The sequence below is a fragment of the Melospiza georgiana genome, chromosome 3 (genome assembly GCF_028018845.1).
Source record: "Melospiza georgiana isolate bMelGeo1 chromosome 3, bMelGeo1.pri, whole genome shotgun sequence".
Classification (NCBI taxonomy): domain Eukaryota; kingdom Metazoa; phylum Chordata; class Aves; order Passeriformes; family Passerellidae; genus Melospiza; species Melospiza georgiana.
Genome location: NC_080432.1, coordinates 10,884,256 through 10,956,344, shown reverse-complemented (window position 1 = coordinate 10,956,344; position 72,089 = coordinate 10,884,256). Strand labels below are relative to the sequence as shown.

The 72,089-nt window shown below is 39.4% G+C and overlaps 1 protein-coding gene across 1 annotated transcript; it reads right to left on the bottom strand.

Annotated features, from left to right (window-relative positions):
• Positions 1-32,877: 32,877 nt before the first annotated feature.
• GPR63 (G protein-coupled receptor 63) lies at positions 32,878-61,069 on the bottom strand. The gene is made up of 4 exons (XM_058020927.1): positions 60,785-61,069; positions 45,508-45,593; positions 40,920-40,997; positions 32,878-37,888 (listed from the first exon to the last, which is right to left on the bottom strand). The coding sequence occupies exon 4, from the start codon at positions 37,744-37,746 to the stop codon at positions 36,487-36,489; it is 1,260 nt and encodes a 419-aa protein (XP_057876910.1). The 5' UTR covers positions 37,747-37,888; positions 40,920-40,997; positions 45,508-45,593; positions 60,785-61,069; the 3' UTR covers positions 32,878-36,486.
• Positions 61,070-72,089: the final 11,020 nt, after the last annotated feature.

Sequence of the window (72,089 nt, the reverse complement as noted above, 5' to 3'; positions counted from 1 at the left end):
GTTCACACCAAAATTAATGAAAACCATTTTAAAGCCACTTAATCAAAGAATTTTACCTTTTAACCCACAATGACATTTCTCCTAATTTAATAAAGGAGTTCTATTATAAAGTTCCTAATAAAAGATGCAACAAAATGCCATCATAAAATGATATTTGAAATACATCTGAAATAAAATGAAAAATAATTCTTCATGTTCTTCTCCATATGAGAACATTTGTTCCTATGAAGAAGTATTTCCAAGTCTCTTAACTGGATTCTAATTCTGGACTGGGGACAATATCATTACAACCCTGTCCCAAATACTATTAATTTTGGACAAAAAAAAATGAGGCTTTTGCTGTCACCACTTTTCTAGGGGGACATCCAAATAGAACATAAAACCTCATTTCAGTCAAACAAGATATTCTGAACCTTATTCAGCTCTACTAAACAAATACACACCCCTCCAGAATGTATGGGCTTCCTAAAACATTCAGAAAATTGAAGAGCAATGCAGCTGAATTATACCAAATGCAGCAGACTACACTGGATATTTTCATACTAAAGCCTTGACAGCTCTGATTATCCACCAAAGTTCTCTGTCTCTACTCCTACATCTTTTTCCAGCCTCAAGTGATTGCTCCCAGGTGTTCTTAAGCTTCCTTATCTTTCCATGTCTAACCATCCCTCGGTTCTCCTGCATCTTCTTGCAATGCTCTCCAAGCCACGTAGAACCCAACTTCCAATTGGGTGTTAGGAATCTTCAGAGTTAGCTGAATCCAACTCATGTGAAGCATTCAGTTGCCAAATGATTTTCTCTGTTAAACTGTGCAACAAGAAATCCCATTTTGGAAGCTGGTGTGTAAAGGTGCATTGATTTTCAAGTTCAGTGTTGTGAGTGACTGAGGGCTTAACAACTGTGTCTGATTATGGAGTTCTACTTCCCCACTTCAGCTTTTCTCAAGAAATTTACCAGGACTCCAGGCAGGTTTGTGTACATACAATTTTAAAAGCAGTTTTTGGGGAAAGGAGTAAACTGCAGCCAGTTCTGACAGCAGAACTTTCAAAATGCCTTTTCCCTCACTGATCTTTCTGTTAATTTGCCAAGGAACTTTAAAAAAATATAAATTTATGAAGTATGTTCAATGCCAGAGTCCAAAATTTTAAGACCTCAGTCATGAGATTAAAAATAGTTAAAAGCAACAGGACGAACTAATAGATCTTTTTGTTACTACTGTAGCTTTTGTTAGTATTCAGCTTTCAAGGTCTCCAGTAGTTTGATTCCAGCTGGGAGGACATTTGTCTATAGCACAGAGAAGCTGAAATGTGTCGCATCTTTTTTAAAATATCTGATATTCTCACTGAATCAACAAAAATCGGTTAATAAGGAAAATTGGTTAATAAGGAAAAAATCAACAAAAATTGGTTAAGAAGGAAAAAAATATACACCACAAACCAGGTCGGAAAATGGGAATTGTGGCAGTACTAATGCCATTTCTCCCATCCTTCCCAGAAAGACACAGAAACACTGACAGTGAAAAGACAAAAGGAAAGAACCAAAAGCTGCAAAGAGTTGCTCGTTTTTAATTCCTCTGCAAGTTACACCTGCCAGAGCAAAAATGTCCCAAAGACTTGATTTGGTACCAAAGTGCAAGCTTTTGGCACTTATGTTTTTTTTATGGCACTCCTCTGAGTAGCAAGGCAACCTCCCTTGAGATGTAGGAGGCTTTGAGCTGGTTTTTCTGGGCTTACAGAGGAACAGCCATTGTCAGGGTGTCAGCCTGAGCAGAGTCACCCAGCAGCCTCACAACCACCTGCCCTTGGAATGCTGAGAGCAATCCAATATCCCAGCCATGCGACCTCATTAAAAGCATCCAGGGATTCCTCTCCATGTTTGTGTGCTGACTACCTGTGCCAGCAGCAGGTATTGTGTCTAATCCTCAGAACTAATGAGGTCTGTCTCCAGATCCAAGGCAGGCTCATCATTCTCAGTCTTCCCGAGCTGACAAATCTCCCAGGGACGGAGCATGCTGGAATAACTAACTGAGGTGCTAAACATTACTATAGCAACTGGGGAAAAACAGAGGCTCAGAATATAACTCAGCTACATTTTCTTCTTCTTTTATCATTCATACTCAATCTTTAGACAACTGTAGCACGGTCCTTTGGCATTATAAACCTTCCTATTTATTACAAATAAAGTAAAACCAGTGTTACTCAACATGATTACATTTCCTTCCCTGGAGATTCCCCTTGCACATTCATTGACAGGCTAGCTCCCTTTCTGTGTCAAAAGAGAAAATTAAACCTTTCTGGCCTAAAGTGAACTGAAGAAGAGTAGGAAGCAGCATGACAGAGTTTATGATGAAAACATTATTTCAGTGTAAATCATATAGCTTCTTTTTTAAAATGAAGTGTTACACAGTTTTTACTGTAACTCTCATCTCATTGTAAGAGCCATGAGGGAGATCTGAATGCCGATTTTTTCTGGTTTCCAGCTTTAGTATTTCCCTGGTAGGTGTTTGAAAGAGCACAGGATATGGAGTTTCACTTGACAGCATGACAATTTTTGCATGTTAAAGCCCCAATAATTTTTTCTTCTTTCATTCTTTTATCCATTTAAATGTACAATGTTCAATGAAGATAATTTAGTCTTTTAAACAGTGTGTAAAGGGTACTCCAATACCTGGATTCCAAAACTGCCTGGGACTAGGGACTAGACTCTAAATTTCCCCTTTATGTGACAAAGATTATGCCAAAAACATAGCACTATCTGTCTGAAGAAAAACATCTCCCTTTTCTCCATTATTACTGTGTGGGTTTCAGGTCTGCCTTCCACTCACTGCTCTGGCAATTCCCTCTAGCTTCATAACACTCTGCTGAACTTTGCCATAAAAAAGCCAGAAAGAAAATTCATTTGCTTTCCAAAAATATGAGTTACATCCTTTATTTTTTCTGTTGGCCTTCAGATCTCAGTAGAAGACGGTGATGTAAATTCCACATGTGTGCCCTGCAATGACTTCTTATGTTAAAAAAAACCTTTTAAGGTTGTTATTATTAACTCCATATATAGAGAATGTTTCATGGAGGTGAGTGTATTTATCTCAGATGGCCTTTGATGAAATAATTCCCTTTTTATCATGCATTTTATCTGAGATTTGGGAGGGTTCTAATAATCTTCAGACACCTCAGATTAAATGCATATTCTAAAGAGATTTTGAAACTTTATATTTAAAATTAATAATCTTGTACTCTCATATTTGGAGTAATCAGAATTTGCTTCACTGCACAGATTTTTCTTTTCACTTTTGTTTAAGGTAGTCCTTTTAATATTAATCCTAAAAATGTCCTACATCACGTAAGAGTTCTCATAACTGAATAATCGATTTGTTAAACTGAGCCAAACACAATGAAGGCTTTGATGTGCATAAATTTTTATTATTTTTAATAAATAACTGGCAAGATATGACTAATTTATTTAATAAAAACAATGCTATAATTCATATTCATTGGCTACAATATAAATCTGGGGAAAACAATATAATGGGTTCAGGAAAATTTTGAAAAAATCTTCGCAACTGGAAATGGATCATAAAAACTAATATACCTTGACTATTTGTAAAAAACTTCTGAATTTTTCTGTTTTAAAAGCATGTGTGTGGTATGTGTCAGGTAAAACTAATTCATATAGCAATAAGGATAACTGAGGTATTACTTGGAAGAACTCTGAGCCTGCCTTCATAATCTAGTTGCTTCATCATCTGCATTTTTGAGAGTAAATTTACATTTCAAATCACTGAAAACATTCACTGTTTATAAGTAAATACAGTATAATCAGCGAGAGAGAAAAATTTATGAGGATAACTGCAGAAGCAATAACAAAAGAAAATGCCACATGAAGAGAGAGACAGAGAGGCCTGGAAATATCAATCTACACTGTTTCTCTTCCCCGTGCCCTGCTGCTCACCTCAGCTCATCCACATGCTCTGGGAAACAGAGAGAGTTAACATGACTCGCCTGGAGCAGGGTCCATGTGGACAGGCCAGCCTGCTACGTGCATGCCTGATTACCCAGGAGGTTGTTATGAAAGAGGAATACAATGACTGAGCTCTGCCTTCCTTGGAGGAGTCATAAATTTCTCCTTTATCCTGATATTTGTTTCCATTAGACTAGTAGGAAAGCATCTTTGAGTACTCCACAATTTTTCAAAGCCAGTTAAAACTATCCAACATCAAAAATAATGGGGAGAAGGGACTTGGCAAAGGGATCAATACGAAAGTTATAGAAAAGCCTTTTTTAAATTTATTTTTTTAATAGAAATTCAGGTCTATAAGGATTAAAAGTTGAAGCATTCATGCTCTGTTTCATTATTAGTAGTTATTTACCCATCCCAAATGCAGAAAAATGAGATGTTGATTAATTTCTAAAGTAAACAAGTTTTTAACAGCTCATACATTGAGCCCTGACTTGCAGTGAGCTCTGAGTCTGTTGCCAGCCCCACGGGACTCAGTGGGGTTGAAAAGTCTTGGATAGAAATGTGGAGCTGCCTTCCTAGGTTGTTTTAATGACAATATTTACTCAGCCAATATTTCTTTGGTAGCTCAGCACCTCATAAACTGCAAGTTCTGTATTTTTATCTCTGTGAAGCACAGAGGCTCCTAGTTTACACATAAGATACTTGTTAAAGTTACCTCCACCAAGGGAGATGGCTGAACAATCTTTCAGCATTTTGCAGTAAATTTTCAGATGTCAGGTGCCTAAAGAGACACGATTCTTCAGCAGGTCCTTGATTTCTTTGTTCTGCAAAGCTGAGCAATTTAAGTGCCCACACTGGGTAGGTACCCCACCTTGTCTCCATGTGCCACTCCAGGAAGAAACACACCTCCAAACCCACTGTGCTGTATCTGTCTGCTCCACATTGACACCTTGGTAACCAAGGCCATCTCCACTGGCACTTGGCACCTATGTTTATGTGTCCATGTCCCACCATAGGTGGGGGAATTCACAAGAACCGGTAATTTCTGCATAGGTGAGATTAAAACATATTTTTAAAAAATGAAATCCCAAATAGGGAGTAGTACTGAGGGACTCAAAATTTATAAAATTTTATAGGGTTTGGGCATGAAGTGGGCATGTTTCACCCAGTGTTCACCAGGAAGATACTGCCCACACTGAGAGCTGTAGACATGGTGAATTTTTAAGACTTTGCTGTATCACTGACAAACTAAGAAAGATCTGTAACTTGAGACAAAATTACTTGATTTGTCATAAAGAACATCAGGAGGAAAGGAAGAAATTGGACCTCTCTCTTCAGTCACCTAAAGCCCTGGCCCATCCAACCTTACAGCACACTAGCCTGGAAAACAGTATCCTAGCAATACCAACCCAATCCCTACTTGCTTGACTCTTTATTTTGATTTTATATTTCTTGTATTGGAAATGATTCTCAGAGAAGTCTAACTATATTAAAGAGGTTTAAAGAGAACAAAAGGGATACAGATTTTTCTGGGAAGTGAAAGACAAAGCTTGAAAAGAAGATTGGAGGAGGTTAAATGGGAGTCATTTTTTGCAATTGGGAAGTACTGCTCAAGAAAGGTCTTGCTTCCTTCAGTCATTGTACCAGAGCTGATGAGTGCTAAATGCACTGGCACTGCAGAATGATTGGTAAAAGAATTGAAAAGCAAAATAAATGGCAGCCCTTACTTTCCCTAATTAAAACAGTTTAGTTACAGCAATTTACTGCCACGATTAATGCAGCAGCAGCCAGGCAGATGTGATCTATTAATTAGTTCTGCTTTTGCCAAAAGGAATTAATTCAGGACAACAACTGGATTTTATAAAATCTTCTTTGCATCTAAACATCTACATCTAAATCCTCACAACTTTATGACATTTTTTGCATTCTTTTTCTGTATGTTTTATTACCAGAGCATATTCTGTGCTTCAAGGTATTTATAAATATGCATTCCTTTTTCTGTGTCCTCTATTGAGAGCACAGTTCCACTGTAAGGCTTTGTCTAGATCACAGTGGCAATTATTTCAATCTCAGCAAGAGCAGGAAAAATCAAGAATGTTAAGGTTTAAATGGCACTGGACCTCCATCTAGTGAGAAGAAGAATAGTGCATGTTTTTATGTTAAAAGATTTTCATGAGGGGAATTCTGCTTAGCTGCCAGAAGAGGTGTAGATACATTTGCATAAAATACAAAGGAAAATGTTATATATTATGCAAAAACCTTTACATAATCCATAATTTCAGTTTAAGTGTCAGTGATTGCTCACAGATCTTAGTAATGGAAGAAGACATTGATAAAAACCTGCTCACACATGTGAGAGCTGATCTTGCATTGCAATGCCATGCTCCACTGTCTATCCAGTTTAAAGACTGAAAAGGCCTCTCAAGCCCCTATTCTGAGGTGGGGAGGTGTTACCACCCCATTGCATGGATGAAACACAGCAAACAAGGGCTAGATTTTACAGGTTTGAAGATAAGCACCTGCTGATCTCTCCAGATATGCCTAAGTCAGAATTGGGCCTGACAATTCAGGTGTCAAGTGCCCGACTCCTCCTAAGCATCATGGCAGATGTCTGTCTGCACCTTTTGCCACATAAATGCCTGTAAAACTTGTCCTGAGGTGCCAGACTGATGCTCTGCTCTTCTTCCCATCTGGAGGGGGGCAGAACTGCAGAGTTAGTATTTGCTCACTGATACACCTCCAGTAATGACAGTTCCACAGGGGGTTGCACCAAGGAAACCTTCCCAGCATGACTCATGACATCACTGTAAAAATTCAATCATTTGATTTCATAGCCTGGAACTCACTTCACTTTAAAAAATTTCGATGTCATCATAAAATCTAAGGCAAGACACAAGCCAGTGTTCAAAGCAATGCTCAGTTCTAGTTTTAAAGGTGGTACTACTACACAAATAGGAGCTCTGCATAAAGCTAAAGTAAACCCCAGGTAAGGTCTATAAAGAGAAAAACAACTAATTCCTCAAAAAACCCACCCAAAACAAACCAAAAAACCCCATCAAACAAGCCAACCAACCAAGCAACCAATCAAACAAACAAAATAATAAAAAACCAACAAAAAAGACAGCACATATCATTGGAGAGTGTTCATGACTTGCAAATTATAGAACACTGAGATATGCTTATCCAGACTGAAACTCTCTAAATATAAAGAGACATTCAATGAATTACATCTAGACATCTAGACAGTTACCAAGGCAGCTTAAAATACCTTTTAATGTGTTGAGCTGTTAAATTGCAGGATCTGTATTTGGCACACAAATCTAAGTCTCCAGCTTAGCTCACATGGACGTCTATTGCAAAATCCTGTCTAATAACTGTGTCCCTTTTTTTTCTGCATTAGCAAATGGGAGTCTGAGAAATTAGACATTGGTTCTGTTTATTAAGATGCTCTAGACTGTTTTTAAGAGGACTGGGAAATTCGTTTTCCTTTTTCTGTGGAATTACCTCAGGGTACCAAGAGAGTATTGACTTTCTATTAATCCTGTCTTATAACCTTACAACAGAATAAATGTATCTATTCAAAGAAAATGTACATCAGCTATTTAAATCCATGTCTTAAACCATATAAAGAAGGTTAGTTTAAACAGCAAAGAAGACCATGTCTGGGAGGGATGACCAAGAATATTAGAGGAGTTTATAAAAATTCAGACAGACTGGAATGGTTTCTCTGCAGCTGTAATTATAAACATACCTTAAAGAACTCTAATAAATTGCTATTGGTAATCAGGGAAATCTATAAATCATTTGAAATATGTTCCTCAAACAATGTATCATTCGGGAAATAGAAGATGAGGAATTATTGTAGAAATGAGAAGTAAAGGAGGAAAATCTGCTAAATTTCTCTTGAACATCGTATATAGTTTTTGTCACTTCATCTTGAAGATAACAGGCAAGGGTAGATGAAAGGATGACTGAAACGATGGAAGATAGGAAATAGTTTCCTAAGAGCTTTGGAATAGATTCCTGACAAGGAAATACTGACAAAATTAGGAAAGTTTTATTGAAAGGACACAACTGATATAGGATACAAACAGATCTACCCAACACAGTGCCAATAGAAAAGGGAAACATTATTCAGGATCATGGAAGCTTGGCCCCACCTTTGCTCCCTCCTTCTCTTGTGCCAGTTTTGCATTGGAGGAAAACCTTCCTGTGTCCTTGGGGGTCACAGGTGCCTGGGCAAGGAATCCACTCAGTGGGTTCTTCTTATGAGGGCCTTACAGCAGGATGAACCTTTAACAGGAGGGACATTGAACAAAGCCAAGGTTCCAGGCTGTGTACCAAAGGGCAAGGCTTTACTGGGGCTTGGCCAGACTCAGCACATCCCCCAGACTATAGCTGGATTTCCTCCTCTGTGCTCTCACTATACTGCCACCTGGCTTTAGACTGTGCTCATTTTATAAGCCCTGAAAGTGCTTTTCCAGGGCAATGGTTTGTTCTGCCTCACCCTTGTCTTCCCAAAAAGAAATACAGTCCAGGTGCAATTCATTACTTCCTAGTTAGTATAATTTTCCATTTTGAAGACAATTATTACAAGAAAAAGATGTAAAATCTTAGTTTTGGAAGAAAACAAGGTGGCACTTTTCTTTATAACTCCCTAAAGTTTCTTTGCTTATCTCGGGACCTCAAGAGATTTTGCAACCCTGCTGAATTTCAAGTGCAAAACCCAACCACACAGGATAAATAATACAGATTCAGCCAACTTTATTCAATTTCTTCAGGTGTTAAAATGTCAAGAATTTATAAAACATGCCAGAGAATTTTATATAATTTCCTTATGTACAATAAAAAGAAATATGTGTGTCTGTGTCATTAAAATTGCCTCTGATGAAATAGTGACAGTAGGATGAAAAGCTATTTAATGAATATTGAGCTTTGCTGCATGCAAACTGGACATAGGAATGCATAAACAAATGTCAGATGCATCATTAATGGCATGGCATTTTTTCTTCCTCATTCCTAACTCCCTGAATATTGTGAAGCCCACATAATCCTTAAGAAACTTCCTGTATGGCTGTCAGCCACAGACTTGACACCTCACTCAGAATAAAAATATCAAGGCAGTGTGCTTCTTTTAGTTGAAAAGAGTCTCTTTATTAGCAGGAGATTTGCACTACCAGATGCCATTTATATCTTCCCTTCTTCCCTATCATAATTTAAAACATTACTTTTCAAGTCTGCACAGAGGTAATGGATAGAGAACAGCTTATTAACTGGCATAACACAAAAGAAATCCAGGACTAGAAATGAAACAGAATGGTTGCAAGAACACAAAAACTGTGTTCATGAAACCACTGATTTCCTGAGGCTCATTGCACCTTGCTGTCATTCGCTTTCAAATGCCTTAGCTTGTCTGCAAACATCACTACTTGCACATAGTACACTTACTAGAAGAAAAATGTGCTAAATTCTGAGGGCTTTGTGTCAAAAAATCCATCCAAACTTCCTATTGAAACTCGAAAGACTATAATAACTTCATTTGGATAAGGTATCTGAAATATGGCCATAAGATTACAAGGTTCTGCAGCCACATGTACAGGTGCCTTCCTCTAGGTACATTTGGTATTCTTAGTTATCTCATTGCTTTGTTATCTTGTGAGAAAGTAAGGAAGGATTGTGCAATCATACTCACACAAAAAAACCTCACACAGTACACATTGGTGTGTATATATCCTAGTTATTCTCTGGTTTTTGCCCATATTTCGTACAGCTGTCATAATTCATTACTTAAATTCAAAATGAAGTAAATTATTATTCCTTTGTTCTGGTCTGCATATTTATTTGTTTGAATTTATTTTATGTAAATGTATTATAACACTCTGCAGTTATAATTTAATTTTAAATTTAAATTCCCCAAATATTATGCATGTGTGGTTTTACTTAAGAGATAAAAAGGGGAGGGGATGTTCTGAATATACTATTACTTTGTTCCCAGCACATGCAGTAACTTTTTGTCATTTTAATTTCTTATGTTTTTAAATTCCTCACTACATTTCTTTTTGTCCAGTTCAGAAAAGCCACTCAGATACAGCAGGCTCAGGTGTGATTCTTCACAACTATTTTTAGGATGCCCTTGCACTAAGATTTATACCATTCTCTGGAGGCGTCTGTCTCTCTACACTGATTAAATTGGCAGGCTGTGTGATTAAGCTTCTAATTCAGGCTTCTCGATGCTGGGTTTAGGCACAGAATGTTCTCAAGGGTCCTGGCCACATCACCTGCATATCTGGCATCATTAGGAAAAGCACTTCCCTTCTTACAAAAAATCTTCACTGCACAGACAGTGACAATTTATTAAGTCCTTGGCCACGGGAACAGCAAAATTCAACAGGGCCTGCCTTCATGAGAAGACTTTGGCCAATTCACATGGATATCTCAAGCCAGCTGCCTATGATTTTCTAAGTCCCAGATCAGCATTTCAACTCACGACTTGAGCTCAGCTGATGAAGACTGCATATGTGAAGAGTGAACATGTGCAAAGCCCACCATGCAATGTGGAGCTCCCGTTCAGGCATTATGAGTCAAGAGGACGCCACTGTCAGTGCTGCCAGGAGCTGGTTTCTGGTCCTGTTCCCTCTTTTTATCCCAGATCTAGCCATAAGACTCATCCATCATTTTTCTCAGTTTTATTCTTCATAACTGAGATATGTCATGTATTTTCATCCTGAATTTCTTAGATGATTGTCAAAAATCACAGAACTTTATAATTTAGATAGGGATGGAGAATTTTAAATATTTCTCTATTTCAAACATGAAAACAAAAACATTTCTGGCCCCTTGATTCTTAACCATCCATTGATAGTATCACCTAATGTTTTAGGTTTGAAAAAACTTCTTAGATTATTGAATCTAACATTAACCCAGCACTCCCATATTCACCAATAAACAATGTCCCTAAGTCAATGTCTTTTTAATATCTCCAGGGGTGGTGACTCAACCATTTCTCTGAGCAGCCTGTTCCAAGTGCTTGACAACCCCTTTTATGAAGAAATTTTACCTGATATCCAGTCTACACCTCCCCAGGAGCAACTTGAGATGGTTTCCTCATGTCCTATTGCTTGTTACCTGAACAATAAGGTCTCTCCTGAGCCTTTTTCCCCTTGGCTACTCCTCAAAAGATTTCTGCTCCAGACCCTTCACCAGCTCTGTTGCCTTTCTCCCAGCTCAGAGGGGCTGGATACCCAAAGAACAAGTGGTCTTGCTGTTAAAGACTGAGGCAAAGAAAACATTAAGTATCTCAACATTTTCATCATCCTTTGACACTACATTTCCCCCCACACCCAAAAAAGGGTGGAGGGTCTCCTTAAGCCGCAATGTGTTGCTGATTTATTTATAGAAACCCTTCTTATTGTGTTGTACAGCAGTGGCCAGATTAAATTCTAGTTTGGCTTTTCTCCCTGCATAACCTCACCTCATGCTTGTAGTCCTCCTGAGTTCCTGCCCCATCTTTAAGAGGCCATAAACTCTTGGTTTTTCCCCCTAAGCTTCAGATGAAGCTCTGTTCAGCCAGGCTGGTCACCCCTGCTGGCTCATCTTTCAGCACATGTGAAGGGCTGCTCCTGTGCTTTTAAGATATCCTTCCTGAAGAACATCCAGTCTTCCTGAACTCCTTTGCCTTTCAGGACTATCTTCTGACCCTGTCAGCCAGGTTCGTGAGGACATGCCTGCCCCACAGTTCAGATGGCACCCTGAACTGAACCAGTTCAGTTCCTTATTTCTCTGAGGGTTGAAAATGACCATTTTGTGACCTCTGTGCCCAGCATCACCCACCAGTCCTTCTCTGATCATGAACACCAGGTCCAGCAAGGAGCCTTCCCTTCCCCACAAGAAAAAGGCTAGTGATTGTGAGACTTCTTCCAGCTGCATACAGAATAGTTCTTCTACATTTACATCCTGTTTGTGTGGACCCTAATAGACTCCCACCATGATATCTGCCCTGCTGGCCGTCTCCCTGATTCTTACCCTTAAGAACACAACCCTATCGTCACCATCATGGTGGACTCCCATGAAATCCTTTCTTGGTGGAAGAAACCCTGCTGCCCTGGGCAGGGATACCTTCCACTGGACCAGCTTGCCCAGAGCTCCATACAATCTGGCCTTGAACACTTCCAGGTATGAGGTATCCACAGCTTCCCTGAGCAACCTGTTCCAGTGCCTCACCACTCTCACAGTAAGGAATTTATTCATATTTCTAATCTAAACTCACCCTCCTTCGTTTTAAAGCTGTTATGCCTTGTCCTATCACTACATGCCCTTGTAAAAGTCTCTCTCCAGCCTTTCTGTAAGCCCCCTTAGGTACCGGAATATGCTATAAGATCTCCCCAGAGCCTGCTCTTCTCCAGGCTGAACAATCCCAACTCTCTGAGCCTGTCCTCATAGGAGAGATGCTGCAGACCTCTGATCACCTTTGGGGCCCTCCTCTAGACTTGCTCCAGCATTTTCATATCCTTCTTAATGGTTAATTTTTGTCATCTGCTACTTCCCCCAAGACCTGATGGGTGCATCTCGTAAGTCCCATGGGCTTTTGCACCTCCAGGTTCCTTAGATGATCTCAAATCTGACTTTCCCCTAAATCAGGCAGTTCTTCATTCTCCCAGTCCCTGACTTTGCCTTCTGTGACTCAGGTGGTGTGGCTGAAGCACTTGTTGGTGAAGACTGAGGCAAAAACATTGCTGAGTACCTCAGCCTTCTCTGCATCCCAGGTAACCAGTTCTCCTCTTTCCTTACAGAGAGGGCTCAAATTTTCCCTGGTCTTCTTTTTATCATTGACATACCTATAGAAGCTTTTTCTTGTTGCCTTTGATGGCCCTGGCCAGGATTACTTCTATTACAGTTTTAGCTTTCCTGACCTGATCCTTGTCTGCTCAGAGAGTTTCTCTATATTCCTCCCAAGCTGCCTTTCCTTGCTTCCATCCTCTGTGGGCTTCCTTTTAGTGTTTGAGTTTGTCCAGAAGCATCTTGTTCTTCTCTTTGGGAGGCATCTTCAGGATGTATCAATCCTGAGCTTGGAGGAGGTGACCCTTATTTATCAGATTTCTTGGACTCTTCTTCTTCCAGGGTTTCTCTATCAAGCACATCCCTGAAGAGGCCAAAGTCTACACATATTAGAAGTGAAAATGAGGCCACTGTATGCTTATCCTCTTTATTTTTAAAAGTATGAATCTGGGAAATAAGATGCTTTTTAGAGAGAAAGGCAACATTTTTCTTCCAAGTGGTTCTCTTTAAATGTGTCTTTGTTTGGTGTGTGGGATGGGGTTGTGTTGTAACCATTACACAGTAAGAAATGAGAAGAGAAAGTTCATTAAATGAGCAGAGAAAATAAACATCAGTCAGACCAGCTTGATCTATTTCAATTTAGTATTAGAGGTCCACAGAAACGAGTGCCTCAGGAAAGTAAATATGTGGATTTCTCTGGCAGAAAGAACAGTTGCAAACTGTAACAAATGTAATGAGAAAAATGAGAAAAAAAAATTAGTCACATGGTGAGTTTGAATGAATCACACACAACTGTACACAGTGTGTTCATAGCCAGGAAAGGCATTTTTCTTAATATAGCCCCTTGCTGACTCCTTTAAACGCTGTTATTATTTCTGCAACTCAAAGGTAAAAAAATCTAGCACAAATTGAAAATGCCTATATCATTCTCCTCCTCCATCCGAGTTTAAAGTTATCTAAATTTTGATAATTTTTAGATTTACATTATGTTCGATTACAGCATGTTTTGGAAACTAAAGCCTTAGGATAAAACAAATGACTGTGATGGTTAAAAAAGCCTTAAAATAATAAACGCAGCTCATGCTGGAACACAGATTCAGCCCTGCAACAGTGAGAAAGCAAATCAAATAATCACTTTGGATTCCCAGAAGATCAGGACTCCCCAGCAGCTGCATTTTTGGTTTCTTAATGGACACCAACAGATAGAAAAAAGCTGAAGAGAGCAGGCTTGCTTTCTCTGCACACTGAATTATTTCCTTCTTATGCCTTTTTGTCTATCTATAGCTTACAGCTCTATTTATTCAAAATGATTAGGGCTTTCTGTGAAACAGAAACTTGGAGGAACACAGAAGGCCATGCACATTCTTGCTGATAGAGTCACCTGTTGTCTTGCCACATTCTCCATTTATTTACTACTGACATGTCACATGGCACCTAGATTTCTTCTTTTCACTTTTGATGTAGCAAGGTAACAAAATGACAAAAGCTGTCTGCCCAATTTTGTGACCTTTCTCTAGTGACATTTGTCCTGCCTTTACCAAAAATCATCACGATTTTACTCCCTGACACTCGCTCAGCCATTCAAGGGAGGTGATGGTGCCATGGGCTTCCAGACATGGAAGATGGTTTTGGGTCAAGTGCACACTCAGAAAGGCATGAGAGGGGAGCAAGGCAGAATATTCATATTGAAGTTACTTCACAGTGGCAAATCAACTGAGCCCCTGGCTTATCTCCCGAAGCAACTTGGCTCTGCAAGAGATTAATTTTCTCTGCAGGACTTTTGGCAATGTTGCTATAGCCTGCTGAGACACTCTGGACTGCCAAAATCCACCCTAGTAAGGGTCTCCAATATGCTGGCATTTCTAGGTCAAGTCGGTTCTGAGATAAGATTTTTATAGAATATACCATAAGGCAATTCAAAAAATGAAGCACCCTCATTTTTATAGGGCCTTCTCTGCAACATAGGCATTGTCTAATTATGTTGAAACTTTCCCAGAAAAAAATGTACCTCTGGCCACAGCTTCACTCTACCTGGCAATTTTAGACAGAAAATACTTTAAAAAAAGAACAAGAAAAGTGGTAATCATTTGTTGATTGGATGAAGATAAAGCAGCCAGAATTAGACTTAGAACAGAAGGCAATTCCCATTTTATCTTTGGATTTACTTTTCAGCATTTGTAATTTCACCTGTTCTCATTTTGCGGGAATACAAGAGGAAAAAAAGACAGGGCTGGAGATAAGCTGAAGGAGGCCATGGGCACATGTCTCTGACTTTCAGGAGCACCCAGGGGAAATTCATATAACTACTTCAGTGGCCTTTTGCCACAATCACTGTCTTCTGCTTCTCTGAGAAGTTGGATGAACCAAGGCACATATTTAAGAGATTTTCCCAATTGCTTTCAAACTTTGACTAACCCTTTAGACAGGTCATCTATCTATCAGACTTCTTCCATGAAGAAGCAATGTTAGTTTTTCTTTTCAATCACAAAGGTCTTAATTCAGTGTTTCTAAATGGTTTTGGGAAGATATGTGATCCTTTGGTTTCTAATGAAACCAGTTAACTGTGTGGACTGAAAGAGCAAGTACCCTTTTTTGGGGGTAAACCTTGTTAATAATACTTGCAGTGGGAAGTATTAGGCTGCCTTAGTCAGCATCAACATTTTATTTCAGAAATTCTGTTACATGATCTGTCAGATTATATTCACTGTTTGAGATTTTTTTAGGAAGAAACACTCAAATTAGATTTGGAAATATTGCAAAGCAATGAGATGTGCTAGAGAAAGACCCAGCAAGCCTCCTTTTAGGATCTAAACGACAGCCAGAACAGAGGTGTGCGCGTGCTCTTTGGGCAGGTGGCTACTACCAGCCCATATAACACACCACATCTGACCTCTTCTCATTCTCTTTTCAGTGGGATCTTTTCTTTTATTTTTTTCCTTGGCTCTGTTCTGGCTGTCATTTAGATCCTAAAAGGAGGCTTCAGCGCCCAAAGAGCTTGAGCTGGCTCCAGCAAGCTTCATAGTTCCGCACATGCTTGGTTTCAGCTACCTGCTACTGGGGGAGAGCCATTTCTTCTCCAGTACTATACCAGTTGCCAAGAAAAAACCCATCAAGAACACTTTTTTTTTCCTGCTCAGAAAGTGTCTGAAAAGGAGCATGAAGGTACATCTTAGATAAATTGAAGCGGGGCACACTAAGACAGAGTGACAAAGGAGATTTAAGTAGTAAAAAAAATAATAGCTCCCATCTTGAGGGCTAGGATTACATTTCCTGTTCTGAGTTTGGACACTACTCTCCCACTGAAACCACTCAAGGAGTCTGACAGGAAATCTGCTTGTCTAAGATACAAGACCATAGAATATTAAAGATTGTAAGGGACATTAATGGTCACCTTGTTCAAACCCCCTTTAGAACAGGTTGCTCCAGGTCTTATCCAACTTGGCCTTGAACACTGCCAGCTATGGAACATTCACACCCTCCTCAGGCAACCTGTTCCACCCTCAAAAATTTATTCCTAATATCTAGCCTAAATTTCCCCTCTTTCTGTTTGTACCCATTACTCCTTGTCATATCCCTACAGTTTCTAGTGCAGAGTCCCTCTCCAGCTTCCCTGTTGGCCCCTTCAGATACTGCAAGGTGGCCATGAGGTCTCCACACAACCTTTTCTTCTCCAGGCTGAACCTTCTCAGCCTGTCTTTGTAGGGAAGGCACTCCAGTCCTCTTAGAGATTTTGTGGCCTCCTCTGGACTTGCTCCAACTCTTCCATGTCTTTCTCATCCTGAGGACACCAGAACTGTACGCAGAATTCCAGGTGGGATCTCGTGAGAGCAGAGTGAAGGGGGAGGATCATCTCCCTCGTGCTGCTGCACGTTTCTTTGGATGCAGCCCAGAATCCAGTTGACTTTCTGGGCTGCAAGCTTACAATGCTAGCTTATGTCAAGGGGTTTTTTTTAAAGATCCCCATAAAATTTTAATTATAGAGCCAAGTTTTGGCCACTCTAGTGCTTCTGGATGCCACCAAAGTTCCCTCTTCTAGCCAGACCTGAAACTGATATAAGGCAACAGCAAGGGATATTTTAGATGCTTGTTTCCACCAGCACAGACAGACTTCTGCTGTGACCCAAACTATAAAGTCCTGAAAGGACATTTCTGTGGCTATATGTGGCAGTCAGGGAGCAAAGAAGTGAAGAGGCTGGCTCTGCCCCAGGATATCATTGGCAGTGATAACAGTCATTATTGATTCTGGAGACAAGGACAAGATTCTTACCTTCACCTTGCCCTTGGGTGATGCAGACAATGGACACTCACCAGATAGTGGCCCCACTGGTGCTGGCTCTGTGGTGTTCAATGTAATGTTCAGGCCATCCAGAAATCCAAAAGGAAAGTCAATCAAATGTCAGATAAGCATCCAAATGCATTTTCTATCCAGACAGAGAACATGGAGACCCCCTATTTTTACAGCAGGGAACCAGGAGAAAAGGACAGAGTAGTATGTGTCACATCACAAGCTGATAGCCTGGCTTTATTGGTGTCACTGCACTAGAAGGAAGAGATTGTGGGTCTGGCACTGAAAAAGATGGGGTTCATATTTGGCCAAAAGATGTTAGTGCTCATAAGCAAGCTGATCCTGCTGTTTCTGCTTGCCTAATTGAGGCGTACCAGAGGAGACAGGTTTGTGACTCTTGGTCCTCAACAGAGACCCTGAACAACTCTTCCACTTGCACTGAGGGGATCAACACTGAGCTCCAGACAAGGAGGGCAGGCTGAACGAGGGCAGGCTGCTCCAGGTTTGAACGGGTGTCCCAAGTTTAGGCATAGCCTTTTTCCATTGCAGATGGGTGCCCACCCCTCGAGCAGTGAGTCAAAGAAGAGAGAATTTTGCAACCCTTGAATCCTTGCCATTAAGAGTAGGCAGAGCTGATACAAGTGACACTGGAGGGGTGATGCAGACAAGCTGAGGGAGAGGTGTGGGTAGAGAAACCAGCGTTGGGGAGACTTGAGAAGTCCATGAAACAGCGAGATGGGATTTGCTTCTGCCAGGCTTTGCATGCAACTGAAGCAAGCTGGAGATAAATGGCTGTGATTAAAGCAAGTGGAGACCAGAGCAAAAGCCAAGCAACCTGTAGTGCTCTCTTCAAGAAAAAAAGGCTTTTTAAGGTTTATGTCTAATTTCACTGCTAGGATAGCAAAGCACCCAGGCTTCCCAGAAGATAGAGAAAGGAAATTGAAGAATTCAAGCTGTAGTGTAATGAAATGCGCTTTCCACCCACTTAGATTTAAGACTGTGATTCAGTACTGCATTTATGCAGTTTCTGGAATGGAAGGGCATTGTGATGCATCTAAATAAGATTCCTGAGCCAGTGCTAGCAGATGGACCTCAAGAAAAAAAACCCCACACAGTCAGATAGCTAAAATAAGGAGATATTTTTCATCACCGCTATTTCGGTGATGGTGTCACCCTCCGTCATTGCCAATTCCAACAAAACTAATAAAGTCTTTAAAAATTGAAACACATGGGAGATAAAAATATCCAAAGCAGAGATTAGTCAAATTAGTCCCTCACACATTTTCTGCACAATTTGTATCATCTATATCATCTGTCTGACACTTTGACAAACCGTTAAACATAGAGCCTTTACTTGCAATCTAGGACACCAACCACTAAAGGTTATTCCATGAATATTACTGAAAAAAAATACATTAATAAACATCTTGAGAAAATGATGGCACCAAACTTGATAATTAACTCAATTTTAAGGAAAAGTATAACAGACTGTAAATTTGCAGTTTTGTTAATCATTAATTTGTTTTATTAAAATACAACTCTAAAATTAAATAAATGAGGCATTGAAAATCTTTTAAGCCCAACCTAATCTTAATCTTAACAGAGGAAAGTTCCTTCCACTTTAAAGTCACACAGCTATTCTGCAAATTTTGCTTAGTGTTTCCCTACCAAAGCAGCATTTGTATTTTTTATTCCTCCTTTGGGAAGTCCTGTACTCTCACTTGCTGTTTTAAAAAACCCAACAAATGAAAAAATGAAAAGTCAACCAACTAAGTAAACAAACAAAAACAATACAACTACTCCCCAGCAAATTACAGGACAATGTGATTGCTTCTTATTTGATTTGGACAATCCAGTGTTCACTCAAAATATTCAGTTTAATCTAAGGGAGATAAATCACTCCAGCATAATGACAAACAGTGCCTGTGGTTTCAGGCAGAGGAATAATTATTGCTTTCCAAGTCTAACCTAGAATTGGATATTAAAACAAGTAAATTTAGACTAGCATGTAAAGCAGAAAAGTTCACTCATCCTGAGGCAGACCAGAATAGCTTATAAATTAGGAAGACATATGCACTAATTTAACATTTTTTGCTTCTGAGACTTTCAGTTACAGAGATTGCCGTACTTAAATACGTCATTACCATTTCATTCACTGCTTAAGATAAAATGTGGCCAAAAGCATCCATCTGTTCATCTTTAGCACCCACCCAGACACAATCTATAGTGTCAATTTCTACTCAGAAGTACACTGAGGTAAACCAGTAATAACCACTTTGACAGTAATGTATTCAGGTTTAATATAGAATAAAATTTGTTTCCTGTTTGGCAGCTCTCGAAAGACTAGAAAATCTCCTTGGAGCCCTATCTAATATTTCTTCTGAAAAAAATCTCCCTAGAGACCTACCTAATACTTCTGGGAATAATAATGCTTATCTGCAATAGTGTTTAAGTCATTGTTTGGCAGATCAGTGTAAACACTCTTACCATTGTTTAACTGCTGGGCAATCTGCTTTAAGGCATCATATTTTAGAAAAGCATCATACAATGATCCCACAGTTCATTAAATATGTAGGAAAAAAACTCCAAACAACATTTTCTCCAGTATCTTGTTCTCTAATTAGACAATAAGATATCTGTGGGATATTATAAGAAGTTTTGAAAGTTCTTTTTCAAACATCCAGTTTCACCCTGCATGGAGCAAAGCTATAGAGGGTTCAGGTCACAACAATCTTCAAATCAATCCACTCTGTGTCTCAAATGGCTTCATAAGCATATGAAATCTCACACGAGACTCTGCACTCTCATGTTCAATGAAGGCCACAAGTGAAATAAAGTTGAGAGACCTTAGAGTGCAGCTAAAGAATCTGTGATCATTCTCCCTCTCCAGCAAAAGCTGGAGTCTGTTTCTGAGTAGAAACATATTAAAGGGTGGAAACAAGATGAGTTGATTCTGTTGCCCATATCAAGGTCCGGGAAAAACTGTATGAAAATTCCATTTTAGGAATTTTCTGGTAAGATTAGTTGAAACTCGCTATCAGTTTCTGAGAACATTAGTGGTTGCTGAAAGCCCTCCTTATCTTGGTCTTCGATGCCTCTAATCTAAACTATTCATATAGGTTCAAATCTATAATCCTAATTAGAATTTTGTTTCACTTCTGCAACTTTAAAGCTCTCTGAAAGGCAATGGCATTTCTAAGTGTTAAATAAATGTGTTTGTAGTAAATGAGTGCATTTCAAGTTCACTGCTTTACTTTCTACTTGGCTACTGAATCTATATATGAAATGAGTATTAAAAATAAATTGATGTTAAGTTTGGAAGACCCACCTGTTATTTGGTAACTTCAGAACTCTACTTTGAAACCATGAAATGTATCTGATACAATTCATTAAAAATTTATTAAACTCTGTTCAGCCTGAGTACTAGAAACACAATCACCATTTCCTGATGAGACAATGACCAGTGGAAATGTTTGCCGTAACAAATGTAATAAGTGAGGTTAGAATGGCAATGTCTGCAATTAAGAAACTTTCCTCACTGCATTCCTGCAGGGTGACGTTGCCTGCCAGTGCAATATCTGGCAAATGGGTTTGTTTGCACATTCCCATGGCAGACACTCACTAATAGGATTGTGCCCACAGAAACACTGATTGTCTTATTTTATTATGATTCTCCCATATAGCAAGGAAATCACAATATAACCTCCATTTCTGGATAAATAATTTCCATTTTCACACTTACCTTTGCTCAGACAGTAAAGATACACTGACAGATCAGAAACTGCCCCCTCACGCACAAGTAGCTTTCAAAAAATTGACTTTTTGCAGCTTCCACACTTTTCAAATAATTGTACCAGTTCTTGCATGAGCTAAAACCAGTTAGTCCTTCAGCATGTGTAGCAAGGAAGAAGCTCCTGCCGAGTCACTGACCCACATTTTGACCTCTAATCAACAGATGAAGACCTGCTCAGCGCCCTGGACAGAGCTGGCAGGAAACCCTTCTGATGTGTCTGCAAACGTGCTGATAGCAGCTGGTTAAAGTTTAGAAGGAGCTCTTGGAAACTCATCCTGCTCACCCCACAGGCTGCTGGGAATAACTCTCTGCTGTGCCACTGGACAGTCTCTCTCCTTCCTGTTTAACACAGCTCTGGGTTAAAGCAACCCAGAGAACATTACAGCCACTATTATGGTGCTCTTGTACCACAGTACATCACAAGCTGTGTTGTAGCTATATTTAGGTCCTGCATTGTGAGGACAATTCTCTGTAGGTGGAATTGAAAGACTGATTTGCTGAAAATATCAAAAACATCATCGGAGAGGGTGGATGAAAGAGTGAAATGCTGCTGGACACAGCTTGGAGCTAAGAGAGAAACTTTTAGACAAGTTTTCCTCTGTGTTGTATTTTATATCAATATTTAAAAAAAAATTAAAAAATTATCACATAACTGTGCCATAAGAAGGCGAAGTATAAAACAACCTAACAAAATGTCACTAACAATACAGTTATTAGATACAGAACATGACAGTAACAACATTTTTGTTATTATTATAATGCTGAAATATCTGCCATAACAGAAGCTTTGACTTACATTTTTAGCAACTGAAAGTCAAAGTCTTAAGGTAATGATGCAAAGATACAGTAAGTTAGCTACAGGTAAAATTAATGGATTAAGTTGCTATAAGAAAGTAAAATAAGATGAGCACTGAAAAAAGGTGAGGGTGAGTGCAAGGCCTGTCATAAGAATCACGCTGAAAAGTCTGAGAATTCTCACCTAAAAATTTGAGGGGTCATTTGCAAGCTTTAAGTAATGTCATATAGGAGGAAAACAAGGGGCTCATTATTTCTGCTGCTGACACAGAAGCAAGAAAAAACAACAATGAGAAAAACTGGCCAATCAAAACTTGAACTAAAGCAATCTACTGCCTCTTTATACCTGAGTAGAGGAGACCATTCTATATAGTCAAAAGACAATGGGAATGCCATATCAGGTATCTCATTTGCCTGCTCACATAGGACTTTATTCAATAAAACTATTAATTAAGTATCATGGGATAATCACCATGGTTACCATGGTATAATTCTGTGCTTCTCTCTGAAACAAACACCGTCATAAAATAAATCACAGATGAAGAGAACCAAACTCTTAACTTCATCCTACCACACTTTGGAGATACAAAATTTAAACCCCTCCCCCCCCCAGTTTAAGTTTACCCTGCTCAAGGGTCACTGGAAGCAGGTGGACATTTCTGAATAATCACTCATCCTCCTAAAACAAGTTTCTTGGATAGAAGAGATGATTCACCACCTGAAGACACCTAGGGAGCACATGGGAGTAGTTTAGATTAGATGTCTAATCTTTTAGTGCTGAAAGTTTGGCAAAATGAATCTGTAATACAGTAACTATCTGATATTTCCCAGAATCCAGAAATAAAAAATTAAAAAAAAAACAAACAAAAAAACCCAAAAAAAAAACAACAAAACCGAAAAAAAACCCACAAAAGCAAAACCAACACAAAAGATTCATTAATTTGCCTCACTCTCCTAGACCTACATTGCCTTTCAGAGCTGGCAAATAGTTCATTCTTGACAAAATTCAAAGCAAATGCTGTTAAAAGACATGTACAGAGCAGATAAATGTAGTAACAAAGTAAGATTTTACTGTTTCTTTTATTTCTCACATTGCTATTATGGAAAGGAGGCACACAGTTCAGGAAAACATAATGAGTCCTATTATTAATTTCCAAATACAAACCTCTTAATGCAATGTGCATTTCTCTGTAAGACATAAAAAACAGCACAAAATCATGTTGGTCCAAGACACTGGCACCAGAACTTCAAGCAAATATCCAGCCTGTCTGTAAAACCCACCAGCCTACATTGACTCAAGAAAAAAAAGTCCAAGTTCAATTCACTGCCTTGTCAAATGAAAGTGTCAAACTGAATATACACACCCTGCAGCTTTAACAGTGGTGGATGTTTCCCAGCTCCTAATCCCTACCGGAGCTAGAGGGCCTTCTTTTTAAACAAAATATTTCAGGATATAATATAGAGAAACTGGAAGTAATAGGCCCTTATTCCCAAAATTAAGCATCTTCTGTATTAGGTTCACACGAGGATATTTCATAGCAGTGTGTGTCTTGGAATATTTCTTCAGCAGAAAGAGGTTTCACTCCACATGCAACTCTTTTCTTGGGAGAGGGGTAAACTGGCACCAAGAGGCTGCCACAGTCCTTGTGTTACACTGGTCCTTCTGGTGGCAAGGAAAGAGCAGAGACATTAAAAAGTCATGTATTTGTTGTTTTTAATATTCCCTTGAAAGACTATAATCTCAATTTCTGGCAAACATATTTAAACTAACTTCTCAGATGCAGGGGAGTATCAGGGAACAGCAGGAAACTCTGGGCAAAAGCATGTTCTGACAGGGATATTTAGAAAAAAGTTTTTTTTTCCAGAAGTTAAAGCACATTACTAACTAAGCCATAATTGCACTTACTCTCCGTTTGTCAGGAATGGTTGCATTCTTAGTATTGAATTAAAGGTTCAAAAAGCAATAAAAGCACAGATTTTACTATGTATATTTTACTGTTTTACACACTTGTAAACCAAAGTTTTCTACTGCACTCAGAGCTCAGCAGAGTATCTTACTGTTTGAAGCACAGTTCATATAGAAACATATTATTAAATATTCCTGACTGGAAATGAGTTAAATTAAAATAGCACTGGCTAGATAAGTTCATTGGAAAAAAAAGTCAAAATTTGATTTCTTGAGACTTGTTCACTAACAAATTGTTATGAAGTCCGGATAAGAAAAGTGATATATAAGTCATGAATGCATTACAAATACCAGGTTTTTTTTGCTCTACAAGAGCCATTATACCTCCATGTCAGAAATATTCGGTCAGGTTTATATTTTCTTCAGCATGCTTTCTTTTAGTCACTCTGTCTAGGGCAGGCTTCAATCAGAGGATTGGTTCTAGGGGGTCAGAGCACAGTGATCATGATATATCATGACATATCATGACATCATGATACTACATGATAGCAATTGATCTGCTATGATGATTCCGGCTCTTTACCTTCCACCCCAAAATAGCATGAGTTTTGCAAATCAGGTCATTTGAAAATGGTACCACCTTACTTGGGCAAGACATGCATTTTACATCACCATGAATGATGGCTTTGTCATTTTCCACTCCAGCTGGGAAGAAGGCCAGTACAAAGGACTATAGTAATCTCATTATTTTTACATATTCAAGGTGCAGTAAGTAATGTGTAGCAGTAGAGCCTTCCCTTTTCCACTGTGGCAGCATCTATCTTTGAAGATCAATTCTAAACTATAGGATTCATTTTATGGAGCTTAGTGTAGATAAATCTGTAAACATAAATGACAATGATGACATTGACAACAACAATATCTAAGTACACACACACTCAATCACAGGCCACAGAATACTCTGATTTGAAAGGGATCCAGAAGGATCATCAAATCCAACTCTTAAGTGAATGGCTGATATGAGGATTGAGCCCACAGTCTTGGTGTTATTAGCACCATGCTCTGTGTAGAATCATACAAAAAATTATTTAGTTCTGGAGAGTGTCATACCTTTTATACTGGCATGTACCTATGTTCAGAAAACTAGGACCTACTGCAGAAACATAACCCAAAATCCTCCATGCCAAGTTATTTTTGAGAACAATTACTCCACCAGCAGCAGAACTAAGGAATTCTTGTTTCCCAGTTTACAGATTATGCATGCTTATGCACTTCCCCCTACATTAACTACATTTTTCTCTTCGTTCCTTATAATTTTGGATATAACAAAATGTACTGAAGCCAGTAAAAACAATAACTGCTCTATGTCACTCAAACGCCAATTTTGAACTAGTGCTAGTATCAAAATTTTGAAAACCATTAATTTTCTCAACATTTTTATAAAATATAAGCATCATTCCAGATATGCAATTGCAGCGAGGGTGTATCTGGCCTGGGATGGTCAGTGTGCGGCTAGCAGTGGGCAGGCCGACACCCTGCTGCAATTCCGTGCGAGCACCCCTTGGCGTCTGAGGGCCTCAGGCTGTGCTCACCTACGGACCGGTCTCACCGCCTAGGCAACTGCGAAAGAAGGAGCTGGACTCTCGGTGGGGTTAAATCCGGTTTAATGAATGAGCCAAGATGACATCCAAAGAGAGACCCCAGGGAAGGACTCCAAGGAAGAACCCCAAGGAGAGACCGCAAAATGGGGGGGAAACAAGGTTATAAAGGGGGTGGGTGTACCAAGGAGGGGTTTACATTGAACCAATCATGAAGGGTGGAAGGATGAACTTAACATAATTGACATAAAGGGGAAACCAACAAATACAAAGTAAAAGAGGGGCCCAGGGACCACAGCCAACCACAACCCCCAGAGAGGAGAAGATTCTGGAAAGTTGGGAGGAGTAGGGGGTGATTGACTGGGCCCAGGGAGGAGAGAAAGTCTACAAATAATGGAATAAGGGGGAGGAGGAATTATATAACTTAACTGACAATTTATACCAATGGCGGGAAAACTGGGGAGGGCAGAACCATTTGCAAACATAGGGGGGAACAATACAAAATGGGGGAGCAATGAAGTAAACTTAACAAACACACTACTACATGCAATTGACCTGTGGGAGCACCGCAAAATCTTTACTGCTGTAAGACTGAAAGCTATACTTACTGTAATCAATTAATCAGACTTCTCACAAGTTACTTATTCCAAACCCTTGCTTAAATGATTTATAGCCAACAACATAAAATGAACATAAAATTAAAGAAGAGAACTTATTTCTAACTGCACATTCATTTTTAAAAGCCTTCCAGTCACTTGATACACATAATAGAAGCCGAGGAAATGGTGATCTTTAAACTGAGCTGCAAAATTTCTGCATAGATTGGGGTGGGAGGAATATAATGGGTTCAGATTCCCAGGCATTCTGTCCCTGATTATTTTTACTTCATGTACTCTCACAGAGAAGTCACGGGGAAACAGATTGCCCTTTCTAAATCTCAATCCCTTTAAACTGAGTAAGGTTTAACATTCAGAATCAGTCATCTGGAAAAATCCATCATGCAAAAGTTATGTACAAGATATAGAACGCTCTGGAAAAGGTGCAAGGCATTTCAGGTCTGAAATGAGAACAGACCTGACATTGAGCACAGCCCTTATCTGCAGCTTCAGGTCAGTCCCATTCTATTTTCAATTTATTTGCCTGTTTGAGTACCGAGATAGTGCTTCATGGTGGTATTGCCATTCTCATGTGACAGGGCATCTCCCAGAACAGCTAGCCAAACATGAGCTGCAGAGAATTCCTGGGACAGCACCAAACTGTGCTGAGATGCTCATTAAGCCCAAAACCAGTTATTGCTACAATGTGTGGTGGCTGCAGGGACTTTTTGTGGAAGGAGAGAGACCTGGATTTAAGTCCTTGTGTAATGAATACACGTGTTTTATTAAAGTCCTGGGTCCTTGAGGAAAAGAGTGGGCGTGAGATAACTGTACTGCCTCTGTAGGCAGGAGATGCATTAATGCCTGGACACTGGCAGGGCTTTGGTGTGACTGAAGCACCTCCATCACAGACAGATGAGGACACAGCTGCTCCTAGAAATGTCCAAAGAACCTGCTTCACACAGCTTGGGAGTGTAGACACCTGCTGACCCTCAGTACCTCCAGGGACAAGGAAGCATCTAGCCAGAGGTTATGTTTAGTTCATTTCTCTAAAAATTAGTGTCTCTTGTGCCTCACTGGTCACTTCATAAAACTTTGGATAATAATAAACCTTTCTTTCATGGTGTCAGAAGATATATTTTGGAAAAAAACTGTGAATATAATAATCAGAGCAGTTAGAAAATACTTGGATTTCTCTGCTAACAACTGCTTTGTATATTCTGTTCCTACCTTTGGGGAGACATTTTTAGCTCAAATTTTTAGAATATTTTACTTATTTCCAGACTGTACATATCCTACATGTACCATGATTAGTGGTTCAAGTTGCATGATATTGTAAAGTTCATTAATTCTATTGATTTTATTTTGAATATTGAAATTCACCTCATACAAATTCTACCCCAGAAAACTGCACCATTTACAGAGTCACCCAAACTGAACACAAGAAAGAAAAGAACAAGACCAAATGAGCTCACTGAAACATTTAAAAGGTTATTGGAAGTAATCGAGGGGTTTGGGGTTTTCCCCTCTTTATCATTTGTACCTTGTATTTAGCTAAGCTGGTGGATAAAGGCAAATTAAAAGGACAGAATGAAATTTCTATCCTCAAAAAGCTGAATATCCAGGTGAGCTTTTTACTTAAGCAAGGTGCAAATACATATTTCTACTCTGACACAAAGCTGTATAGCAGATGACACCATCTTTTGTGACTCAAGAAATCACTCCTGTATCTCATTTCCCTCTGCTCTCACAGCTGGAATAATCATTCTTCTTTTATTATCACTAAAGTATATTACAGGTGATTGCTTTTCTCCAAAGAATAATGGATGCTGAAATATATTTGAGACTCGTTGTTTTTTCCCCTAGGTCATGCTCTGGTGTACCTCTACGTTTGAGTACAGGCTGAACCTTGCATTACATTCACCACAGATGGTGATATGGTTTATGCTGATCTTTTGCTATTGCAGGAGCTTTCCCATTGGTCAAAAAACAGCTTTCAAGGAAGGATACTCCAAAACAGGCTCTGGCCATGGTGCTGTATGTGGCCTCTGTGTCTGGGGATAGTATTTCATCATTTTTTGTGCTGTGTTTTGCTTTACTCTTTGTACATATTACAGTTTCAGCCCCCCAGGAGACATTCTGCAGAATCTGTTGCTTAGTAATAGTAACCTTCATGGAAATTAACTTGAACTTCAAAAGAACAAAACATCTTTCATTAGTCACAGGTTTTCAGTTAATGAATTCCTCTGAGAAAGTTGATTAGAAAAGCAAACTTTCCAGAATCAAGTGCCACCAATGTTGACCTAGGCTGAATTAGCCTCTCGAAAGTGCAATTTCTTTGTCCTCTTTAAATTATGTTTGAAATTCTTTCTATCAATAGTCAGGCTTACCTTGACAATGGCTCTAATAAAACTAAGTTTCCTGTAAGTGGAATCAGGCTCTCATATAGAATACAGCCAGAAAAAGTTACTACAGTCATGTAGTCTGGCCTCCTGTGTAATATGAATCACATGAATTAATTATTGTGCTAACGAAAGCACCTCTCAAATTATCTCAATATAAAATATTTTTAGAAATTTTCTTTTTTCTTGACGACCTGCTTTAGTATTTAAAAAGTCTCCTGTTGTGTGATAAAGGTGAGGCATTAAGGAGCAGAAAGGCACCACAATTGCTGCAGCCTCCTGTTGAGAGGGTCAGAGGTAGGGACCCTCACCTGCTGCCCTGTGAGTGAAGTCAGCCACCCCTGCAGGCTCTCTCAGGTCCTCCAGGAGACAGAACAGCAGCTGTCCAGCAGAAATACTTGGCAGGACTGACACCTTCCTGCTAAAGTCCTGGTTTCCATCACCCACAGCACCTACCTGAAACAATACATTTCCAGCTCATGTGGAGGAAGGCAGGGATCTAATGATAAAAAACTCATCTCCTTTAAAACACAGACACATGGAAAAGGACTTATCTCTTAGCAGGATGGTTCAGCACGTGCTGCTGAGGAGGCAAAGTGAGATCCAGGCGCCTCTCCCACCACTTACCTGGGAGGCACAGCACACTGCAGGAGGCCACAAAACTTCATGGGGACAGAATGAGGGGAGCAGGAATAAATGAGATGCTGGTGCCTGGAGATCAGGACATGGAAAGCTTCAGCTCCCACTGACATTTACAGGATTGCTCCTGCAGTTCACATCAGGTAATACCCAAACAAAAATCTGACATCAAACGGGCTGTTAAGACTGTCTTCAAGGATTCTGACTTGCCCAAATTAGTAGGCTGCAAAGTCAAGTCCCCTCAAGAGAATCCCTTGGCTTCATTCTTACTTAAATTTAGTTTTACAAATCTTCCATTGCTCCCTCTATCTAGTCTAACAAAATAGTTATGAGAGCAACTCAGCCTATGCAGTGATGTCTTCTGGATTTCTAAATTTGACATAACAGAAATGGTATCATTTTAAAACTCATGCTAGAAGGCTGGCTAATTTTAGGAGTGACTTTATAAAATCTTGTCTACACTGAAACACAAGAAATCAAAGACCAAGTAATTAAAGGTACAGGGGCAATGCATTCCTAGTTTAACAATACTAACTCTCATTGTAGGGGTTCTCACATAGAAACAAAGGGCTCTAATTCCTTCTGAAAAATTGGACCAAACCGAGCCAAATTTAATTTTTGAGATGAAAAACCACATCGTGGTTAGAAGTACAGGAATTTGCATCTCATCTACAAAGAAGCAGTAGAGGAAGTGCCCAATTTTTTTTCCAGTGGAGTTATCACCAGAAATAAAAAAACTGTTTAGGGCTTTTTCATGCTCTTTCTCTCACTCCTTTTGGAAGGCAGCCTTAAAGAGGAGCTGCTTAAACCTTCACAGCATCCACTCATCTCCACTGGCTGCAAAAGAACCTCAAGTGATTGGTGGAGCTATCTATGCTATAGATAGCTGAAATATGAGAGATGTATCTTATCATGTACACCTGCTTCTGCCTATGTCCTGAAGTGCTGCAGCACTGATGGCAGTAAGCCATGCCCATCCCAAACTAGAATTTACAAAACAGGCTTTACGTTATCTATGCTACAGAGAAGATCCAGCCATAGGCATTTTCAGAGCTCAACCAACAGCTTAGGCTGCAAAAAAAAGCCCATAAATTAAACAATAAGCCTTGGTAGACCACTCCCTTAACCTAATAATTCAGCAGTGAAAATATTAGGAAGAGGATGTTGTTTCAATTGTTCTCAGGATCACAGGGGATTTTCAACAGTCTCTCCTCACCTCTTGAATCAGTGATAATCCTATTACCTAATCTCAGTTAGGAACAGAATGGGCACCCTCTCTCACCTCTGTAAAAGCTGTTTCAGTTTTAAAGATTGCTTAAACATTCAGCAGAAGGGAGACACCTGGGCTGGGGTAGTTCCTGCACTGATGGAGAGAGCCCGGCTTCCACTGCTGTTCTCCCAACAGCCAAACTGTGAAACTCTACATCATCTGGTACCAAAGAGTGGCTGTAGCACATCCTCCCACTTTCCTCCCACACTCACCCTTTCTCTCCAGCCCAAGGAGTGTTAAATGTGAAGTTCGCAGGAGGGGCTGATGGTACCAATCCTCTCCTCTAGATGAGATGCAGAACTCAGCCTGATAAATGACAGCTTCAATTCCCCTTCAGTGAGGAAGGGAAAGAAACCCAAGTCCAGGAAACCAAATTCAAAATTACTATTCTCACAGTTAAAGTATCAATAAAGAAGCAAGAAATTATGTGAGATGTCATTTCATCTCTCTTCCTTTGAAAGGAATTACTTTTACAGAAAAAAGCAGCACTGACGCCCGAAAGAACAGCGGGGCTCAAACTGTAGCAGTGAGATTTTAACACAGGCTTCAGTGGCTCCCTCTTGCCATCCTGGGTGTTCAGGCAATACCCTCAGCCACCAAAAACTTCCCTCTGTCTTTGACACAGAGCCTAAGCCAAATAAATCAAAGAAAGACATTGTTAAATTTATTAAAGCTGTGATTACATCCCCTCTGGAGTTCAGACTGACTCTTGGAGGAACTGTCATTTATTTCACAAGACCTTCTCTTTCAAAAGACAGGGAAATGTTAGTGAAATTTCTACTCATGATGGCAAAAAGGCTTAATTTTATTTCAGGTCAACCACAGAGATTTGGAGTGCAGTAACCTATTGAAGGCAGAGCACCGATTAAATAAAGAGATTAAAGGAGAATATCTCATTACTGCTACGTTCTGTGCCCATTGCCAAAGCTGGTCATGCAGTCAGGATAATAATATAAGCCAGGAACAAGTTCTACTTTGGTATTTATGAACACTATGTTACCTACCAGCAGTACTGTAATGATTTGGTATCAAGCTGCATTCACTGTCACACAATGAGGCAGAACAACACAACCCAATAGTCAGTGCATAAATATCCATGCATCAACTTTAAAAACAAACACCGTGTCTGTAAGGGGCACTTAAGAAGTCCCATCACAACTCACATTTTCCTCCACCATACAGTGCAGCCACTGACTTAGGACTGTTTTACCACTTACACCTGAGCAGAGTTGTGGCTGTCTCCATGTATGCCATTTTGTTTTGGGAGCAAGCTGCAGGAACTTTTGTTAAGCTGGAAGCTCACTGGTGGATCCTGTGCCCAGAACACTCACAGAGACACAGGTCAGCTCAGGGATTCTTATTCAGTCGTGAACTGGCTGAAGATGGATGAAGCTCAGTTGCTGAAAGATGAGGTAGAATAAAATTTCTAACACTACTGGGGATAAAATAAGGATCCTGCACTAGCACTGGAGGCAAGCCTATGTGCTCCTGTAACACCTCTTCTGTCCTGGCACAATGTTAAAACCAGAGGGGGTAAAACTCATCCTCAGCCTGTCATTGATGGTCCAACCTGAACTCAGAGATAGGAAAGACTGGCACAGGGTGAGAGTTTTGCTGCCTCCACAACTTGCCCAGGGACCTCCCCTTCCTCCTGCCACCATGTACCCACCTGCTGCAACAGAGTGGTGCAGAAATAGCCACCTTGGGGGCATGGGGGGGCACCAGGAGAGGATGAGGGAGGAAAAAGTGGCTGCTGCAGAGGTATGGAGTCTCAGAATGAGGCACTTCAGCAGCTGAGCAAAGCCATTTTCAAACAACCAGAAATATCTATCCCCTCTCAGGCACTCTTTGGGGACATGTCTTTTTTCATTTAGAGAAATTACTCCAGCAGCATTTCTGCTAAGTCATCGTCAAGCTGAAAGTTTTCCCCAAAACAGCTGAGAGCTTTTTTCGCTCTATTAATATGAGGAATAATCCACCACATACAGACATGCAGCACTTGAATCATAAAGGTCACTGTCTTGTGTTGATATGAATCATGCCCTGCAGTACTACTGTCTGCTTTATTTATTGCACAGCAGGACGATCTTAATTACTTAGTGCAAGCTAAAAGGTGGGACACCCAGTTCAGGTAGTATTTTAGGAAAGTTACTTCCTTATTAGGCTCTCTCTCTGCTGGCTGGACACTATTCCAATTATTCTAGATATCTTGACAGTGTCTCACAAAAGAGCATTTTGCAAATGCTTTATACAAGAAACATTTTGGCTTAAACAAAACCCCCTATATCAGGAAATCCTGGTTATTTCACAGACAGATAAAAGAAGTGTTTGAAATTATGCAGGTAGGCATTAAATACAAGAAACAAGTTCATGTACTAACAAGACAGTCAATTCTAAAGTCTTTTGCCACATTTTTGAGAATGTTTATGTTTATTTTCTCTTTTTTGTTGTTTCTCAGGTATTTTCATGGGTGTATTATATACAGAAAAGACAATGCAATTCTACTTAACAACTTTTTTAAAACAATAATTCAAGGTTTCTCCACATCAGAAAATAACTAGCCAAAAAAAAATAAAAATAAATGAAACCAAAGTAGTGGCAAAGTAGTGGCTCCTGGAAAACCAGACTTAAGATATTTCTCACCATTCCAACCACAACAAACTTGTGCTCTGAATTTTTTGTTTTCACACTAAAATAAATAAAAATCTCTTTCAAGGAAGGCATTGTTGAATGATTTAGGAATTAAAAATCTCAAATGGGTTCAGAAAGATCACTGAAATCTCACAGTTATTTATGCATATGCCCAAAATAAAATATAAAAGCATTAAGCATACAAGTGAAAAAATAGGGACAGAAAGCAGTAAGAGGCAAAACAGTTTTCTTCTCTATATACAGAAATATTTTTACATAAGTAACAAGAAATGTCAAAAATACACAATTTTGAGTACAAAAGAATCATTTCAGCAATAGATTTGTACAACTGAGACCTGTGTAAGCAGCATGCTTTGACTAAATGAATTAAACTGCAACATACTTCAAAATACATTCATTTAAATCCTCCATACTAAAGATGTCTGAAAATAGAACATGAGGGAATACAGATTAGTAATGACTATCATCTCTGGAGAGGAAGAAAATAATAATTTCCCTTTAAAGTCAAGAAGGATCAGTCTGAGTTTTTAAACTGCTTGGTCTTGGTCAAGACCATTAAATTGCCTCAGGAGACCCACTTCTGCCAATATGGATGTGTTTTAACATTACAAATCTCAGTGAGGTTATGCAGGATTCTTGGCAGGATCACAGACAGCAAGACTGAGCAGTTCAGAGGTCTTCAACTTGGTCCTAGGACTTCAGCTGTAATTATCAAGGCACTGCTCTCGAGACAGTACATAGACACAATAGCTCAAATGATTCTGTAAACACATAATTACCCTGGGGATACTTCTACACCACACCTTGTTTCTTTTTTTGAACACACTTTTGTTCACTATATGCTTTGATCGCCTCAAAAAACCTGGCAAGTGTGAATACTGTATCTCTATAGAAATCACCTCTGAATTTGGGCCACACAATTTGGGTTTCTTTTCTCCAAGGATCAGCAGATGCAGCTTTGACCAGAAACCTTGTTACAGTCAGTGTAAACAAGTGCTTAATTACCAAGACAAATTAACTGTCTGATGTTTGCAATTTATACTTCACAGCCAGTACATATCAGAGATCACAAAAATCCCACAAAATGTTTTTCCCTCTTCCTTCAGGAATGTAATTTCATTAATTTTCCTGTATTGCTCATCTTCTTTCCTTCTTGAATTACTGTGTTTTACAACATTCAAATCTCTTGCCTTATAGAGCTGGAAGACAGCAAAAATACCTGTTCCTGCCATTTAGAAAATGTACACTCACTCTGTTACATTAACTCTAAGCAGAATTTTGCTGCTTTCAGAGATAAACAGGTATGACAGCTTTGAAACAGAAAATTCATACTAACCAGGTCATAAACTTGTGCTATCAATGTAAATGTAATTGAAAAATAAAAGCTTTACTGCAAAGACATACTAAAACATTCTGCTTTATAGTGGAACTCCTTTAGATCAGAAAAATCTATACCATCATCAGTAAAACTGACAAGAAAGGGAAAGCATGTCCATCAGTAACACCACCACTGCCAGATGTCTTTACACGTAATCCACAGTCTCAGCTGGCAGTTTGTTAGTTTTTTTAAAATGAAATTACAGAATTAAATTTTTCCTTTTATACTCCTAAAATTTAACAACAACAGTTTTACCAATAGCTATCAACGAGAAGAACAGAGCTAACTTAGCTTAAATTAGTTCTTTATTGAAGACCTTAAAAAAAAAATCTGGGATTGAACGCTTTGCTGCTGTCAGGAAGCAAGGAGTCCCTGGACACCCACATAGGACATTTCCTTCATACACACATGTACTGTGCAGACACACAGAAGCAGATAAATCTGCTATTATTTTTGCTCCTCTGGTACAAGAACAACACAGAGCTCCCCATGCTTTGGGGCACTGAAAGACAGATGGAAGCAAAAGAAGCCCAAACCCTAGCTCTGGTTCTTCATCAATCCCTCTGCTCTTGGTCACAGCTCCAAAAAGCTGATTCTGCAGGTATTCTTCCCAGCCCCAGAGCAACTGGGGATCTGGCTCCAAAGCCCAAACCTAAGTCTTTACTTGTCTCACAATAAATATTTATTTAGCTGATTGAAAAAAAAAAAAAGTATCTGAGTTTGGTTTGCTATCATCAAGGAAAATCCTTGTTTTTCTGCTTTCCAGGAGGATACCAACACAGTCTGATATTAATCAGAAAGGTAGTTTGGCATTTTAGGGAGAGAAGCTGATGCCCAATAGATGAGAACAGTGAGTAAATCCTTGAGGCAGCAGCCACTACAGAGACAAAGAGGTAATGAAAAAATCAATGTGAAGTAGTATCAGAGGGAAAAGGGGAATTTAACTTACATCCCCAGCAAACTCTGCTGGCTGACTGTTATAAGGGGTAATGGCTGAAAGAGTGTAGATTTAGAAAAGATATAGGAAGAAATTCTTCCTTGTAAGGGTGGTGAAGCACTGGAACAGGTTTCTCAAAAAAGCTGTGGATGTTCCATCCTTGGAAGAGTTCAAGGGCAAATTGAATGGGGCTCTGAGTAGCCTGGTCTAGTGAAAGGTGTTCCTGCCCATGGCAGGGGTATTGGAGCAGGATGATATTTATGGTTCCTTCCAAACCAAGCCATTTTATGATTCTGTGACTGTTTATGGTCTTGATCCAATACTTAAATTGCAAAACACATCAAGAACTCTTTTTCTCCCTGCAATTACTATGCAGACCAAATGCTAACCTCAACTATGGTTCATTTGCTATCTGTGTGCTGGTTTACCCTACTATTTCTACTCCTACTCCAACAAATGCCTGACAGCATGATTTCAGCTGTGTAGAGCACACCTAGCCTTATACGAGCTCCAAGCAGAAACAACCTTACACCAACATAGTATAAACTGCAGGCCCAAAAATCACTATTTCAGATAGGTTTTCCGGCACATCATGAGGTTTGGATGACTTGTAATAGCCTCAAGTAACAACTGCAGTCACCCTTTACCCTGTAACAATTTTAACACAAACACTATTCTTCTAAACCATATGTGAGCCTAAATCTCAGGTTATAGTATTTTTCTTTCTTTCTCTTTCATTCCTCTGTTTTCTCCTTCTAAGTCTCCTGATAACTGAGTGGGTAATTTTGATCAATTGCTAGAAAACGAGAAAATCTACGACTGTACACATAGCTGTACCAACATAAATCACCATCCTAGAGCTTACATGGGTCTTTCATTGAAATTCACCAACTTAACAAATAATAATAAGCAATAATAATACATCTTCAATACAGAACAAAATATTCAAATGAACAAACTATATAGTAAATTTTGTAAAGTGCACAAAAATATTAATGGAAATATTAAAAAACCAGGATTTTAATGTTACCATGAAAACTTCTGAAATATCATTAAATTAGATAGAAATAATCTAATGAGACTTTTTGGCTCTAATATACTGGCAGACAGCAGCAACAATTTTCCAAAAAATTACACCAACTAAATACACTGTATCTTAGCAGCATAAAAAAAGTTCCTACAATTAGGTAAAATTGCAGGCCTAGTAAGCATAAACCTGACAAGATGTTCCAAATATAGTTTTCATTAAAAGAATGGATTTCCATGGAATCCTAGAGGTAACATTTGTTATTCTGCTTACATTGTATTCTGGTATAAACCCAACTATAACCAATCACATTCCCTCCCTCTATCTTCCCAAAATTGCACAAAGTACTAAAAATTTAATCAAGTTATAAGATATGGCCACACTGAAAAAGCCATATGAAACAAAACAAAACTCAACCCAAAGCCTAAAAGCAAATTACCCCAGCAAACAACAATCATTGTCAAACAACTGCAGTTTCAAACCACCGAGCGATGCTCCCCACACACGTAGATGGCGCTGGGCCGGATGCGCCGCCGCGTGTGGCCAGGGAGCTGTGGCAAGAACTTGAAGAACCTGGGCATCAAGTCTAAGCATGCATCATGAAACTTCTTAATCCTCCAGTAGTAAATCAGTGGGTTCAGTGCAGACTTGAGGTAGCAGAGCCAAAGGAGCCAAGTGCTTATCTCAAAAAAGTTGTGCTTGTAGTAGAAGTGGCTGTTGAACGTGGCAATAAGGCTGTAAGTGGTGAATGGTGCCCAACAGACTATGAAGACAAGGAACAAAATCAGGATGGTTGTGAAGGCACGAGTTTTAAAGCTCATATCAATATTCATCTGGAAAGGTCTCTGTAAGCTCATGAGACCAAGTTTGCTGGCCTGGCTGAGACATATACTATCAGGGTGGCTATGGATACGAACTGCATTGTGGCGGACAGTGTTGAGTATGCCCATAAAAGAATACAGCATTACCAGGAATGGAATAAAAAAAGCAATTAGCAAGATAACTATCACATAGGCTCGGTAACCTGGGCTTGTAGAGTAGCCAAAAACACACTGAGGTGCTCTCGAGGGTATCTGCAGATTAGGATTCCCTACTGATAACGGAAAAGCAACAACAAAGGATGCTGCCCAGGAAATCACAATAAGAATCTTTGCACGGTAGGGGTTCAGTTTATCTTGCCTCTGAACTATGATAAGAAATCGGTCAATACTAATAATAAGAAGAATGGCTACCCCCTCTACGACAAAAAGCCAGAAGAACATGGCAGAAACTCTGCAAAATATATCCCCAAAAATCCACTGAGTGGTAATGATTGTTATCAGAGCAAATGGCATGTTCAGCACTGCCAGCAGCAGGTCTGCAAAAGCCAGGCTTGCTAAGAGGATATTAATTGCAGATCTCATAGCTGCCTTCTGGTAGACCATCAGGCAGACAACAAAGTTTCCAAGGAAAGAAACCAATAGGATAAATATCATAGCAGCAGAAAGAATGATCTGGAGTGGCAAACTCAAGCTCCTGAAAACTTCTTGTGACGGCAGGGTAGCTGTGGTGTTTACTAGGAAAGTACTTCTCTCAGTGGTGAGCACAGCACCTGAACCATATCTCAATGGCTGTGTTGTGCCACTACGAAGCAAGAACTGGGGAGTGGTAAAATTCGTATAGGCATTTTCATAAACAATGAAAGTAGCATTTGAGGTCCCAGAGTGGGCCAGCGTCAACATTGCTGAGAAAACCATTGCTTCAAGAAAAATGAAAGCAGAACCAAAGGTCTTCAAGGCATTTCATCTTGTTCAGGCAGTATTTTGAACTGGACATTTAACAATCAAAATTCAAGGTTTGAAAACATCAAAGTTCTTAAGTTCACGTCAGTATTTCCATCTGAAAAAGAAGAAAACAATGTAAATACACAATATAAAACTCTCTGAAACCAGTGGTAACCTAATGATTGCTCAGCTTTCCTTAATAAGAATAGTGTCCTTAATATATGTTTACATTTCAGGCAGACACAGTTTACTTAAGCACCAAATATAGGAGTCTTGTAACAGTTGGCCTTTCTCTCATAGGTCCTACTCCTGCAGTCCTGCTGATACTGCACAATACTCTCAACTCATCATGCTTTTTTCTACCATAACCAAGGCTGGAGAACTTTTGTGCTTGAAACTTTACTGATTAAGAATTAATAAATCAAAAAAGTATTTTTATTTGAATCTTGTAATTTTTGAACTAACTTTATTTTGTTTTGAAATTGCCTACAGATAGAAACTTTAATAACATTTCTAAATAGCTTAAATGGCATCAGTATATTGCCTATTTACCTGCTTGGTAAGTACTCAAAGCCTATTTATCCAAGTTATTGCACATAATACGGAATTCTTAGTTCCATGTCAGTCATCCACATCAGACACCTCAGGAAAAACATGCAAAATATCCTAACCTGTAATTATGAAATAACTTGTCCACAGGATAAAAGAATTTTTCAACTTGTTTCACTTAGGGGCTGACTCACATTCAGGTACAGGAAACCATCACTTCTTTGGTTACCACAACTCTTCCACTAGCAGTAAACTTTCTTGCTTCCACTGCTTTGGGCATGTTTTTGTTCATTCATCTTGGTATCCCATATAACTTAACCATGTTCACTCTCTTTTTCCTTGTAAATCTAATCCACACACATCCTGCTGAATTCCCTCCCTTGTGATTATAGCCATAGAATGGTTTGGACTGGAAAGGTCTGTAAAGATTTTCTAGTTTTGACCCTCTGCTCTAGCAGCAACACTTTCCACCAGACCATGTTGCTCAGAGCCCCATCCAACCTGGCCTTGAACACTTCCAGGGATAGGACATCCCCAACATCCATAGGCAACCTGTACCAGTGCCTCATCACAGTAGAGAATTTCTTCCTAATATCTAGTGTGAATCTCTCATCCTTCAGCTTAAAACCATGGCCATGGCCTGGTGGAAAGCCCCTCCCCAGCCCTCCTGCAGGCCCCTATAGGTATTGACACAATCCAACATTTCCTTAGTTCCAAGCACTGTCTTGTTGCACTATTACTACTAGTATTGTATTGTTACATATATTTGTATGTACATATTCTTAACAAAGAAAATGCAAAGGAGTTGAGAGCTCCCTCACCTTTTCAGTGCTAGCTTCTCCCCTTTGTCTTGGACTACTAAATTAAACACTCTCAGAGCACACTGACATCTGATCAAGCTGGAAACCAGGAGGATTCAATGCCCTTTTCAAAAACAATCACTACACCCAGAAACAAAGTGGGCTTCACCTCATTCATTCTGGATGACTGCAATAGTCCCTTCTGGCTGTTTTCATGTTTATCATTAGAAAAGGGATAAAGGCATCTTCAGAGGGCAATCTCCCTCCTCCATTTCTGCACATGATGACAAGCTTGTTCTACTAACACAAGCAGCTTAGGGTAACACAAACCCTGCCCACAGTATTTATGCAGGTTCTGTTTAGTATCAATATCAGTCAAAAATAAAGGGAGAAAGGAATATTTTTTATGAATTTACACAAGAACCACATGTTTTTGTGTAGGATAAAAAGTTTACCTTTTGCTGGATAATTCTTCACCAACAAACAAATTAACTGTAAGACAACAAAATATGATCTACACCCCCAATTTGGACTTCTAGCAGTCTGAAAGCAAGCCTGCTCAGGCTGCTGTCAGGAATTTATCAAATAAAATCAGCACATGACCTGTACCTTTCATCCCCTGACTATGTAAGCCCTATCACTAGATGATTTCCAGGACCAGACTACCATCAGCATTTTTATTTCAGATAAATTATTAACCTCTCTGTGTCCTTTAACTTTCAACGGTATCACAAAAGATATTGTTATAAACATCCTAATTTAATTTACTCTTGTAGTGGGCTGATCCTGGCTGGACACCACATGCCCACAAGAGCTGCCCTTTCACTCCCTCTTCAACTGGCCAGGGGAGAAGAAGTATTGCAAAAGGCTTGTACGTTGAAGTAAGAACAGGGAGAGATCACTCACCTGTTACTATGACAGGCAAAATCTCAACTTGGGGAAATTAGATTAAATTATTACCAATTAAATCACAGTAGGGTAATCAGAAAATAGAGCTAAATCATAAAAACAGCTTCACCTCATCCCTCCCTTCCCTTCTTCCTGAGTTTAAGCTTCTGCCTAATTATCTCCTCCCCACCAGCAACACAGTGGGACAGGGAACAGGGACTGCAGCCAGCTCATCACACGTTGATTGCTGCCCTTTGCTCATCGGGGCAAGACTCAAACTCTTGCCCTCCTCCAGTGTGGATTCCTCCCATAGGGGACAGTCCTCCATGAACTTCTCCAATACAGTCCTTCCCACAGGCTGCAGTTTTTCTTGAACACTCACATGCGGGTCCCTTCCACTGACATTTGCTCTATGGGTCATAGAAGAAGCTTCTGGCGGCTTCTCACAGAAGCTTCTCCTGCTACCAAAACCTCATTACACAAACCCAATAGAGTCACACAAGTTCCACTTTCTAGAGGTCTTATTGCTTGAATGAAAGTTATAATTTTATATTCTGTCCTATTATATTTCAAAGATTATACAACTCATCAGAGTTACATACAGCTATGTACATTGACATTTTGCAAAAATGACCAATTCCATTAACTTAATCCTAGATTTTTCTTTCCCTCCATTCTCTCTCTTTATATTTTATTTTTACACTAACTCCTTTAGAGAAAACCTCAATGTTAATTACAGGCTAAAGCATATATACTAGCCAAAGCTCTTCTTTCTTTGATCTATATAAACTTTCCCTCTACTAGTCTTCTTTAACTTTTTAGAATAAAGTATGTAACCAATAGAAAAAGGTTAACAGAACTTTCCAGAATAAACAATAAATAGTTTAACAAGGAACAAGAAAATCTCACCCAAAGTTCCACTGAGGTTTATGACTCCACAAGCTGAGAACACTATGAAGGAAAGGAAGCTGTAGCATTCTGCAGGAACTGCAAAAGAACATAAATTCAACAAATAATTCTGGATTTAAAATCTTGGAGCAAGAAAATTAGATCCCCAGGGTAGCATCTTTTAGAGCAGTGTAAGCAATAAGTCAGCAAAAGTAACTTCTGTATTTCTGATTGGCTTTGTACAGGTCTTTCTACCAAGGCTCTAAAAGAAACTAATCTGCCCTTAGATAAATGTAAAACCCTTCTACAGACAATAATAAGTTTCAAATAGGAAACAAAAAAAAGGGAGTGTTTAGTTTGGTCACCAGAATAATCCTAAAAAATAAAACCTTTACTGGGGTTCAAGCTCTTTAATCTATAGAGGAGAAGAGGGAAATGCAAAACCATGACATTTGCTGATGATGAACATGAACTGTCTTTTAGGTCAATTTAATAAAAAAAAAAGGTCAACTATAAAAAGGTACAGAGCGATCTCTCAAGAGCTAGTGGCAAACCAACAGTTTACCCCATAAAATTCAGTGCTAGATATAAAGCTATGCCTGTACTGAAAACAGTTATCTACACAGTAACAGACGCTAAACCAATAATTACAATCCAGAAGAAAAACAGATCTTCAAATTTTCATAGTCTGCTCATGAAAACATCAGCTATGTGCTCAGAAATGTTAGCAAAGGAACTGAGAAGAAAACCAGGAGCTGGCTATATACACTGTATATTTAGATACACCACCTGCTACAATACACATCTATGGCATCTCTTCAGTACTATGTTCAGTTCTGCACCACTTGATCTCTATTAAAAAGCAACTGAAAAAAGCTATCATAGAGGTCTACCAACTTTTTAGTGACACTTTAGGGAAAGTGAATGATTGCTGTCTCTCAAAGCATAAGAACAGGAAAAGTCAAAGAAATCACAAAACACCTCTAGAGATCATCTTCTCCAACCTCTCTGCTCAAGCAGGGCCACCTACTAAAGGGCCACAGTAGAGAAAAATTGTCTCCTGATGTTCAGGAGAATTTCCTGTTTCAGTTTCTGCCCACTGCCTCTATCACCACTGAGGCACCACTGAAAACATCCTGGCTCTGTCCTCTTTGTACCCTCTCTTCAAGTATTTATAAACATTGATGAGATCCCCTTGAGCCTTCTCTACTTCAGGCTGAATAGCCCCACTTCTCTCAGTCTTTCCTCACAGAAGGGATGCTCCAGCCTCTTCATCATCTTTGTAATCCTTTACTCTCTTCAGTATATCCATGTCTCTCTCAAACTGAGGAGCCCACATTTGGAAATTATTATTTCACAAGTAATTATGAAAACACTTGTTACAGGATATTGTGGCTATCATAGAGCTTCTGTGAATTCAGACAGCATTTGGGACATATTTCATATCATTATACAGATGTCCATGTAGAAAGAGGTGAATCACCCATCTCTCTCTGCTGACTGATTTGAATACAGACATCTGAGCACATACATGGAGTTACTTGACTAGCTTTAAATACCCATAACAGAATTTGCTCACTCAGGTTAAGTTTACATCATTATGCCACACAACCCGGCACTCTGAAGTAAGAAGTTCAGCAGAGGCTTAGATGATAACCTGTATCATAAAAGCTTTAAAGAGGAAAACAAATCAAACAAAAACTAGAGAAACAACTGCTAATGTTTTATAGTAAACAATCAAAGCTTCAGAAAATACTGCTACATCCTAAATTTTCCTTCTTAACAGAAGGAGCCAGACAAGGGGAGAAGGAGTAAAAGTGTTCTGCAACCTTAATTCAGCTGAAAAGATTGTGCTACCCTGCATTTCTCAAGTCAGTAGCACACAGTATAAAGCAAAGGACAAAGGACCCACAAGTGTCTATAGTTTATTCCTAACAAACACAGAAAAAGAAAGAAAAATAATCCCACAGTTGTTCTCTCACCATCCCAACTCTCTATGCAAGTAGCTACATTCCCTTTTGTGCTTTGTCCCCTCTGTGTGATGTCTGCATGTTTCTCCATGCAGCATTAAGAGAAGAGGAGGAGAATGATCTCATTCCAAGCTGCTGCCTGGACCCAGCCTAATGCTCACAGTGGAAAGAGCACAAGCCATTTGGCTGCTGCATAAGTCATCAGCCCTATCTTTTCAAGAAGAATGAGAGAGTGAGCAGTGATCAGCTGTTGCAAAGAAGACACCTAACCTAGTAAGAGAACTGCAGGCTTTAGATCCTGTGTTGCTCCTGTGTTCCTTACTTCCTGATGGCTTCCAGCAGCACCATTCTCCAGGCTCTGTTTATCACTCTGAGTGTGAAATATCTCTGCGCAGTGCACACAGAATCACCATGCTCAGATATTGGTTTGGATTTACACTTATTTAACCTGCAGGCAATGCTCTTTCTTGGCTATCATCCTTCATGGAAGTGACTGACCAATTCAGCCAATAAACTCAAGAGGTTCCCTTCTATTGCCAGCACACATAAATTTTTCTCCTTTTTTTTCTTCCTACTTAAAGGCCTTCTTCCATGAGCATGTACATGATTATTAAACATGTGCCTCCACCCTTCTTCCAACCCTTCCAACTTTTCCAAAGTTATGTAAAGATAGAAATATAAGATGAAAGAAACCAGTAAGACAATTTCAAGCAACAGCATTTCAGTCCTCACTCGCTCTTTGAGAAAGGCAGATCCTGTAATTTCAAGGCCCAGTCCTTGCTGAATGGTAATCACACAGCTTGTAAAAGACAACCATGCTTTGATAGTTTAAATGGGCAAGTCTACTGATGGTCAGGTACTCAAGCAAGAGGCAGATAGGTACCTTTTTGTCCCAGCATTCTCACTTTTGGAACATGTACTCTCACAGATTCTTTTCAGATGCAAAAAAGCTTCATACAATCACTTTTTTCAATTTCAGTGCTGAAATTTACTGTGTATGCACATTTTCTCTCAAGCAAGGTTCTCACTCATATACTACTTTCTTTTTATGGAACATAATAGACACAATTATTTCAATGAAGTACATACTTAAAGCTAAATAACACACAAATTCCATTCATCAAATATAATTATTGCTGGAACTATGGCGTCTATTTATAATAGCTTCAGAAGCTAAAAGGTTCCTGTTCAAAATCTGGATAGCATGCTCAACTGGAAATAAAAGATTAAATGTTATATGCAGAACTGACATCAGTCAAAGCCAGGAACTCCAAAAAAAAAAACAAAAAAGGGAAGAGAACAGTGTCACAATAACAGTTAAGTTTAACACAGATCAGAACACACTATGAATAGCTGCCAAAATGTTCAATGACTTCATAAATTTGTCAGCTAAAATCAAGCATATTTTGGCAATACTGACCACCACCACGATTTCATCCAGCACACAAAAATAATTCAGAAACCTGAAGGCAGCACTGCCTGGTACAGTGATCCTATTTCGTTGGGATATTTTAAGTGGTCCCAGAAGCTTTTGCATGCTTTATAGCTACTATCAATGGTTTTATTTTACAGGCAAACTTCGGCAAAAAAAAAAATTTTACAACATAAAAAACATTTAAAAAGCAAAATATTCTTAGGGGAAAAACAATAAAAAGAAGCATGAAGAACATGGGCTTATTTTATTTTCAAAAGAATTTATGTGCCATGAGAAAATACTCAAGTATGTGCTCTCTGACACCACGTTATTGTACAAATAAGCCCAGGACACACCCCTCTAAATACGAATCAAGCATTGCTTCCCTTGCAATTAAGCAGAGGCAGGAACATGTCACAATGGAATCCTTTCTGCTAACACCAGTGAAAAGAATGAGTCAAAGCACAAAGCAGCAGGGACAATGTTCTTACTCACCTAAAAGAAACCAGCAGTTTTCAGTTTTAATACCTATTTACATATAACCTAAATTGAAACTAATCAACTACACTGCATGAGCAGATGACCCATAAAACTATTCACAAGAGGCATTACTTTAATTTAGGAAATTGTTCTTTTTTCCACTCTATAAACACTGCTGTGGCAATTTTCATATGAAAGTACTGTGGGAAACAGTCACCTCTGCCTTGGGTCATTTAGTACAATTAATTGGTCTCTCGATGATATTTCCTTATGACCTTCATTCAGAGAGCCATTAACTGTCAAGAAATGTTAGTCATGGTAATCATTATCACTACTGTAAACCACAAATACTCAAAATGTAAAAAATAATTCTATTTTCTTAGCTCTTGGCAAAAATCATGTTCTCAATTTGCAGATCATGTGAAAGGACTTGGGCAGTTCTAGGTTCATTTCTAGTTCTGTCATATTTCCCCTGACTCCTAACTTTTACACCAGTTCAATGGTCACATTAACCATCATCATGATGAAGAGCTGAGCGAATACTGTAGTACCTTGAGTAAACATTGAACATTTTTGAAAACATTCATAGTCTCCATCTAGTTATTAACATGCAACTAACAAGTTGAAAGCTTCCTAAATTCCTAAATTCTAAGTGAATCTTTGAATTATACATGTAACTGTATGTCAGTGTAGCAAAAAAAACCGCAACCCCAAAACAACTCCACACAAAAAACTCAAAGCATACCAATCCAAACAGGCTCCCATGAAGAACAGCAATCATAAGTCATCTTGTGCTGTTTTGTTCAGCTAATTATTCTCTTCCCAAATAACCTAGAAAAAAAAAAAAAAAAGAAAAAAGTGACATTCACATTCAAGGCAGGACAAGAGCAGAATAGCAAACTTTTTCCTTTAACAAAACTTTATTTTTATTGGGAGAAGTAGAATATTCTGTGTCTCTTGACAGAAGGCAGACTGCATGCCTGCTTTCTGGCAGAAGGTACAGAAAGGACTAAGGCATCAAAGTTTCATCAAACCAAAGAAACCCTCAGCTATGTCATCTATGGATGGTAACAATCTCACCATTTCATACTAGGATCTGTCAGGGCTGGAGTAACACATTGTTTCAGGTCTCATCCAGCTATGTTTATTTCACTTGTAGACAAGCACACAGCCGCCAGCTGTTGTAAGTCTTACTGCAGCTATCAAAGTAAATTCTTACCCTTAACCATCAGGATTCTGATCTTTAAACCCCTAAAGGAGCTTAAAACAGCAACATTTAAATCTACTATTGAGCATCATAAAGAAGCTAAATAAATTTCCCCCAAACAGTAAAGATAACAGCATTGGACAAAAGACAAGAAAACAGGTCTAGAGAAAAGAATAAATCATTAAAGTTTCAATGAAGGATCTCAGCACTTCCTTTATGCATGACTGTACCAATCAATCATCATCACACTGCTAATATACCTCAGATAGCTAAATTATTTCTGCAAACTGGACCTAACACAGCTAAAAAGCTGCATATTCTATCACGAGTTCATGACAGAATCAGTTATTATCAGATATCCATTCTTATCTGAGAATGTCAATTTTCGAGGTAGCTTTTCCTTATACTCTTAGAAGAAAACCATAAAAATTCAGTGAGCCTTGAAAACTGAGTTTATGTCACACTAATAGTTTTAAGTGACCTAATTAATTTATAACTATCTATATATCTATATATTGAAATCTATATCTATCTACATCTTTTTATATACAAAAAGGACAAATATATGAGACACTTTGTATGCTTGGTTTTAAAAGGCTATCCAACTTTTAATTTCTGCAAGAATAAGCTTTAGGAACATCTCCAAGTCACCTCCACACTGGGACAAAAGATTTCTAAATAAATGATGCACACAGGGGCTGAAGGACAAGCCAGCCAATGAGTTTACAATGGCCTTCAGCAAGGGAAGCAGTAACAAGCTGCACTCTAAGACCTCCCATAATGTACTGACCCCTGCAATCACTCAGCGCTGAGTTTCTGTATCTGCAGCCAACCCAACATGGACTTCAAAGACCCAAAACATAAGGGTTGATTTGCCAGACTGGAGTCTGCTGAGACATCTGCCTTCTGCAGAACACATTATCTAGCCACAAGGGAAGCTGGTGTCTGAAAGATTTTTATTAATACAAGTTGTTTTCCATGAGCACAAAATTTGGTCTTTGCATTTATTCCAAAAAACAAAGGGGGAAGGAAAACAATTCTCAGATATACCTATGTATAAAGAGATAAAATGTAGCCATTGGATTATTATAGACTTTCTCCATTTGGTTTGTTCCCTCTTTCGGGAGATAAGCAATATAAACTGGTAATCTTCCCTCTTCTGCTTTTTGAAGTGCAAAAAAAGTGAATAGGTCTGCAAGGAGGCAGAAAACTACTGGGAGCCAGGACAAGATTAAATACCTCAATAACCTGTAAGACCTTCCCACCAGACAAGCACATCCTCTGACACAAGAGCCATTTCCAATCTCTACTTACATGATCATAGAAAATATTCCTAACTCTCACTAAAATAAAAGTATCTTTAAAATCAATTTAGACAAGCATCTGAAACACCGTGATGAACTAGGAAATTCTTTCACTTCTAACTTCCAAGAAGAAAAAAAGAACACAAGTACTTTTGCAAAGTAAATCTGGAAAATTTTAATAAATTGGAGTACATTGTGGAGCTTGCTGGGCAAGATTGCTTTGGGTAGTTTTCTGTTGACATTTAGGGGTTAAAAGTGTTTCATAATGAAATTCCTTTTTCCCCCACTCCATTATAAATTATTAGTCAGGCTTTTTTCTAAGAACAGAGGGGAAAAGCTTCGTAACCCTTCATGACATTTGAGTGCAAGGATTCCTGACCCTGCAAGGAGCTCTACCTGTGGAATTACAACCTTGATGATATCAGCATTTAGACCTGGCAGAGCTACTGAAAGGGTAGTCCTGACCTTTTCCTTCTTCATTCACTCATTCCTGAACCCAGCTCCCCAGTCCCAAAGCAGAAGAAATAAACTGAACTAAAACTGACCCTGGCAAGCAAATTTAAAAGCTTCACATTTCTGGCCTGAAGCTGTGAGATGCTGGGGAACACAGATCAAGGCTTAAAAAAAAAAATCTCTTAGATTTACATACTAAGAGACATTTTAATTTAACAGTCAGTCCTGTGCCACAAGCAAGAACGGTGCAAAACCTGTACTTACAGGTGATCACAGAAAAATCTGCAGCTTTGATTCTCCAAATCAGGAGCTGACATTTACAAAAAACTGAAATAGTGGAACTAAAATCATAAAGATCTTACACATAATTAAACTTTAAGGAGTTACTCACAAATACCAAGATTACATTAAAGACTTAGCAAGAGCTTAGAGAAGATCAGAAATATTATGAAATTGCTTTTCAAGTGAGTGGTAATTTTGTTACATACTTTACTGACAATTCTCTGTCTCTTCATGCCTAGTCTATAGCCATATTTTATCAAGTTTTTCTAGCATTTTCTTAGGATACTAAGTCAAACCACAGGCAACAATGAAATGAAATACTGAAAGCTTACTTCCTTCACAAAAGAGTCAGTCCATCAGAAGACAATAAGCAAGGAAAAAAGTCTGCTTCAAGTCAGAAAGCTTTGAGAGAGTTGTCCTTAGGCTATTTTGGCTTTTCAACTACAGAAACTTCTCCACTATATTCTCTGAGCTCTGTGAAAATGTTCCACCTTCACATACCTTAAGGTAAAGACCTTAAGGCTCCTTGCATTACATCATTCTTAGTTCCTCTGTAGTGCCCCAGCATATCCAACATACACTATTGCATTGTCTACTGCTAAAATCAGGGGAAGATGAATTTTTCTGTTCATAGTTTGGACAACAGCTGTTAGCACACTGTCTTCTTTTGTAAGCAAGGGCTTAGAAAACTCAGCCTATAAAAATGGTAATGCCAGCAGCAGCACTCTACACTGCTGGAATTTAAGCTGTATCTCCCACAGAAACATATCTGCTTCTTGAAACGAAATTTATTTTAACAAAAATTCATCTCTTTATGAAAAGATGCAGGGATGCTAATGAAAAAGCGATTAGAATGGCCAGATGTGTACACTCTTCACACAGTGTGCTGCTCACAGATTCCTGGGATTTGATTTAGCTCCCAGAGCAAAGCCCTCAGCCCTGCTCCTGCTTTTCCCTCAGGGATTCAGGCCATGCTGGAGCCAAGCTCTGTGCCTGCCCAGGAGCGCTGCTGCTGCAATACAGGTGTTGTGGATCTCACTTCTTGGCTCCCACGGAAGAGATGCTGGTAGCGAGTTAAATGAGGCGACTCCCACTCACAGCATTCTGCTCTGAGAGCGCTCAAAGGCTGCAATGGCAAGATGCAGCTGAGAACTAAGCAAAGATATACTTTATATGCCTATTTATATAACCTTTTTTCTCATACATATACACACATGTGCATATATTTCCAACAGTTATTATCACCTCTATTCAACCAAAGACAAACATAAAATGTTTCATACAAAAAAATCATCAAAGTCATAAGGTTCCTTTGATTCTTTCCCCAGATTTACCCTGTACTTAGCTTTTAGTCTAAATTAGTCTATTAAAAATCAGCTGCATGTTACAATAGTAACTTCTTTTTCCTAATACAGAAACGGAGAATAAATAAACAATCAAATTTTTGATAGTTATCTGTGTCATCTCATATGATAGCTTCAGAATTATTTTTGGGTCATGTCAGCCAACTGGAATAAAACTTTAAGACAGCAGCTATTTTGGAGATTTAATCATAGTCAGAAATCTATTCACACTAGGAATTAAAAGACAGTTAAATCAAGAGTTCCCATCTGGACACTCTCAGGGTGAGATGACATACTGCAGACATTCAGACCCTATGCAATACAGGCACTAACAATTTCTGTTCAGACCAACAAGCAGGGCTTGTAACATACATCCCAAAGAGATAAAAAAATTGATTACATTTGCAAGCCAAAAACATTTAAATGAGCTAGTCTAATGATTTTTAAAGCACACTTTTTTTTTTTCCATGCAATACAAGAGATCAGTACTTCAATTTTTTCCAGGCTTTTTAATCATAAAAATGCAACATAAACAAATATCAACTGAATAATTCAAATCCTTTTTAGGAATGATTTTTAAAGTACCTTATAATTCCTTGTTACAAATAAATTAAGTTAATCAAATGGACTCTGTACTACCAATTGGTTCTGTGCTACTTGGTACCTTTTAGGCAAACAGAAGACCAAATCAAATGCCTTCCACAGATAGTTACAGCAGTTCTGAGTTCACAAACTTCATATTTAAGAAAGGTTTCTTTCCATGGAAAAGCTCCTTCAGCAGTAAGTTAGGAATTTTCACACTACTTTTAAAACATAGAAAAATAGAAAACCAAAAATCTGAAAAAACATATACCTCCAAAAAGAACAACAAAACAAAACAAAAAAAAAACCAAAAAACCCCAACAACAACAAAAAATAACCCAACAAAAAAACACTGAAAAATTAAAACATCCCAAATCCCTCCAACCTACAAAGTATTACCTTACCAGAAAGGTGTAATCCATTAATTCCTGTTGTCTTCCACTTTGGTAGCTAAAGATCCTATTTCCCTACTCAACCAAAGGCTGTTTAAATATGCTCAACTAATGAATTTTGCAAATAATAACAATGTTTCTTCTGTTACAGAGAAGTTTTTTCAGTCTGTCTTTAGACATGAAATTGAACCTGAGAAAATACTGTATGGAATTTATCATCCTGCAACCAGAATGACTCTGAATAGCATAAATGTAACATATAATTATAACATATAATTTCTAATTCAATTACAGTTACTCAGTAACAGCTGAAAAATTCAGACCAAGGGAGTTGTACCAACCTTTTAAAACACACAAAAGTTAGAAAAAACTCAAAGTTACAGGCATGATTTATAGGAAAACAAGTGCAATGATATCTGCCATGAGACCAGAAAACTAAACCCTTGTCTCTATGCTCTCTGTAAACCTCTTTACAGACAATAATGATACTGCTGAAATTAACATTATTCAGCCTAAGACATCAAAAACCAACTCACATAAAATCAGAAGTGATGAGTCTCTTGTATTTCCAGCTCAGGAGAAAAAAAGAAAAAAACCTCTTTATTGACACCTTCCTCATGGGTCCTACCGCTCCTTCCTCCACAGAGAGAGTGACACAGGAAGATTCAAGGCATCAGGAGCAACCAGCCACCAGGACAAATGAACCTGCTCAGCTCCAAAGCCCCTCAGCAAAGGAGTGATTTTAGAGGAAAGGTCATGTTTTACATGCAATGAAGTTCTAGCCTGTGCCTAGCTACTGTTCCGTGAAAAGACAGTGGCAGATCCTGATCTGTGTGCAAACTGACAGAACTCATATAAATCCAATAAATCCAGTCATTTGACAACGACAGAGGGAAAAGTTATAGTGCTTTAATGCCATATCCACAAAGACCTCTGTTGCCTACCTGGCAGAAAAGACCAGAAACAGTTCTCTCAAATGCACTCTAAATAAAAGTTCAAATGCTGCATGTTGAGAAGGTTTAACATTGCTGGAACAAAGACACATTTTCAAGAATGGGTTTTATTGGAAACAGTTTAATTTCAATTCACAATGCATAGAATGGAAATTCTACCAACCACCTGTACATACTTGAAAACCTTCCTTAGCCTTCCACTTCATATTTAGCTTACAAACTATCTTTGCTTGGCAAGTTCTTACCATTTTCGGTCTTACCAAGAGCTCTCCAGACCTTTTTGTTACAGAAGTAGCTAAGGCAAGTTTCTGAAGCTCCATAGACTGAACCATCATCTGTCCTCCTCTCAGTCCATTTTATCAACAGGAGAGGTTGCTGTCTGTCCTGCAGGCTCAGCTTACTTAAGCCTTCATCTATTAGCTGCATGCTTAGCTAGAATGGCTCAGGTATGCTTGCCCTTTTCACTGGTAAGGAAAGAAAAACCAAAACCACCACCTCTGATGTATCAGTCATTAACTCTGGTCTGGGAATATGGTACATTTTCAGCAAAAGCACTAGGAAAAAAGAGCCAGGTATTTTCTTGGGCAGAGCAAGTATCATTCTCCTACTCTGAGCAACTTCAAGTATGTGTATCAAATAGCTATAATATATATGTTTATACATGAAGTTCAAAATCTGTAACTTCACCAGGTCTGTAGAAGCTCTGTTCTTTCCCAAGTACTCTGAAACAACTCAGCTCCCTTCCTGATATCAGTTTTTCAGTCAGACCATACTGCTGCCAGGTCTTTATACACTGTTACCTATCCACTAATCAGTAGTTTGAATGATTATTTTAGAACCTGTGTCTCTGTACAGCTTCTGTCCATTTTCTAATTCCCATAGCAATTTTTGGTTCAGTGACCCACACGCCAGGTAGTGGGAGTGGGAAGTTAAGGTACCTTTTCTAAATACTAATAAAGCAATGAAAATTAATGAACCATAAAATACAGGAAATTAACTTCTCATCACATCATCTAGCTACCCACCCAAACGAGTTTAAAATACCAGCTTCAAGCAGTCTGATATTCTAGGGACACCCAGTTGCCACTTCATTTATAGTCTGTTTCCTTAGCAACACTATAATCCATCTGGCTGCAGAAAGCTAAATTCTCAAACCATATCCTCCCGTACACCGGAAATAGGCTCAAAACCATTTATATTTTAAACAGTCATCGTGATTACTGAGCATGTAAATGAATCTGAAAAGGCAGTAATGTCCTTAAAACACATACAGAAATCCTCACTGCTCTAGTTTGAAAAGCTGGTTCCCATACTGCGAATATCTTCCACCAAGAGTTTCAGAAATGAAATACTTCCTCTTTGTTTCACCATGTCCAGCTGAAGAGGCCTTTAGAACTGCACCTGGTCAATCAGTTCTCTTAAGACTTTTCAAAGAGAAGTAATTTGCAAGATCTAGAATGCAATGCCATGAATGACAGCCAGAAAAACCCTGATGAAAATTGATCACATTACAAAGTAGAGCCACTTGTCTTAGAAGTACTTACTCTTTAACTTTTTGCATCTAAAACTATAAGCATCATCTATACAAACTAAACTAAAAATCCAGTCCACAACAGTAATGGGGTATAAATAACAGGGTCAAACTATTCAGGATATCCAGGCGAAGAACTGGATGGTAACTAGCAATTTCCCAGTGAAACTGGATAACATCAGACCTTCTATCATAGATGAATTGATACAACTTAAAATCACAGAATGTATCTTAAACATACACCATTTTGCATGAATTTGACAACTTCAGCCTTGGAGAGTTCTGTACAATAGAACCACCACTGCCTCTATCTCAAAGACTCATCAACAGCAAGCCAGTCTTTAATCCACAGAATACCTCTGGCATGCAGTGAGCCATTTCAGTTCTGCACAACTTTGTGTGACTCAGCTGTACAGTGGTGGCACACAAGTCCTCATTGCTTGACCTGCTGACAGCAATAGAGATTTGAGCAGGCTGAGGATTGAACTGGGTAGCCCTTTAGGGAATGCATGACAAAACTGGGAAGTGTTTATCAATATGAATCCCCAACCTCAGACCTTAGGGAATTCCATTTCCTTACCAGCATCTGGTTTTACACACACCATCCCCCTCCTCCTTTTCTTCCTACTAGGGCTGAGACTGATCCCACCTAATTCAACACAGCTTTCAGGTAACCACATAAGCTTACTCAGCAGTCAGACAGAACATGTATTTCTGGAAAGTGAATTCACCTAAATCATTTCATGTACCTATTTTATTTCTCTTGTTTTGTAACAGTACTGTATATGAACACCTCTGGTACTATAATGGTCTGCACACATCTACCTGAAAATGTGACTCAGGATTCCATATAAGAGTAACATAATACTTAATAGGTGCATTCTGCAATTCTGTAGTTTCAGCAAACTGCAGAAATTGCCCTGTCAACAGCTGACACCAGCCTCCCCAAGGAGTGATTCACCAGGCCCTGCTCCCTGGAGTTAAGATGCTGAGATCCTCAGTGTGCTCTGGAGCTTGCCAGGATCCCACAAACACTGTAACTGAATCAAGATAACCCATCTTTCCCATCATTTCACACGTGTGAAGTCTTGGAAGACCTCCAAAGAGACAGGTAAGTCTCTGGACCAATGCCTAATTCACACTCATTTATACTGGCATCAATAAACAAAGAATCTGATTGTTTATTCAAATAGCTACATATCCAAGAACAGAGATAGACTTTGCAAACAGTGCAGAAAAAAGAGAGAATATTCCAGGGCTATTTTATTTTCAGCCTTGCTGAAAATAGCTTGAAGCGTATTCACCATATTGGCAGTGTACCATGAAGATGCTTTTTCAAGTCTATCATTTGTGGCAGCCTTGAAAACACATTTAATCCAGTTCATTTGGATCTAAGAGTTTAACAGCATAAGTGCTATTACCTGAGATTTCATGCTTTGATTTGATATCTCCAGAAAAGATGAATGCAGTCGGAAATTGCCTTCTTATCAAAATGAATGGAATGGAGAGGGAAAACACTCCTAACTTCAGTCAGCAAATGCACTCAACCCCATCCCTATTGCCATAATAAATGCAAAGGAAATTTCTGACAGCAGATGCAGATGTCCCAATATCAGTAATGCATAGTACAACTTCTCCCTGTTATAAATACTCTCAACATGCCTTATGAGTCATTATTAAATATTGCCAAATTTCTTTTAAATGTCACCTTCTTATCACAACTGACACACTTGGAGCTTGAGCAGACATGCTGAATGAATTCAGTTGTGTAAAGGATAGAATTAGCTTTTCTCAGCTCTACCAACTCACAAACCCTTCAAACCAGAAATAAGGCATGTGGTGGGAGGCCCTACTGCAATTCAGTTGATTTGGCTTCAAAAATAAAGAGGCCACATGATTTTCCCAGAGTACTCAAGCATATGAAGGTCTGGGGTACTAGTGGGCATGTGGGCACTGCTGGGAGAATGGAAGCACAAATACAGCACATTCATTTCTTCTACATTTCATAACATGCCTTGGGCTAGATGTGGGAAGTTTGGATTTTTGTTTGGAGATTTTCTTTGGTTGTTAAAGTCATTTTGGTAATAGGATGAAGCGCAGGAAATTTGGGTATGAATTTTAAATCATTATTTGAAGTTTATATATGCAAAAGCATATGAACATATAGTTAGCAATATCAAAATATCATGTGTATATGATGTACAGTGCTTTTAAACACACCCACAAGTCTCATATAAGACTCAGAGAAAATTTAGAACTGACAACTGACAAAAGAGTCAAAATCAAAATGATCACATAATAAAAGGCTTGTTGGAACATCGACTGAAAATAAGAACTTAATCAAGATATATAATGTGTTTCCAAATTACATTTCAAGTCTTTGACAAAAAGAAAGTAATCTCTATTTTTCACAAGGTATCAGTCTCTTTCTATCATTATACAAAATGAACCTTGTACAATTCTTTGAAAGGGATAATTTTATGAACTACACTACTGATATGGAAAACTAGTAGCAATAACCGCTTCTAAGTAGTAGCAAGTTTTGAAGTTCTAAGACAGCTTTAGAAAGACAGGATTATTATTTCACAATTTGCATTAAAAACACATGTTTTTTCTTCTGCTTTGTTGCACAGTTTTCCCCTTGTGCTCAAAGCAATCAAAACCTCTTGTTTGTGAAACTTTCTGCCCTCATCCCATCACTTTTTGCTTTTTTAAGAGGCAGGATAACTTGCACAAGACAGTAGGGTAATGAAGATAATTTAACTTTTCCTGAAGAACTAGATACAGAGATGAACACCACAAAAGAAATACACATTGAATGTAATTATTAAGCATTCAGAATTGGCTGCAAGTAAGACATGTGATCATATATTGAGCAATGACAAGAAAATAAAGGATGGAAAGGTGCTCACTAAGGATGAACCTTGCCTTAACGTAGCTGGATAGAAAGGCTAAGAGCCATTGAGACTCTAATGATACAAAGCAGAGAGACACTGAGCAAATAGGGAGAATAAACTACTTTCTGAACAGGCTCATTTTCTCCCCACTGATTGTGCCTGAAAGGCAAGTTGAGACTACTTCAGTGTCAATGTAGTACTCTGTAGATCATTTCTAACAGAGCCCTCAAAAGTAGTCAGTGGGTTTAAATTTGCTATGCAGGGGTCCAATAAGGTGAAAAAAAATCACAGGATGACAAAGCTGTCTTTCAGAAGCCCAGCTTGAAGACTTAAATTTACCTCCTAAACCACTGGCATCTATTCACTACACACAATGAGGTAGTCACCTGATGGAAAATACAATGCATGGTCACGTGTGAGAAAGGAGAAATTTCAAACATCTCATCTGATTCAAAGAGCAAGGCTGGCAAAATACTTTTATTTTGCCCCCATTAAAAAAAAAGTAATCCAACTGATTTGATTAGCCTGTTACTGAATAAGGTGTGCAACCATGGCTGGAACAGAATTGTTTTTTATGTACTTGGCAAAAGTTATCTATATCCCAAACAGAAAGTGAGCTATTAAGCATTAGAAAAGTATCTGTTGCTTTTAAGAGCACAAGAACCTCATTATTCTTGGAGGCTCATAGCAAAGGACCAGGACAACTGACACAAGCTACAGTATGGTAACTTCAATTAGGCCTTAGGGAAAAAACTTCACAATGACAGTGGTCAAACACTGGAACAGGTCACTCACACAGGCTGTACAATTTCCACCCTTTGTGATTTTCAACACTCAAGTGGACAAGACCCTGAGCAACCTCATCTAACTTTCAACCAGACTCATCTCTCAGCAGAGAGGTGGCCTACACGACCTCCAGAGGTCTCTTCCAACCTCAGTTATTCTGTAGTTCTGTGCCCCAGCCTCAGGTCACCTAGGTTATAAAGTGATTATTTCCTCACTACAGCCTGCAAAAGCCAAGCACTGGGTCTCAAAGCCAGTTTCCTCTTTGCTTTCTAGACCTGATCTGCTTGGCCAGCTGACCTGACCCATGCAATACAGGGCTGCAAGCTAGATTAGGACAAAATAGTCACACTGGACAAATGAAGTGACTAGCAACTACAATTAATTAAACCAATAAAGAAAATGATGTGGCAGAAAAATGTAGAAAGCAGCAGGACAATAAGATAGCCCAGGAAGAAAAAGCTAAGTAGAATATTGCAGGGAAAACAACAGTAAAGTCACCAGACAGACCTGCCCACACAATGGGTGGCCAACAGAATTGGAACTGGGCATCAAAGCTTCAAGTCAGTTATATCACATAAAGAGTAGGAGAGTTATTTCATAACAAATGTATAAAGGCTGCCATCTCTCTTAATTGTCAATCCACCTATGGATCATGACCTACCACTACATTTTAGACAGTTACAGCCTGAGCTGGCATTTAGAGGTTCTCACTTTGCTAATGATATCAGAAATTATCAAATATACCCCAGGAAAAAAAATACAACTTTTGATTCTATTTCTTTTAGGGATAAAAAAAAAAGCACTGAGAAAATTACACCCAAAATTACATCCAAAAATTGTTAAAAAGTTAGTCTTCAAAAGTCAAGCTCTGAAGACTTGAGAAGTAGCAGTCAAACCCTGTGACTTCAATTAAACCCTGTGACATAGGCTTTAACTATGTGACTAAATTCTGCTTATCCACACAGAATCCATCTTCTTTCGGAAGGTCACTAACACAAACGAGAGTTCAAACCCTTGCTTTCTCCACAATTATTGTATGTCACCATGTTACATTTAATCAACATGATTCAAGCCTTGCTTTAGTAACTACAAGGAGGAGAAAATCCAGGAGAGATGCAAAAGTGATAACCAGTCACTAATTTTGGTTGCTTTACTCGAGATGCAAAGCATTCTGAAAAAAGCTGGGTCGTAGATAGTTCTAAGGCACAATTCCCACAGGCCACATCTTCACTAGTTCAAAGCTTTAAATTTCCAAACCCTTCTGTGCTTATGTGGTCTTGGTAATATTCTTTTAAACACAGCTTGTGTATAATAAACATCTAGATGGAGGTAAATTAGGTTACAGTTATGCAAGAGATTTCTCAAAGTGCCATTCAAGCCAGTGGGACTCCTCAGATACCTCCAACATTATTTAAGTGTAATACACCTTACTGAAACAGTGTTTTTACACAGGCAAGGAGAAAAAAAAAAAGATAGCTCACCTTTCTCCTAAACTACACACAGAAATAGCTCAATATTAAGAACTGTATTTTATGAGGTTTCATTCTAATGAAATCAACAAGAATTTGACTGTGCCAAGCTGCCTGTTTGGGAAAGTACTTTAGAGCATTAACCCAGTCCCATCACATACTTCAGGCTTACATAAGTATCTAAGTATTACCCTCAGCTGGAAATGAGATGGTTAAACAATTTCACTACTCAAGTTCAAACTGTGTAGTCAGAACTACTGTCTAGGTTAGCAAAATAAAGATTAACAACACATTACAGAGATAAAAAAGTTCACCATTCTATTAAAGTATTTTATATGTCTATGAGAGGTGGAATGATCTGACAATTTTTGACCTGAATTCTGGATACTACAAGTAGGATTTCTTGGATGATACACTTTCTCTTGCCTCACCTCATCTTTAACAACTAAATCTGACATTCTCTGAAGCATTAAAAAAAAAAAAAAAAACAAAAAAAAGAACAAACCCAACTTGCTCTGCCCAACTTGCTACTTGTAGCAAAATAATTATGGAAGCTCCATGTGACTGCGGGCCAAGGAGCTTCACATCCAGCCATCAGGACTGCTTATGGACATGCATTGCCCTAGGAGAACATTTCCATACAACCAGAACAAGTCACAAAAGCCTCTTATGGACAAGTGGGAAAACCACCAAGCCTTCACCTACTCCGTCTTCAACCACATGCACAAGCAGAGAAAACAGGAAGAAAGCAGTCCTGGCACTTCTCAGCAGCTGACTATGAAAAGCAGCATTTTATAGTGCCAGAGATCCTCAATGCAGGGAAATTAAATCTCTACCATTGAGTACAGAGTTAAGGGAGGCTACCTGCAGATAGACAAAGTTACAGATGGACTATGGCCACACCAGTAAAGCAAGCAATGCCAGAAATACTTCCCTGGAAATGGAATTCACTGTCACACACCAGCACAGCATCCTTCTAACACAGGGCTGCTACAGGTCTCTCATGCAAATTTCCTGTTCTGGAAGGCAAGAGAGTTAAACAGCATTGACAAGGGCTAACCCACAGCACTTAGCTTCAGAAGCAGCAAATGGTCTTGGGTGCATTTCATTAACTGCAGAGAAGCAATCACAGCCTCTCCCAGCTTTATGTGCTACTGTTCCTAGAGGAGTATTTTAGAAGTGGCAGATGCAATGATGAAGCACACAAGCAATGCCTGATCAGCAGCACCTGACAAAAGTCACCTACGCATTGTAGCGCACACTAAGAAAATTAGAAACTTGGAGAGCTCATCTTGCCTTCTTCCTGTTTCCTCTGAGTAGGCAGACACTGCATGTGAACTACTAATTTCCAGAGTCTCATTTATTTTCTCACTTAAAAAAAAAAAAGTTTTATACATTTAGAATATATTCTTACAGTAAGGCTGCTTCTAATAAAGGAGTAAAGTAGAATGTACTTTAGAGTGCTGATCATTTGTCAGTAGATATTTCAAAGGGAAATTATTTAGAAATTACTCTAGTTCTAATTACTAGTCATTACTAAATTTGCTTCTGTAGACTAAGAATGTAATTACTCGTGGGTCTATACTGTTATGCTGGAGCTACAGTAACATTGGTAAATACATTTTCATAACAGATTACAAAAAACCCCATTTTTGACACCCGACAATATGCACGTATTCTATGTTACCAATCTTGAAACAGATCTCTTTGACATTTCTTTACATTTTCAGTTAATTTGAGATGGTCTATTTAAAACTGCCCTTCTCATAATCTGATGCCTCTGACACCTTTGCTCTAATGTTAGAATGTGCAATGTGTCCCACAGAAAATGCATTATGTAAAACCCATTTGCCACTGCTTAAGCATTCAGTATCCATTTCAGTAAGGACAATTTTGTTTAGCAAGCTTCTTGGGCATGGATCTAACTTTCCAGGCATGCCTAGCTCTGACCATTGAAAACTCCTATGTTATCTGTATCTTCCTGTAAATCAACTGTATTCTTCGAAAAGTGTTTTTGTTAATTTACAAGAAAAAGTTTATTGTACACTTTGTTATATACATATATATGAATATATACATATCTATACATATCTATGTATATCTATACTAGGCCGTACTGTATCATTCGACTTTTACAAAACAAGTTTGGAACATCATGTTGCACACCCAAACAAAAACTAAATACGCTTTTAAGTAGATGAAAAACAATCAAAACCAAGCGAGGCGTTTCTATTTCTTTTCTGCATGAGCGACACGCACACACACCGTACCGACAGCGGCGGGCTCAGGAGTTGGGCAGAAGAAGCAGCAGCCAGACGAGCAGGTGACAGCCAGCAGTCAGTTCCCCGTGCCGCTGGGCAGGGTCCCGGGAGCGGAGGGAGCCCGGCCACCTCCCGGGACGGAGCCCGGCCGGAAGCGCGGCCCCCGCCGCCGCCGGGGGAGGAGCAGCCCCCCACAGGCGGCACCACGGGCCCCGGACGCGGCCGAGCGCGCCCACCCGGCTCCGGCAGCGCTCCTGCCCCCGCTGCCCGCCGACGGCTCCGGCGGGAGAAGAGACGCCCGGTGCCCACGCAGCCTCCTCGGGGCGCCGACCCCCGAGCAGTCCTGGCCCACGGGCACGGATCCCCGGGGCTAGGACGCCGTCCCGGTGGTGGGACCGCGGCCGGGAAAAGCGGCACAGCCGCGGGCGCTCCCCGCGGTCCCCGGCGCAACTCTCTCCGCGCTCCCGCCGCCCGTCCCGCCGCCCTCGGCCGGGCGGAGCAGCAGCCGGCCCCGCGGAACTGCCGCGGCCGCGGCGCGACGCCGCCGCTCGCCTCGCCTCACCTCACGGTGTGGCCGGAGCCCTGCGGAGCCCGGCGCAGCACAAGCCCGGCCTGAGCCCATCCCTCCGGGAAGTTTCCTGCCATCACAGCGGCCGCGGAAAACAAAAGCTTCAGAGCCGGGAGCGGGAGGAGAAGGAGGAAAGGCAGCGCAAGCAGAGAAGTGAGGGGCATTGCTCGCCCGCCGCGCCGCTGCCCTCGGCTGCCGACTCCCGCGGAGGGCAGCCCGCTCAGCGCCGCCTCCTCATTCGCTTCGGCGGCGGCTCTGCTGCCCGGGCAGCGCCGCGGAACCGGCGGACCGAGGAGCAGGCGGGCGAGCCAGCGCCTCCCCCGCTTGCCTCCGTCCGTCCCTGCCCGCCCGCCGGCAGCACGCCCCGTCCCGCCCGCCGCCGCCGCAGAGCCCCGCCCGCGCCGCGGCTCCGCCTCCCGGGGGCGCGCGCACGCTCCGGCCCAGCGGCTCCCGCCGCCCCCGGGGCCGTGGGCGCTTCCCGGCGGGGCGGCCGCGCCCCCCCCATGGCCCCCCCGCGCCTCCCCCGCGCCCGCCCCGTGCCCCGCGGCCGCGGGCGGCACTCGGCACATCCGCAACCCCCCCCCACCCGCTCCGTGTGCCGTTCCTCATCGCCCAGCGCCGAGCAGGCTGCTCTGTGAAGTTGAAGGCGTCTCCTTAAAAATCCCGGTAAAAGATGCTGAGGAGCAGCATTAGCAAATGCAGAGGAGCGCCGAGCCTCCTGCCGGGCAGGGACATCAATACGGTATGCGCTTAGTGGTACTGCAGTCCTGCTGTACATAAAGGGAAAATTAATTTATTTCTAAGCATGGCTTTACTACACAGAGTTGTTCCAGCTGATTTTTAAGGACCAACAGAAGGCATTGTGTCTCCTCATTGTCCACACAGCTAACTTGGTAAGGAGGATCTTCCAAATAGGATGTAGTTGCATTGCTAAGGTTGCATAGTATGTGGCACTGGTAGCCATGTCACTTCCAAACTGGGTTAGGGTGACTTCTGATTCTGAGAAGGGCAAGGCCATAGATGGTCATTTCGAGCCAAAGTCTACATGGCTTAGGGTAGCTAATGTAGTTTTTAGTAATTGTTTTAATATATTAGTATGTATTAGTGCCAAGACTCATTATATCATATTAAATGGCTATAGAAGGATGCAAACTGATGCGGAAGCTATCTTTTCTTACAAAGCCTGCTGTCTGAAGGAAGAATCTTTCACAATCCCTATTCCTATTCAAAGTGCATTTACCTGATTGCCAGCAAACACCTTTCTCTCTACATTAGATCACAACTGCAGAAAGTGGACTCAGACCATTAAAGAAGAGAACAAGGAAGCTTCTCGTTCTCCCAAATGGATCTCTTAAGCATACAGCTGATGGGATGTCAGCAGAATGCTAGCAGCTACATCTAATCAAAGCACTGATACTGTTTGATTTTTGAGGAGTTCAACTCTTGATTGAGTTCAGCAGCCCTGCACCCACAAGGCTATTGCTGGGAACTGCAAGGCAGAGAAAAAGTGATTCTTGCTGTCTGAGTAAAATTATTTCTTTATTCTTAAATTTTCTTTTCCAAATGGGTGTGAGCACTATTTTTCAGTTGCAATTTCCCATCAGAGTCAAGTTCAGTTCTCATCACTGTTAAATTCTGCTGTTCATTTTGAATGCAAAAGAAAAGACCTCAAGGAACCTGTGGGGTTTGAGTTTTGGGATGCACTCTGAACTCCTCTCATCTGAAATAGACACAACTAACCTGATTTGTCTTTCTGTGGTTGGATAAAGTTTTTTAAAGGGTTTTTCTAACACAGGGGAGACATGATATATTGATTCAATTTGAAAATCCTCAGATATTATCACTGCACTCCATCTTGTGGAAGAGACAACAACATGTTTTTAAATGATTCTGTAGTGGTTTGAGTAATTAAACGTAACAGTGTTTGGTTCGTACTGCCAAAGCAGAGAACTACATATAGCAATGGATATGAGAAGTTGCTTAAGTCTTAATTAGCCTAATTGTACCCAGTGGATTTCTGTAAATGTCCCTTGCTTTTAGATATGAGCTTCACATATTCTCTGTTTTGGAAAGGAGCTTTAGGAAAGCATTTGAAGAGCCTAATTTGAAAAGCAGAACTGAAGAACAAAAGACTCTGCTTTCTAGGTGAGGCTGCCAAGGAGCACTCCAGGTCTGAGAGAGATTTGGGGATGGTGATCTGTTGGGAATATGTGGCTGGGGTGAAGACTGCTTAGCAAGATTGCTCTGTAAGGAACTTGCTGGGTTTGGGGTTTGGTCTGTGTGGTTTTGGTGGGTTTTTGTTACCCCTGTATTAGGGACAATAATCCAGTTGTATCTGGACACTGTTTTGAGGATGACTGTCTTACCAAAAAAAAAAAAGAGGTGATGAGATTCACTCATATATTTCTGAAACTGCCTTTCATGGCTTGTGACCTTTTTCCCCTTGATGTCTAGTGCTGCTTTGGGAAATCAAAATAGGTATTGAGGCAACAACTGTGAACCATAGCAGGGGCATACTCATACATACCTGTGTCTGACCAGATACAGAGAAAATTGAGAAACTTATCTGAATTCACTGCTATAAAAAGGTTAACCTTATAATAGTTGCCCTAGGACAAACTTGAAGATAAAGCCATTTAACTTTAATGAATAACTTAAAATACAAAGGGCTAGTTATTCTAACTGTTCCTGGGGCGGAAGCAAAAAGGTTTTATTGAAAAAAGACTGTAGAAAAGCTTAGTCATTCAGACCCAAAGAAGCAGGGAAAAACAGGTCTTGCATGGGAAGGATTTAGGAGAAAATTCTATTGTACAAATGAGGATCCTCTGAATTACCTCACCCGAGAAGTAGGTTCCACAAGGAGACTGAACTTAATTAGCAGCCATGAACTATGCTTTTCATTTTCTTTTTCTTTTTTTCTCCCCCATAACTCTCCAATTTCTTGCAGAAGCAGCAATGAAGCACTGAAGCACTGAAATACAGGTCTTTCCTGTATCATTTACCAGGGAGGGGGTTGGACAGCAATTTGCTGAAGGCTGGTGTGCTTTACTGCTCCAGACTGAGCTGTCTAGTAAGGTTGAATTGATCTAACTAATGCCTCAGTGCAAACAAGGCCTTGAAGGTGGAGTGTCTCTGTCTACTATTCTAATAGTGGAGACAGGTCTCATTAATCCCTGATGTATACTGAAGGCAGGCAATCTTCATTGACTATAATGTTTGTTAGCCTTTTCCAGACTCCTTGGTCATTTTCCTAAAGCAATGACTCACTACTCCATCACTGCACCGATTACATTAAATTGTTGTTATTATTGCAATGAAAGTAACATAATGTTTATGTTAATTCACTTTGTGCGCAACTGACAGAATTCTTGTAACAGTCCTCAGTTGAAAGAAACCTACACAAGCATTTTGGCGTTATTTAGACTCTTTCAAATTATACTTTTCAATATTGTAGGTAAAAACTTGGAGCAAAGAACCAGACCTATTTGTGAAACCACTAGTATTGTGTGAGGGGAAATCAGGACATTACTGCTCTTGAGCATCTACTCCAGTTCAGCCTCACAGACATTTTGTTTTCTTACAGAACAGGCCAAGAGTAATGTTGGGGCAGGGGTAACAGGGAAGATTTCCCCAAAATGAAGTCTACTTTTTCAAAGCATTCAACAGGGATGACAAAACAATGAAGTTAAGTTTGGGGGTATTTCCAACAGTAGCAAGAAAACGTGCAGAAGAACAGAACAAAAGTCAGATGTTAAGCAAATTTATATTTGCAGTTATTTGATTAAGCAGAGAGTTGTACACAATCCCAATAGAGTCTTGAGTTTCAAAACTGCCTCTGAAGTCTATGCCCAAGAGAGAAGAGATTTCAAAATGTAGTTTCTGCTATATGCAACATAAAAAAAACCCTTATCATCCTTTTTGGCTGCTTTTTTCTTTGTAATGGAATGAATTTGAAGACATGAAAAAACACAGTATAGTGTAACAAGGGAGAGACAGTACTGAGGTCTGACCTCGGTGGATTATTCATGTGCTTGAAGTTACACAGGTATTTTGTTCTGCTTACCACAGTAACTGGAGCAAGGGAAGAAACACTGGGTGAGTAAGGATTATAGTGGAAAAAAAGGGCTGCTATTTTGAAATGGAAATTTATGACATTGACCTGAGCATTGGTGCAGAAGGCTGGCGAATTGGAGCTGAGTTTGAAATGTAGCATGAAAATGCTTTCACACCTTTTGTCTAGAAAAATTAAATCCGCTAGAACTGTGTTTGCAATGGAGCACATGTCAACTAATCATTTCCTCACAGCTTCGTTACTTGGTTTTCTATCCTGTTTTCACTCTGAGAGGAAGAGAAAGCATGCCAACAAATTTTTTTCTCATTGCAAAGCAAATATTGAGATAGTTTAGTATACAATTTCAGGTATTGCCATACATTCAGAGTCTCTTGTCCTCTTTTGGCCATCTGACTGCTATTGAAGTAATTCTTCTTTTATTTCTTATAACAAAGATGAAGAGATGGTCAACAAACCTCACAAATTCACCTGCCTCTCAAAGGCCATTTGCTGCTTCAGCTGCTACTGTTTGCCTTTGAAGCAAGATAAACCAAAGCTCTATTGCATCTGTGCACCATCCACATCAGCACAAAAAGAATGTTTTGAGAAAATTCAGCTTTCAGTTTCCAGTCTACAAGACCCTCTAATGTTTGGGCTGTAACTTAAGTAACTCAAATCCTTCAGTTATTATAATAATTTAAGGAGCTTGGAGGAGTAGAGGACATAGCACAGAATAGTCTCCAATGTAATATTTTGCTCTTATATTTTTTGCTCAATTCTGAGAACCATGTATATTCATCCCATATCCTAGTTTTAAGAAAGGAATGAGACTCACAACACTTCTCTTCATTTGAACTCTCCCATAACAGAACCAGCAAACTTCTTTTTGCAGTTAATATGCTGGACAGGGAGGCTACATCCAGTATTACCGAAACTGATAAACTCTTTTTAATTTGTTTCCTTTTATTCTGTCATCCAGGACCTAGGGGCAAATAATATTTTCTGGATTTCCTAGAGAGAAACTATAAACTTCTTTCCCCCTCTCTGCCCTCCCCTCCTCCCAGTTCAGTGTTTCCCATGCTTCCATTGTTAGGGTGTAATAAAAGAAGTGTAGTCTTTTTCCCATTCCAGTTGCATCTGTGCCTGGGCTTGGAAATTTGCTGTTGTGCCACTTTCAGCCTAAATTTATATCTACTTCAGTTACTTGATATAATTTTCAGTAGGATCTCTATCATACATATTGGTATCTCTGTTTCAAAACAGTTTTTTTTTAACTGATAACGTAGGAATTAAAATTAGCAATGTTAGTTTTCAGCAAATCCTTTGGGATCCTTACATTACAGTCTAGTGAAACTGGCTGGAATGATTTTCCAATGTCTTTGTGAAGGAAAGCATCTACAGTGTAGTGTCTGAGCATGTCCAGTTTTTTGTTCAACTACACTCTAAGAAAAGAGTGTAGTTGAACAAAAGAGTGTAGTTGAACTTCTGCCACAAGCACCTTTCTTTTGTGATGGCATAGATTTGGTTATCTTATTCTGTGCATCATGTTAGAATTGTTGCCATTCATTCTTCAGCAAATTTGACTTTTAGAAGATCCTAGAAGTGAAGATGGACAGCATAGATGATGTTTATTAGAAACATTTTCTTTTCTTTTTATTCAGAACCAAAATCAATGCCTCATGAACCTCATCTTATGAAGTTATCTTTATAATAAAAGAGGTTTCTGAACTGAAAGCCAATGACAAATTCTTCACAGATCCTCCAGTTAAATAAAATAATGGTGAAAAACTCATTTATCATTGAAAAGAGCATTGCATTAAATAAGATGTTATTCTTATTTACCACTGGAAAATACCTGTGTTGGAATCCCCTTCTCTGAACTGGTGAGTAACTTCAGCAAAGAACGAACATGAAATAGTACTTTTAAACAAAATTTTATGTTCAGTCAGTTTAATGAAAATATAATAATTTTACTGAGATGTTGCACATAATTTTTAGTTCTCTCTTTAAAATAGTTGCTACCCTACTTTAATTGCACCTGGGATTATCTAAGTTGTCAAATTCTTTGTAAGTCCCCTTTGTCGTAAATATGACATACTATTTTTTGAACAGCACTAGTAACTCAAAGAGTGACTTTCACCTGTGGAGGCCTTTACAATTCACACCCCTCAGAGAGAAAAAAAAGGCCTAAGAACATCCATGAGTGGGGAAAATGCCCTACTGAGTTGGACTGTGGTTCTTTTTTTCTCAGAGAGTGGCAAGAGACTCTAGCACACATCAGGTGTTTTGAGTGTACATCAAATGCCATCTCTCCTCCAGATATGCTCATTGAAGTTCCTGCTGTGCTTTTCCCTCTGCACTTTTTATTATACACTCCCTAGCCAAGGCCCTTTCAAGCTGCAGAATCTCCTCATCAACAGCTTCCAGGTCCTGTTGGTTGTTTGTGTCACCAGAGGAGGGAAGCTGGATGGAGGGATCCTGGTGGCAGTGGAACCTGTGTATGTTCATGTCATCATTCTCCCACGTCTCCAGGCAGAGCAGCCCTGGGCAGCATCCAGCTGCTCCTTGCTCAACCTTCAAGAAGTGATGAGTGATGTCTGGGTTTCTCTGCTTCATGCCCTCCTCCAGTTCCTAGCTCTGTATTTTCAGTGCTGTAACTCTTCCCTTTCTATCATTTGTTGTTTGTTGTTGTCTATTTTTGTCCTTGTTTTCATTACCTATAGCCCTCTCCCTCCCTTGGGGGGTCTTCAGGGTTTTGCTTATACAAAATTCTGTTTTTCTAAACAGAAAAGTAAATAGAAATAGCAGCAGTAGGAGAAACTATTTACAGAGTGCACACAAGTTTGGCCACCATCTTCAAACTCTTTTCTTTGTACTCCCTAGCTTCTCTGGCTCTTAGAAAGGTAAATCCTTGCCTAGTCCTTTCACTGTCCTTTTTTGGACTTGTACATGAACTTATCCAATTCCTATCTGAATTTATTGCTGGGATCTGCTTCCACAACATCTTTTGGTAGCAAGTCCAGAAATACACTAACCACTGTAAAGCAATGTGTTCTTTTTAGCTGTTTTAATTTAATTCCACTGAATGAGCCTAACTCTGAAATTTATGAATTAAAGGATGCAAAATCAACCTTCATGATTTCATAAAGCTTGAAGAAGTTTCAACCACTGCCTTCTCCTAGCTGAAAATTTTTGAGTCTGATCTCCTAAGACAGCCTCTCCCTTTAATCCCTTTAATAATTTCAGTTTTCTTCTGTGTACCTTCCCTACCTTTTTCATGTCCTATTCCAGATATTGAGACCACTTTCTTTTTAGGTCCTGTGAACTTTTACCATCTTTTGTATAATGCATGAACATGTCTATTGATCCCAGTGCTATAAGTCTTCCAAAGGAACAGCTCTACTTGGAATGAAGTGAAATTTTTATTTAAATAAGCTCAAACATATCTTTGTTATAAGGTAGATGAGGTGACAAAACATTAGGTCCTAGCTAGGAAGACAGTAGAGAGAGCAAATTTGGATCAGTAGCTGAGACCTAAGATTGATAAGCCAGCTGCTTATTTTGGGGCTGGTTATGTCCATGCTGAGTATGGAAAGAGGAGAGGAAGGGATGTTCCTTAAGCATCATTGAAGTCTTCATAGATTCTGGGTTTATTTCTTAATTTCATTTCCAATTTTTAGATGCAGAAGTGCCAAAAGTGAACAACTAGGAGAGGTTTTTATCACAGACTTTATGATATTGAGCTGTTTGTATGTGTATGTGTGGAGATATCCCTCATGTGATGCACTCTTTGACTTGAAGGCCCTGCAGTAGAGCTCAAACAAAGAGGTAAAATAATTTTTTTAAAAAATCTATTTCCTTAAAGTAATTGCTTTCCAGAAATGAGACATTTTGCATATTACATTTTTCTTGGCACATTAGGTCTTGTCAATTCACTATTCATATAAAACAGCAATGTAGGGCACCTGTAAAGGCAATTGCACAGACAGCAGACTATTCTTTTATAAGGTTCTTTGCTGTTTTAGTTTTGTATTTTAAAAATCCAAACATTTTAAATCCCATTTTATAACAAATAAAAGAAGGTACTGTCTTTTGGGGGTTTTTAGGGCACATTGTAAGATATCCAAAGAATACATAAACTACCTATTTAAAAATTAATATTTTCACACTGTTCTATTCTTATGAATGCTGATTACTGGAGAGGAAAGGATTGGTAATGTGAAAGCCCTGTGTCCTTTTAAAGCAAATCTGTTATTAAAAGTAAATAAGTTTGAAGAATGAACCTTTTACTAATGATCAGCCTACCCTCTCCATTTTTGTCTTCAAATAGACCAGCTGACACCAGATCTTATTTTTTTTTTTTTATGCAGGGAGGCAATGATTACAACAAAGTTGTGTTTTAACTAAAAAACTTGATAAAACCATCCTTTTTTCAATTTCAGATCATGTCTACTGAAGCATATTTCTCTGGATTGCTCTACATAGTGTCCTCTCTAGTATTATGATTGATGCCTGTAAGTACTCAGGCAGTGAGATGGCAATCATCAAAGGGGGAGAAGAGCTGTGAATAAATTTAGAAAGTTTCTAATAATCAGAAGAATCAGGTTCTGGAATAGTTTTTCAGCAGAAGTCTTGGTGGGATGATCTTTCAGTACAGAGATGACATGTGTGTTTTCTAGCTCTGCCAACTTAATCACAAGACTGTAACACAGCCTGCAGTCTTTATTTCTTGTGCAGAACCAAAAAATAAAAACCCCAATCCTGAATTCCACAGCCTAAGCATCCTACTGTCTGTGTGAGACATAGCTGCATTTCTAATTTAGGGGTTGAAAGGAAAAAAAATCCACATTCTTGTCCACTACACCTTGCCTGTGAGCTCTTCCTGAGCTGTGGATTATTTAGCATAACTTTTGTGGAAGCATCGGTGGAAGTTTTAGACACGATTGTTTTTCTGCTGGAGGGCACTGCCATCAGAGTAGAGCTGGCAGAAGCTCTCATACAAGAGCTTCTTCTTTTCTTCAGCAAAAGGTCAGCCAAGATTAGATCAAAATACATTAAACAGTAGGTTAAACTATGCCAGCTGACTGTGCAGAAGTAGATTAGGAGTGCCCACAAAGGCCATTCCACAGCTGAGCTCCAGAGGCAAGTGAACTCAGAAGGAAAGGACAGCTTCTGCCATTTCTGTGGTGACTGACACAGCTCAGTAGCTGTATCCATGCAACCAGTTATTTCTGCTTCAATCTGAATTACAGTCTCCTTGCAGAGAGGCCACTGAAATATTAGGCTTGTAACATTTCTGGTCAGGTTGACAACACTGTGCTTCCAGATATATGCATTCTGAGATGCTTTCCTGTGGTGCACTGAGAAATGCCTGATAGATGGAAGGAAAAATCAGTGGGCAATGCAGACTTGTGCTTGCTTCCATGCTGCCCTGATGCCCATTTCTTCTGGGCCTGTTTGGATGGATCTGCACCACACTGCTGGTCCTTGCAAGTGCTGAAACACTGCTGAAGGGGTGCTTGACACCATGACCAATGAAAGTCAGTAGATCTTTACAGGAGCAAGAAGTAAGAAATATGTGCCAAATGAGAACATCTGCTTTCCAGCAGTGAGTGATTTATGAACTTCCTAGACCACTTGTTCTTCCTAGGAGTTACATCCCAACTGCTGTGTTTATTAACATATGAACTTCTACTTCAGTGTTGATTTTTTGGGATATTTTTCTACTTTGTTTTAAACCTACTTATGCTTTTGACCTCTGTAACATCTCATGGCAATGAGTTCCACAATTTAATTACACATTAAAAGAAGGACTGTTCTGCAGGACTTGCAATGCACTGTAGCTACACATTTCTCAAAGCCTGTTTGCCATTTTAGTGCCCTTGTTGCAGAGTTCCAGCCTACAGGGACACACAGACAAACTAGAAATGGAGAAAATCTGTTGTATCACAGTGTTAGCTCCAGCTTTAATAGAAAATGTTTCAGTCACAGCTTGACATGATAACATCAATGTACTTAAAAGATACAGTAGGTCTCAGAACAGTCTGCAGGGTGTGAAAACAAAGACTTCTACAGCCCCCAGGGTGTTTTTCCTCAACAGAATGAACAGGGCAGGATTCATTCAACAGGGCTAGAGCTGCTGTGAACATCTCTACTGGAATAATTGATATTTTTGAGTAGGCTTGTCATTTTCCTCACCACTGTAGTTCTAAAGATATTTCCTGTCCTTCTTCAACAGTTGCTAGACTAACACTGTGTGCATTTCCTTGTATAGGTAGTACAGAAATTATATTATTGTATTAATGAACCACAGATTGTAAGTATCTTCATGGGGAATACAGTTAGTTTTCCATACCATAAACATTGGTTAAAGAAGAGGCAACAAATTGGTGACAGTTTACCACAAACTGTCAGTCTGGAAGTAGATCTCAGTCTTGAAACAAAAAAAGTAGTAACTCACTGTGGCAATTTTCTAAGGACTATGCAGGATTGTTTCTCACTGGAAATTACTTGATCAATAGTGGGTTTCCTATTTTTCCCTGAGTTTCTTCTGTATTTTTCAAGAAATGGGAAATTAAGGAAGCACTACATCACTTTATTTTAGATCACATTAGAGTATCACAGTGGTCATGTCTAAGATTATATAAATTATGAAATAAAAACAAAAGAACTCAGAATAACCATGAGTGATTGAAAAACACAATTTCCTCTGGAACAATTCAGAATTAATAAAGATCAGCTAGTTTAAACAAAAACTCCTTCAGTAACCTACTGAGAGTTTTTCCTAATAAATAACATCGACACTGCAGATTTATGTAATACATCAATTTAGTGCCATCCAAAGTTGTATACAGATGATGTATGGGACTACTTCATACATCTCTAAAAAAATCTCTTATTGAGTAGAAAAATTGTAATTATCAACAATAGTACACTGTATTCTGATTTCTGTGATTTCTGGGTATCTGGATAATTCCATATGTAGGCAAAATATATGAGCTGCTGTCCATTTTCCTCCTCAGAAAATAATAGGAAACAAATGTTGAAGAAAATGCCTAACTATATGCTGAAAACCTTCCTCCAAATCAATCCTCAGTATTTGATTATGATATCTTAGATTTTGCATTAACATAGATTTTTTTTTTCTCAAAGAGGAAAATTGTATTATGGGTTTTTTACTCAGGAAGTTTTAAATCCTTCAGTTCTGTTATTGGATGAAAAGTTTTATTTCCATCCTTTTTTAAATTG

Excerpts from the sequence above, each read along its gene's own strand:
- GPR63 (XM_058020927.1), bottom strand. The coding sequence starts at position 37,746 with ATGGTTTTCTCAGCAATGTTGACGCTGGCCCACTCTGGGACCTCAAAT.